This window comes from Gossypium arboreum, chromosome 7 (assembly GCF_025698485.1).
Source record: "Gossypium arboreum isolate Shixiya-1 chromosome 7, ASM2569848v2, whole genome shotgun sequence".
In the NCBI taxonomy this organism is placed as follows: domain Eukaryota; kingdom Viridiplantae; phylum Streptophyta; class Magnoliopsida; order Malvales; family Malvaceae; genus Gossypium; species Gossypium arboreum.
Window position 1 is genome coordinate 1,595,549 of NC_069076.1, and position 72,089 is coordinate 1,667,637.

At 32.6% G+C, this 72,089-nt stretch overlaps 2 protein-coding genes and 1 non-coding gene across 5 annotated transcripts; 1 reads left to right on the forward strand and 2 right to left on the reverse strand.

Annotated features, from left to right (window-relative positions):
* The first annotated feature begins 12,151 nt into the window (after positions 1 to 12,151).
* On the forward strand, positions 12,152 to 12,258 carry LOC128296098 (small nucleolar RNA R71). The gene has a single exon (XR_008286646.1). It is a non-coding gene; the product is annotated as a small nucleolar RNA R71 (small nucleolar RNA).
* Positions 12,259 to 27,279: 15,021 nt separating this feature from the next.
* On the reverse strand, positions 27,280 to 30,641 carry LOC108485564 (uncharacterized). Its single transcript, XM_017789426.2, has 3 exons — positions 29,747 to 30,641; positions 29,477 to 29,603; positions 27,280 to 28,082 (listed from the first exon to the last, which is right to left on the reverse strand). The coding sequence occupies exons 1-3, from the start codon at positions 30,535 to 30,537 to the stop codon at positions 27,483 to 27,485; spliced, it is 1,518 nt and encodes a 505-aa protein (XP_017644915.1). The 5' UTR covers positions 30,538 to 30,641; the 3' UTR covers positions 27,280 to 27,482.
* An 11,541-nt stretch (positions 30,642 to 42,182) lies between these two features.
* Positions 42,183 to 47,471, reverse strand: LOC108454968 (DEAD-box ATP-dependent RNA helicase 46). 3 transcript variants are annotated; one of them, XR_001866804.2, is made up of 10 exons: positions 47,250 to 47,471; positions 46,157 to 46,499; positions 45,639 to 45,794; positions 45,420 to 45,488; positions 44,585 to 44,854; positions 44,033 to 44,383; positions 43,616 to 43,890; positions 43,056 to 43,442; positions 42,725 to 42,942; positions 42,183 to 42,614 (listed from the first exon to the last, which is right to left on the reverse strand). XR_001866804.2 is itself a non-coding variant. In XM_017753606.2 (9 exons), the coding sequence occupies exons 2-9, from the start codon at positions 46,472 to 46,474 to the stop codon at positions 42,801 to 42,803; spliced, it is 1,968 nt and encodes a 655-aa protein (XP_017609095.1). In that variant the 5' UTR covers positions 46,475 to 46,499; positions 47,250 to 47,471; the 3' UTR covers positions 42,183 to 42,800. The 3 variants fall into 3 exon arrangements, 2 of the variants coding, with proteins under 2 accessions (XP_017609095.1, XP_017609102.1); XM_017753606.2 differs by having other exon boundaries at positions 42,183 to 42,942; XM_017753613.2 differs by lacking the exon at positions 47,250 to 47,471 and having other exon boundaries at positions 42,183 to 42,942; positions 45,639 to 45,741; positions 46,157 to 46,272.
* Between the last annotated feature and the right edge of the window lie 24,618 nt (positions 47,472 to 72,089).

The window sequence follows — 72,089 nt, forward strand, 5'->3', positions numbered from 1 at the left end:
TACAATTGACCTTCGGGGTAGGTAGATTAAGCTAAAACGAGTCCAAAAATAAAAAAAAACATTAAAAATGGATAAAAAAATTCATACCTTGCAAAGGACTTGAGCTTGGACGAACCTTGAGGATGAAAAAATGGTGGGTTTCCTTCGTAATTTTCGGTGATATTGGAGAAGAAAGATTGTAGGTTTCTTTGGTTTAATTTTGTTTTAATTTAATTTATTTAATTACCAATTTACCCTTAGTATTAACTAATAACTACAATAATTTGTCCATAAATGTCCACTAGCCACCTTTGTGGCTTATTTACCATATAAGTCCATTAATTATAGATTCCATAGCCATTTGACCCATTTAGCAAATAGAATTTCACTTTTGCAACCTTTACGATTTAATCAATTTTACTTAATTAACTATCTAAAACCTTAAAATTTATTAATCAAATTTTAATACGACCCTAATAACTCTCCAAAAATATTTAATAAATAATTTACGAGCTCGGTTTATAGAAACGAGATCTCGATACCTCCTTTTCTAAAACCACTTGAACCTAACTATTCGTTCAAACAACATAAATTATTAAATCAAAATTTATTACAACACTATATTTGGCTCGTAAATATTAACATTTAATATTTATGGACTCATTCGTTGGATTTGTTACCCCGAAACCACTATTTCTTGCACCACTAAAAAATGGGTTGTTACAGTCTCTGTTATATCAGACCAACAAAGACTCGTCGAGTTATGAATGTGCCGATATAGGGTGGAAAACCCTGAAGTGCTCATAAACTCATCAGTATAGATACCAAAGGCTCTCCAAAACTCGAGACACTCAAATAACGAGTCGTACCACCCAATCGGAAAGAGGTGGTGTGGCGCTCATCATGTCTTGACATCACATACTGCAGAAAAAATGTCAAGCAGCACTTTAATGTAAGCTTCAAGTAGGTGGGCTTGATGATGGAGAAAAGTTTGTCCCATGGAGTTGTTTTGATCAGTGCACGCACTCTATCGACCAAGTGTATCTCCTATAGGGCTATCCAATCGCTAAAACGATCTAATCCCAAGGTTCTCTGTCGTAAGTGCTAATACAGGTCCTCTTGAGGACCCGGAGGGGACTAGAGACATGGGTTTCTAACGACTGGGGGAGAATCCGAGAACAAGGTTGCCCCGTTGTCTTTTGCTTTTTAAAAGTAGGGATCGAGACCTTGGATTTGCGCCTCATGTTTGTCATAATGTACTGAAATAAAGGATAACAACCCAATATTAGAGAACCAGAAAAAAAAATCAGGATCACCAAAAATTAATCTAGCAAATAAGTATACAAATTGACATGCAAATTAAAACACATCGATGACAAACCATTACATGATGGAAAACAAATCACAGTACTAATATAACAATAACCTACTCCTAAGATAACAAGGGAAAACAAATACGAAGAAGAACAAATAAATAATAATAATAATAATAAAACTATAATAATGATAAAAGTAAGAATAAACAAGTACTAATGATGATGATGATGATAATAATAATAATAATAATAATAATAATAATAATAATAATAATAAGAATAAGAAAAATAAAATAATTAAAATAATAAATATAAATAAAAAATTAAATGAAAAGGAATGAACCCAACAGTGGTGGGGTATGACTAACGGCGGGGGGAAAAAGGTTGGAAAGAGTGTTGGTTGGCTAGAAAACGGGGCTCCAAAAAGAGATCTAGATAGGGGAACTGGGTTTGGTTGTTGTTGGCAATTAGAAGGTGAGAGAAATGGCGAGATCGAAGGTATGAGGGGACAATGGCCTAGGAAGAGGGTGGTTATATGTGCGGGCTTGGGGAGCGAAACTCTGAAGATCGAGAGTTGTTTAACTGTGAAATGATCAAAGGACGGGGAAAAGGGGACAGTCAACAAGAAATAAAGGCAGAGATGGGGTTATGGTCGGTGATGTTGTACAGATGAAAGGGAAAAAGGGAATGGGAGGGGGAGGAGCAGATCGAGAAAAAAGACCGACGAACGGTTAAAGGGAGGGGAAGGAGAAAGAACTAACAGCACGTGTTAAGCAAAGGACCGATGAGGTGCAATCGGTGTTTAGAAGAATATGGGTTCGACGGTGACTATGGTTAGGGGAGAGCAGACTGGAATAACGTTAAAAGAAATGTTTGGTGAAAATAATTAGGGTTTTGGCTTAAATTAGGGGTCACGGTCATGTAAAAGACTGTGTTGGGCCACACAACCGTGTCTCCTAAACGTGTGTAAGCTCATAGCTCGTGTACCCATTTGAATTAAAAAAATTAAGCTCTAGGATTTACACGGCTTAGGACACGCTCGTGTGTAGAGGCCGTATGCCATACACGGTCGTGTCGTCAGGCCGTGTGGGTCATCTTAATTCATGTGAAGCTTCGAAATAAAAAGAAAAATATGCCTAGTATCCACAGGGCCTAGGACATACCCATGTGTCCAAGCCGTGTGTGATGATCATTTGCTCCTCCCATGCCCGTGTGAAAGGTTGTGTTAGGCACAAGGTCTACCACACGTCTGTGTGACAGGTCATGTGTTTTACAAGACCATGTCTCCAAACCGTATAACTCTCTATTGCCGTATGTGTCGAAGGAAAGTTGGAAAAATTAGCTCCAGTATGCACAAGGCCTAGGACACTCCCGTGTGCCCAGGCCGTATGTCTTCAGGCCTTGTGGACCACTCTAGGTCGTGTGCCCCCCATTTTCTAGCTCATACTAATCATGCAACAAAATCAAGGAAAATAAAAATTTAAGCACTCGGGTTACCTCCTGGAAAGCACTTATTTAAATTCTAAGCTCGACTTTCCCTTTCACGCTCACGGTTAATTCCAATCTTGGAGTCAGAACTCCTCTCTCTCATTATTAATATCACACCAAGATAAGATTTGAGTCAATGATGGTTTACCTTAAATGTCTCGTATTTAAGATGTGTTACTTGTATTGTACCATAAGGAAAGACGGTATTTTCCACAAATGGACCTGGCCATCTCGATTTCAACCTTTCAAGAAACAATTTAAGCATTAAATTATATGAAAGCACTCGATCTAAGACCTGTAAATTGTACAATCTCGAGCTCTCATAAGCATTTGCTCACCATTCATCTAACTCATTTAGTTGCAACAGTCTCTTCTCACTTGCAAGTTTAAGATTGTAATTTAGAAATTTTATTGCCTAAAATGATTTATGTTCGAGTTCTAGTGGTAAATGACAACCCTTCCTATAAACAAGTTTGTAAGGAGACATTCTTATGGCTATTTTATACATAGTCCTTTAAGCCCATAAAGCATCATCTAATTTTAATGCCCAATCCTTCCTATTTTTCTCTACGGTATTTTCTAAGATGCGTTTTAATTCTCAGTTCGACACTTTAACTTGCCTACTAGTTTGAGGGTGATAAGGGGTAGTTATTCTATGATGTACACCATATTTCTTAAGGATCTTATCAAATTAAGCGTTACAAAAATGTGTACCCATATAGCTAATGATTGCTTGAGGTGTTCCAAAATGAGAGAATTAAGAGATCTAACTACCACCCTAGCATCATTATTTGGTAAAGCTTAAGCTTCAACCCATTTCGAAAAATAATCTACCGCTACCAGTATGTATTTATTACCATAAGAACTAGGAAACGGTCTCATAAAATCAAAACCCCAAATGTCAAAAATTTCACAAGAAAGCATGTAAGTTTGAGGCATTTCATCACGTTGGGAAATATTACAAGTCCTTTGGCATCTATCATAAGAAGAAACATACATGTTACCATCTTTAAAAAGTGTGGGCCAATAAAACCTGATTCTAGTACTTTATATGTTGTCCTAATCCCACTATAATGTCCTCATGTCGGTCCCGAATGAAAATGGTCCAAAATTTTATTCACTTCCGGTACCGTAACACACCTTCGAATTACCTTATCTGCACACACATGAAATAGAAAGGATCCTCCAAAAAATAGTTTTTCACATCAACAAAGAATCGCTTCTTTTGATGAGGAGTCAAACCTTTTGGTAAGGTGTTAGTAACCAAATAATTTGCAATGTCTACAAAACAATGACCTTCAGAATCAGTTACCGCAAAGAGTGGTTCTTCAGGAAACGAGTCATTTATCTCCTTTTCGTTAAGCTTCTCAAAATAGGGATTCTCGAGCCTTGAAAAGTGTCTGCTGTAAGATTTTCAATTCCTTTTGTTGAAACCTTTTTTTTCGAAAAAAAGATCGACTTTTATTTTGAAAATGAAAACGGAAAACAGGAGTCGCCACCAATCTTTTTTTGTGAGGTGTGATGGGTCACCTCGTTATTTAATCATTTTAATAAAATGTTTTGATTTATTAAAACAACAATTTTGGTCTACGAAATTCAAGAAAATGGGTTAGGGAGTCGGTTACGTATGAGGAAGGATTAGCACCCTCGTAACGCCCCAAATTGGTACCTAATTGATTAATTAATGTCTTAATGTCGGATGTTAAAAATTAGGAAAGAATTAAAAATACGATCCCTTTTTTTTATTAATGTTAATTTTACTTTAAAAATGCTTGAATAAATCAAAACGATTGTTAAAGACCCTCTTGTCTCGAGATAACAAAATATCACATCCCGTAAGTTAGGACACGACACTTTGACCCTCGAGAATAAGCTCGCCTTTAATTTTTTATTTAAAATTCGCGCATTTTAAAAATTTAAAGAATATTTGGCTATTTAGATTTAATGAGAAAATCGAAACCCCATAAGTTAGGGTGCGATTTCTCGAATCTTCAAAATACGAAATATTACCGATTTTTAAAAAATTTCCTTTCTATGAATTTGGGTGAATGTTGATGAAATATTTAAAAATGATATATGTGTAGTTTATTCGAGTATGGCCAAGGCGTAAAAATCTCATATTGGACGAACGATAATACGACATAAATTCAACAAACTAATAAAGCATGAAAATAATGATAATAAAACATAACAACAATACGCATAATTTAACAACATTAATAATGAAAACGATAATGGTGATAATAATAATAATAATAATAATAATACCAACAACGAAAATAATAATAGTAATAATACTAATAAAGGTAGAGAAAATGCACAATATATAAAAGATAAGAGCCAATTTTGAAATTCAAAAAAGAAAAACACTAATAAAAAGAGATTAAAGAGATAACAAATAAATAGTATATAAAACAATTTAAAATATATAGTATATAAAACAGTTTAAAATAAATAATATATAAAATAATTTGAAGCTAAAAGGCTAAGGATCAATTGCAACTCAGAATAAAATTATGGGCGTAAATTATAAAAAATTGAAAAATTTAATAAAACACAAATTAGGACCTAAATGAACGCGCGAAAAACAACAGGGGACTGATCAGGAAATTATTCCCGAAGTTCTTTGCACACCGTTTCACGCAAAACTTAAAATTTACAATCTGTTTCTTTTGGATTTTTTTTTTGTATTCGAAATCTATTATTTTTTTGTATTGATTGTGTGTGTAACATTACAAAATTTATTCATGGCTTTTTATAGCCGAAATTAATACATGCTACTTTGTTTGCTACTGTTGTTGTCTGTCCTTGCAGGTACAGAGGCCATAGGCCAGCTGGGCGGTGGGCGCGCTGACACCACGTGAGCAGCGGCGGCTGAAGGCTTAAGAGGCTAGGGTTTTTTTTGTTTTGTTTAGGTGTTGGATTAATTGGGCTAGGGTTATCTTTTAGTTTTGGGCTGTAGTTTTTTGTAATTTAGGCTGGACTGTGGATTTATTATTTTGGACTTTTTTTTTATTTGGTTTTGTATTTTGGGTTTCTGGTGTTGGTTTGGGCCTCGAGCAAATTGGGCTTTCTACACCTTTCTTATCTTTAATCTCCAAATCGAATTCCTGTAATAATAAAATTCACCTTATATGTAGCACCCCAAATCCGGCCCAGATGTTATGACCGGATCCGACATGCCACATCGAAGCGTTCAAAAAATTTTATATTGTTGATCCAGAAAAACTTACTTAGTGTTTTAAAAGATAATTTCATTATAGGTTAAAGTGAATGGAAGTCATGCACCGGTAGGAAACCGAAAAGAGGTGGTGAGTCCATCGATCGCTAAGTACCAAGCTCCTTTGGATCCAATCCTAGACATGCATACCGCCATTGCCACACCTTAACGTCATGGATGTTTCTAGGAAACCGATTTGATTAAGTCATTTTTAGGAAAAGTGATTAATTTTGGAAAATACTTTCATTGCGGAAGCTTTGCTTGTTGTCGTGTTATTTTGAAATCAATTGTTGTTTTTGAAAACGTGCCCTAAAGCTATCCAATTTCAATAGTTAAAATAAGAAATATCTATCTTATTAATACATATTAAAACCATCAAAAATAATTAAGCGGCCTTATTACATTTAAAAACCCAAAACCTCAAACGTAAATAAAAGGATGTCCAGTTCACCAGAAGAAAATCAAACTTTCAGAACGGGTGGCCACTCCGAATTCCCTCACAGCTCCAAGCCCACTATGGTTGGGGATTTCTGCGTGGATGAAAATAAAAGGGGTGAGTTTGGGAAACTCATGTAAGGAAAACCCATTCAAAGCCCAAGTCACTCAAGCCTATTGGGCCTAAGCCCATTCAGTAACAATGGTACTGGACCGAGCCCTTTTCAGATTACAATAAACCGGGCCTTAGCCCTTTATTTAGATAATGATATGGCCCATAGGCCCATTTCAAAATACATGCAACATCAATAAACATATGCAAGCCCATTTGGGAGACTACTCAACCCACCAACCACTACGCTCCACCTGCACCAGCCCTACACTCCATGTGGGAATAGCTCAACCCACCCAAATTTAACACTCCACAAATTGCTACCTTGCTACTCGATTATCGATAGAATTGAGGCAAAGCCTCCAAAGACGTGGACAAGCCACTTTCAAGACTTCCTCCGTCAATATCCCAATCCCATGCATCGATAATAACAACATGGCATGCAATAAATAACAACAATCAAACATGCATTTAGGTCAATTTAACCCTAGGGGTATTTCTAATTTATCTACTAGGGGTAAACTGTAAATTTTCCACTTTTAAAGGTATTTCAGTAATTTATCTATTTTAGGGTTTTTCATGCATATTCCTACTTTTTACGTACTAACGTAATCACGTATCGAGGGTTCTTACCAATTGGGCCCGATTGGCCCATCATTCCAATTTTGCCCATTAAGCCCAAAAATATCGAGGGCACGTAAATCATGCACTTCGCAATTCAAATTTTGCAGCTTACCAAAACATTAATCGATTTACCTCACGAGCATTCGCACACTCGCAAATCTACAAAATACCGGTTTTCGACATTTCGCTTTTCAACTTTTGCCAATCCGACTAAGAAAGAGGGTGTTAGTTACACACTGCTTATGCACAATATCTTGACGAGATCTACACACGAACCGCCTACAATTGGATTACTAACACGTTAATCTAACTATTCAAATACAAACTACGTATTAACCCCTTACAATATTCGGCCAACCACGCCTACAGATCATAGTAAGCTTATAAGAAATCAATCAGCAACTCATTAACAAATTTTTGTCAATGTTTACCACATAATCATAATTTCACCGCAAGTGTCTTCCTGAGCAACAGTCACTAAATCATTTATAACTGGAGCTACGAAACTCCATATCAAGTGCCATTAATTTTCCCTGAAAATAGACTCATATATATTATATCCATAAAATTTTTAGAATTTTTGGTTTGGCCAACCAATACCAGATTTTTCTCAAAGTTTCGCATGTTTCACTGTTTGACTAATCTGACCACTCTTCATTATGAATCAAATTTCTCATTGTACAGAATTCAAAATATGTTTTTGTTTATTTCATTTGAAACTAGACTCAACAAGCTTTAATTACATAATTTATTCAGCTTCTAATTCATCTCCCACAATTTATGGTGATTTTCCAAAGTCACGTCACTGCTGCTGTCCCAAGCAGATTTATTACCAAATTCACTCTTTCACACGTAACTTGCATGCATGTTATTTAAACATGTATATCACCAATCAATCATCACATATCTATGATTTTACTTAAGTATAATCTCCATTTCATCATTTTAAAGCGCAACATGTTAGCCGATTTTTCCCCTTAGCATCTAAGGCACGTGCATGCTCATTTGTTTGGCTCAACTTCACCTATCTTCCATTTTTCATCAAAAGAACATGAAACAACAGCCATTTCCTTCATTTTAATTCATGACTAAATGCTCACAACACAACTAAAAACCAAAATATGCTTCAAGAGTTAAAGTAGAATCAAGAAGAACTCATGAACATCAAGATAGAAGCAAACTACCATGAACTTACCTTCAATTTTCTTCCCCAAGTGATCGAACATTCAAGAGCTTTCTCCTCTCCTTTCTCTTCTCTAACTTTCGACTATGATGAACAAAGATGGACAAAAATTTGTTCTTTTCACCCCTTTTTCTTTTAATAAAATTTCATATTTCATCCATTTAATTCTTTAATACAAAAGACATGAAATGTCCATCATGGAACATTTACCTAAACCATTATCATGGAACATTTACCTAACCCATTATCATGGAACATTTACCTAACCCATTATCAATTTGTACCATGAATTATGGATATCAAGTGCTCATATTGTCTACAACAACATGATGGTTGGCCACTTCATGTAAAATGGGAGGTTTGTCATGCAAATCCTCCTATTTTGCACTCCTATTTATTCGGCCACTTCAATTTAGCCTATAGCATTTTCAAACATTTTCACATAGGTTCTATTTCATAATTTCACCCCCTTTTTCTTATGAAACAAAAATTAACTAAAATTGTCGGGTTCTATCTTAAACTTGGGCCTTCTAGAGGCCCACTAACATAATTAAACCTATGTCAACATTCACAGAATTCCCGAAAATTGGGGCGTTACATTATAAGTCGAGGTTTTGCATCTGGTTTAGTAAGAACGTAATGAAGAGCGGAGTGGTCAATGTACACAACAACTTTAGACACTATTAAATAAGGTCTAAATTTATCAAATGTAAAAATCACAGCTAGCAATTCTTTTTCTGTAGTAGTGTAATTCTATTGTGTGTCTGTCAAAGTTTTGCTAGCATAATAAACTGGCAGAAAATGCTTGTCTCTTTGTTGTCCAAGTACTGCACCTACAGCAAAATCATTCGCATCACATATTAGTTCAAAGGGTAAATTCCAATCAGGTGCAACCATAATCGGGGCATTAATTATTTTTTCTTTAAGAACGTCAAATGCCTCTAAACATTCCTAACCGAAATTAAATGGAACATCTTTTTCTAGTAAATTAGTTAAAAGTTTAGCTATTTTAAAAAAATCTTTAATAAATCTCCTATAGAACCCAGCATGTCTTTGGAAGCTTTTGATAGCCTTGATTGAATTAGGAGAGGTAATTTTTTGATGATTTCAATTTTCTCTCTATCAACCTCGATCCTTTTACTAGAAATTTTATAGCCCAAAACAATCCCTTCTTTAACCATAAAGTGACACTTTTCCCAATTAAGCACAAGGTTCGTTTCCTCACTAGAACAAGTTTTAAATTAAGGCATAAATGGAAAGACTTATCGAATACTAAGAAGTCATCCATAAACACCTCCATGATGTCTTCCACGAGTTTATCAAATATGACTAACATACAACGCTGAAAAGTGGTAGGAGCATTACATAATCCAAAAGGCATTTTTCGATAAGCAAATGTGTCATATGGACATGTAAATGTAATCTTTTCTTAATCCTCAAAAGCTATAGGGATTTGAAAGTAGCCAGAAAATCCACCTCGGAAGCAATAATACATGTGACCAGATAATCTCTCCAACATTTGATCCACAAATAGTAGAGGAAAATGGTTTTTCCTTGTAGCATCGTTCAACTTCTAGTAGTCAATACAAACTCTCCATCATGTCACTACTCTTGTTGGAATCAACTTGTTCTTCTCATTAGCCACAACAGTCATCCCTCCTTTCTTAGGAACAACTTGCACAGGACACACTCAAGGGTTATCAGATATAGGATAAATAACTCCAACATCTAGAAGTTTAATTATCTCAGCCTTAACAACTTCCTTCATGTTAGGATTTAAACTCATTTAAGCTTGCACACTTAGCTTATACTCATCTTCCATTAAAATCTTGTGGGTGCAAAAAGAAGGACTAGTTCCTCTAATATTAGAAATATTCCAGGCTATAGCTCTTTCGTATTCCTTTAACACTTGCAATAACTCATCCTTATCATTCCGCTTTAAGTCTAAAGCAATAATCACTGGTAGTGTAGAATCATTTCAAAGAAATGCATACTCCAAATGATTTGGTAATTGCTTCAACTCCAATTTAGGAGGTTCTTCAATAGAAGGTTTCAGCTTTAAGTCCTTACTTACCTCAATGGCGTCAAAATCTTTTTGTCTCGTGGTGACTCATTACCATCCAGATTAGTTTTCCTTTCACTTATCACTAAATTATCTCCATCGACCTCCTCACCTTGAACAAGACACAGTTCCAATGTATCTTTATGAATAAATTCCTACAATAAATCTTGAATAGCATGATTAATGGAATTAATAAAATAACAGGAACCATCTTACGTATTAGAAAATTGCACGGCATCATAGATTTAAAAAATGATATCATCATCACCTACTCTAAGCACAAGTTTACCATTACCCACATCATTAATAGCTCTAGCAGTAGCTAAAAAAGGTCGGTCTAAAATTAAAGTCACGTCAAGATCCTCATCCGTATCAAGTATAACAAAATCAATAGAGAATATGAATTTATATACTTTTCCAAATACATCTTCAATAATTCCCCTAGGATATTTAACAGATCTGTTAGTTAATTAAATACTCATCCTAATAGGTTTCAGTTCCCCAAGGCCAAGTTACTTGAACATTTTATAAGGCATTAAATATATACTAGCACCCAAATCAGCCAATGCTTTTTCAATGTTTAAACTACCAATAAAACAATGGATAGTAAAACTTCCTATATCTTTCAACTTAGTGGGTAGTTTATTTTGGAGAATGGTTGAACACTCCTCATTAAGTTCCACAGTGGATAGTTTTTCTAGCTTTCTTTTATTTGTCAATAACTCCTAGTAGAAAATTTTCATATATAGGCATCTGCGAAAGAGCTTCAACAAAAGGTAAGTTAATATGTAATTGCTTAAAAAGTTCAAGAAATTTACCAAATTGTTCATCCATGCAGTCTTTCTTCAACTTTGTTAGATATAAGATCGATGGTTTGCATTCTTTAAGCACTAGTGTTTGAATTTTTCAGTTTTTGTCACCTCGTCATCTTTCTCATCAGTTTCATATTGCAACTGCTTTTTAGGCTCAGACAACACCTTCTCATTTGTCAATGTAACTACCTTCACATGCTCCTTTGGGTTTGGTTCAGTGTTATAAGGTAAACTAATTTGTTGTCTTTTCGAAACTAGTTTAGCAAGCTATCCAATTTAATTTTCAAGTCCATGAATTGATGCTTGCTAATTTTTCAAAACAATCTCAGTGTTTTGAAATCGAGTTTCAGAAATCAGAATAAATTTAGCAAGCATCTCTTCAAGGTTCGGTTTCCTTTCTTGTTGATAAGGTTGCTGAAAACCCAGAGGGGGTTGTAACCTTTGATTTCCTTGACCACCCCAAGAAAAATTTGGATGATTCCTCCATCTAGGATTATAACTATTACTGTAGGGGTTATTTTGATATCTAGAATTATTACCCATAAAGTCGACTTGCTTATGTTCCATGTTAGACTTGAAAGGTGAATATTCTGAATTAATCATCTCCACTCCATTCGCATCACATTGTATCACTGGATTCACTTGCTTAGAAAAATTTAAACCATTAATTTTCTTACCAAGAACTTCAACCTGATTTTCCAACATATAAACTGCATCAATATTAAAAACTTTGGCTGCCTTGACAGGTTTTATTCTTGTAACTTGCCACTGATAATTATTAAGTGACAATCTCCTCAATAAACTCTTGAGCTATCTCAAATGTTTTGTTATTCAATGTTCCACCAGTTGCTGCATCAATCATCTATCTAGTCGAGGGGTTCAAACCATTGTAAAAAGTTTGAACTTGGAGCCATAAAGGTAGTTCGTGGTTAGGACACCTTCTCAACAAATCTTTAAATCTCTCACATGTATCATAAAATGTCTCAATATCAAACTGAAAAAAAGAAGAGATGTTGTTCCTCAATTTAGCTATTTTTTCTAGGAAAATATTTTAACAAAAACTTCTCAGTCATTTGAGCCAAAGTCGTGATAGAACCTTGTGGCAATAAATTTAACCATTGTTTTGCCTTACTCTTTAAAGAGAATGGGAACAACTGTAAGTGTATGGCATCACCAGTAACGCTATTAACTTTGAAAGTGTTGTAAATCTCTAGAAACTTGACCAAATGAGCATTCAGATCTTCATCTTGCAAACCATCAAACTGAACATTGTTGCACCATATGAATTCTGTTTAGCTTGATCTCAAAATTGTTTGCATTAACAGACAATCTAGCAGTACTCGATTTAGCCCCACTCAGAGTGGGCTTAGCATAATTATACATAGTTCGAGGGGCAGGACGTGTAGGAGTTACCTGATTATTTGATTATCACTCATCTGCACAAACATATTTGTTTCCTCTTGATCATCTCCTATGTTTTGTTGACTTTGCCTTACTTTTTTAACCTCTCTATGATTTTTGTGAGCAGTCTTTTCAATCTCACTATAAAAAAAGTAATGGATCCAACAGGTTTTCTCTAGTCATAAACCAAAAGAACCTACCAGAAGCTAACAAACAAAAAAATAGAATGCAAAAAATAAATTAAAAAATTTCAAATAAAAATAAAAAATGTTAAATTAATAAAAATAAAGTTTTCCTAATATTTTAGTCTCCGTAAAAGGGGCCAAAAACTTGATGTCCACGAAACCAACTAAAAATTCGACAAAGGTAAAGTGCACTTATCAATTAATAGTATAGATCAATTAATAGTATAGCTATAGTGAGCACAAATATCATTCCCACAATGACTAAAAGTGCTAGTAATTACCGTCTTTTTATTATTTAACCGATAAATTAGAGTGATTGATTAAAAACTAAAATTAACTAATTATATTAACTAAAGAACACAACAAAGAACAAATCAGAAAAATAATCGAGTAAACAACCAAGAAGCGAAACAATACCCAGGGAAGAACTTGCCTAGACTTCATCTATCATTATCAATTTATATTACGCAATTTCTTCACCTAATATCTTGATGCATAGAAATCCCTAAATTATGCTAATATCTCTATTCAAGACTAAGAGCAACTGACTCTAGGTTGATTAATTGAAATTTATTTCTAATTAAAACCCATATTATCGCATTAACTCGATCTATGGATTCCCCTATTAGATTTGACTCTGGTCCAGTAGATTTATGTCGTCCTATTTCTAGAAATGGCATGCAACTCCACTCAGTTATGCTAGATCTACTCTTAAACAGGGTCTATTATTCAACCACATCAAACATGGATTAATAGTCTAGAAATATTAAACCCAGAATTAAGCACACATAATTGAGAACAATATCCAAGTATTTGTTACGTAAAAATAGAAATCAAATAACAGAATCCATCCTAGGGTTCATCTCCCTAGGTATTTAGAAAATTAGTTCATAATCGCAAATAAAAACATCTAGAAGATAGTATAACCACAAGAAATAAAGAAACTCATAATAAACTTCAAAGAAATCAAAAGGAAATATTCAATCTTGATGGAAATCTGCTTCAGAGTCAGCTCCAATGATGTTTTTCAAGTTGTTTTCTTCAATATTCTCTGACGGCTCTCTCCCCTGTTCTTATATTTGGTATATATAGGTCTTAGAAGGCCCGAAAAACCTAAAAATTGTGTTTTTCCGCGTTTGAGGAGTGCAGTTTGTGATTTTCACATGGTCTAGCACACAGCCATGTGGCAGCCCATGTAGCTCACACAGCCGTGTGCCCAGCCCATGTAGGAGGGTCTAGCCCTTGTGACCCCTATACATTTTTTCAATTTTTCGGTTTTCACTCATTTTTCACTCATTTTGCGCCTACATGCTCTCTTAAGTATAAAAGCCTGAATTTAAAGGATTAGAAGCATAAAATTCACTATTTTACATCAAATAATCATCCAAAAATGCATTAAGAATGGGATTAAAACATGTTACTTTTCGCACTTATCAAGACCTAATTATGGTTTCTAAACATCCCTATAAATAGTAAGGTTATTCTGAATTAGTAAGCAAAGCTTTAAGAGCCGTAGTTAGTAGATTTAGGTTTTAATTTCAGTTTTTAAATACTTTACTTTTTCTTTGTTCTTTCACCTTGGTTCAACTTGAATCTAAGTTATTTTTATTAAGTATTTCAGCAATTTCTTTTATTGTTCTTTCAAAAACATCAAGATTAGTTTTGTTTTTAAGAGATTTCGCAACTACGAGCACATTCAATTTATCCAACGGATCAGTTTCTCTACCCTTCTCTTATTTAGTTTAATTGTGTACTTCTGTATGTTTAAATTAATTCTAAAATTATGGCATTTAGATCCATGAGAGGCTAATTCTATAGGGCGATCAATGAATGGATGTGGGAATAGTTAATAGAGGAATATGAGTTCCTATAAGGAATTAGTTGGATTAAATTATGCATGCTTAAACCCTAGAATTGACGACCCTAGGATTGACAACCCTAGGAAGTAATCTAGGTTAAACGATATCGGGAGATAAGTTTACCGAGTAAATTATAATTTATCCCGATGGGGAAAGTGAGGTCAAGAGATAAGTGTGTACCAGTCGATTAGTTAATTAGTAGAGGCTGAGAGATAATACGAGTTAACTAATAGCTAATTTCATCTCAACCTAAATTCTAAAGTTAATGATAACCACTGAAACAAGTTAATCTTCTACATGTTATTCTGATTTAGTTGTTTGTCAATTTTCTATTTATTCAATTCAATTTTATTTATTTTATGATTTTTATCTATTTTATTAGCCGTAGCAATATGGTTTTTGATTTTTACTATTTAGACTTGTTATTGTAGAAGTAAATTTCTGGTTTAATTCATACTTCTTTGGGTACAATCCTCAAAATACTTCCCTATGTTTCATTGTACACGTCTATATTACAATTTGACTCGTATACTTGCGGACCCCGCTAATTTAATTTTATATATTTTTGGTGTGGTATTTTCTAGTCAAATGTGCAAGCATTTGGCGGTGATCACATATTAGTCTTTCAATTAGCTTGCTCATTTCCGATTAGATTAAGGACGTGTTTAGGTTCATCTACTAACACAATATGTCTTTTTGTATTACGATCAGACCATGTAATATTGCTTAGTATTAGTTAAACGTTAGATAATCATTGAGCCAATATTTGCTTCCATTTTTCTTTGTGTACAAAAACTATTGAAGACAATATGGAAATGGTATTAATATAATTAATGGATAATATTAAATCAATTTGTTTGAAAATTACAAGTATATGCACTATAGCAAATTAGGCTTTTAGCGGCGTTTTTAGTGGCATTTGGATAAAAAAAAACACCGCAAATATATACCATTAGTGGCACTAATAGAAAAACACCGCAATAAATAAAGCAATAGCGGCATTTATGGGGAAAACGCCGCAAAAGGTAAAGCAATAGTCGTGTTCCAAATACAGCTGACGAATCTACAAAAATTCAAAGTAATGTTAACTTTAATTTACATGCATGTTGACTTTATTATTGATTTTTGTTTCAAATTCTTAAATTATCATATACCATTTTTTTAGCTGAAAGTGGTGGGAGGCATAAAACTCGAGGATGTACATAATTAAAAGATTTATACAATTTAAATTTTGTCAAGCGTGTCAAAGTAGCTAGAAACAGTCATGGTCAGCCTGTTGGATTAGAAGCTCGACTTTTAGCAGGATACTTGGGCATTATAGCACAAAATGCCAATCTATTACCAATCAACTATGAGTCATGGCATCATAGACCTGATAGTAACAAAAATCAAGCTCTCGATAATATTAAGGTAATAAGGTGAATGTAATTTATAATACTTTGGTATAAGTCATTTATATTTACTTTCTAAACTTGTGTTATTTGCAGAAGAGATTTTCTTTAGAGGTCTCGGATAATTATGTGAAGAAGGCATTAGGAAAGAAATGGAGAGACCATAAAAGTACTTTAAAAAAGGAATATTTTAAGAAAAATATAAGCCTCAAAGAGAAATTGCGAAATGTCCTGTCGGGAACGTTGTAGTACTAATGGGAAGATGCAGTTAGATTTTAGAATTCAAAAAAAAGAAGAGATATTACGTACTTCTAAAATCTTATAATTATTTTGGTTTATAGTATTTTCTATATACATAATAATAATTTCATAATGTAGGATCGTGAGCAAGTTTGAACTACAAGTAGGCAAAAACAAAAATTCACGTACACAACTAGGTCGACAAGTTTTACTTGTGTAACTGATGACGAGGTATTTTGAATTTATTAATTGTGTCAAATATTAACTAATTTTTACTAAATAATATTTTTCTTACTATATTGTCGGAACTGTCGTCTGGTCAAAAAGTTGGACGCCTTCAGCTTTTTGACATTACACATAGAAAGAAAGATGGATCTCCTATGACTACTGAAGTTGTAGAAATTATGGTATATTTACTTAATAATTTTGAATTATTTTAAATATTTATCATGTTTAATTATAATGGTTTAATTCAGGGTGTGTAATGCAAATAATGCCAAGTTATGTTGCATTTGTTTGATTATATATTTTGTTTCTAACTCTTTGATTAATATATTAGGAAAACTAAAGGATAAAAGGGTGGAGTATGAAGCAATCACTTCAAGTGATATTTTTGTTAATCTGGATGACATTGATAACCGAATTATTACTGAAGTTTTGGGTCCTGAAAGTTATGATCAAGTTCGATTTCAATGATCTTTTGTTAACCCAACATAATATTTTGGATCCAGCTCGTAGCAATACATGTCTTCAGTGAATTAGGCTCAAGTTGATGTTCAGAGGTTAAGAGACCATATGGCTTAGATGTAAGCGAGCACAATTGAGCAAATTGCTCAACTTAAAGCGAAGGCAGCATTGAGAGATGTAGAGGCTCAAAGAAAATATAATGAACTACAGCTACAACATAAAGTGGAGGCAACAACAAAGGAAGCAGAGGCAACAAGAAAATATGACGAAGAATATGATGAAGATGTTTCAGCAGTCACAGAATCCGCCATCTTAGGCTTTTGTTTTCTTATTGTGAGAATATCTTAACACTATAACTTTTGAGTATAATATATTTTTTTATTTCATTTCTTAATTTAGATCATATACATATTTCTTTCGTGATAGTATCATTCAGATTTGAAGTTTTTGATTGGATTTGATGTTACAGGAAATTATGTTGAAAATTCGGGTTTTATATGAATTAAAATGGTTTAGAAAAATCTACTACAGTTAGAGGCATTTTCCCACAAAAGCCGCTAAAGATCATGTTCTATAGCAGCATTTTTAGTAAAAGCGCCGCTAAAGGTCATGTTCTATAGCAGCATTTTCCCACATAAATGTCGCAAAATTTAACAGCGTTTTTTTGTGACAGTTATCAAAAAGCTGTAAATTATTTTAGCGGAGCTTAAGGCCAAAAAAACACCGTTAAAAACCTATTTTGCTGTAGTGATATAACAAATATACTACACTTAGGGCATCAAATCCAACACTCAACAGGACTTGTTATCAAGTAACAACTACACTGGATTATAGTTGTTGTAACTAAAGCTCTATTTTTAACATGGCTATCTATATTTATATATACAAAATTATATATTTATATATAAAAATTTAATGTTTGTAAATTAAATATTAATTTCTAGTGAGTTAAATAAAATAAATAAAAAGAAAATCATTAAAAAGTAATAGATACAGTGCAACGTAGATTGCATTCCTAAATAAAAAAATATATGTTTAGGCATGTCTTGCGAGAAAGTAACAAGGTAGCTGATTGTTTGGCAAAGGCGACAAAAGGAAAGCTAAACTAAGTAGTACTTTTTCCACCACAATGTGTTATACAGCTGCTAAAAGAAGATACTCATAATTCCTTATAAGAAGGAACAATTGTTTCCATCCATTCCTAGCTAATAAGAGTGTTTTTTTTTCTTTACCAAAAAAATATATGTTTAAACTTTAGAAATAAATAAGGGCATAAATAAACCTTCAACATCATTCATAAAAAACACTAAAAGATAAAAAAAGATTTAAATTAGACAGAAATTAAAACAGTCAAAAGTTCCTATTAAAGCTGAGGATACATATATGTCCCAAACATTAAAACATAAAACTAAAAGAAAACGAAAGGAAACTTAAATTAACATTAAACAACCAAAGTTCTTAAACCCTAAATAGATAATGTTATAGTGGGGGGCAATGGGGCTATGATTATAATAAACTAGAGATTTCCTTGAGAGATCATCTCCAGCAAATCCAGCTCTTTCTTCAACGAATCCATTTCTAAGGGAAGCTCAAAATTGCCCATGCCACTGCCATTGCCATTGCCATCTCCTTCAAGCATTGATCCAAAGTTTTGATTACTATGAATATCATTATAAACATTAGCATCAAAACAGTAATTCACTTCCTGCTGATGTTGACGTTGACATTGAAATTATGGTATATTTACCTATGACTATTGAAGCTACAGAAATTATGGTATATTTACCTAATAAATTTTAAATTATTTTAAATATTTATCATGTTTAGTTATAATGGTTTAATTCGTCGTTTATAATGCATATAATGCCAAGTTATGTTGCATTTGTTTGATTATATATTTTGTTTCTAACTCCTTGACTGATTTATTAGGAAAAACTAAAGGATAAAAGGGCAGAGTATGAAGCAACCGCTTCAAGTGATAGTTCTGTTAATCTGGACGACATTGATAATCGAATTATTACTGAAGTTTTGGGTCCTAAAAGGTATGGCCGGGTTCGATTTCAATGATCTTTTATTAACCTAACACAATATTTTGGATCCAGCTCGCAGCAATACATGCCTTCGGTGAATCAGGCTCAAGCTGAAGTTCAGAGGTTAAGAGATCAGATGGCTCAGATGCAAGCGAGCACAGTTGAGCAAATTGCTCAACTTAAAGCCGAGGCAGCATCAAGAAAAGAAAAGGCTCAAAGAAAATATAATAAACTGCAACTACAACTTAAAGCGGAGGCAGCAGCGAGGGAAGCAGAGCAACAAGAAAATATGACGAACTCTAACTACAGCTTCAGAATATGATGAAGAAGTTTCAACAGTCGCAAGATCCGCCATCTTAGACTTTTGTTTTCTTATTAGGAGAATATCTTAACACTATAACTTTTGAATATAATATATTTTGTTATTTCATTTATTAATTTAGATCGTATACATATTTCTTTCTTGATAGTATCATTTAGATTTGAAGTTTTTGGTTGCATTGATGTTACAGGAAATTATGCTGAAAATTCGGGTTCTATATGAATTTAAAATGGTTTGGTAAAATCTCCTAAAGTTAGAGGCGTTTTCCCACAAACGCCGTTAAAGAACATGGACTTTAGCTGCACTTTTACTAAAAACGTCGTAAAATTTAGTGGCATTTTTTGCGACGCTTATCAAAAAGCCGTAAATTATTTTAGCGACACTTATAGGGCCAAAAAAACGCCGCTAAAAACTTGTTTTGCTGTAGTGATATAATAAATATACTACACTTAGGGCATCAGATCCAACACTCAATAGGAGTTGTTCTCAAATAACAACTACACTAGGTTACAGTTGTAACACCCCAACCCGTATCCGTCGCCGAAATAGGGTTACGAGGTATTACCGGACAATACATCTTATTTCCATACATTTATGCATTCATTATCATAATCCATTCTCAAACATTCACATTGTCCCTGATAAGGTTCTACAAGACCTTAAAACATACTTAAAAGTGGTTCAGGACTAAATCGATCACATATAAAAGTTTCCAAACACTTAGAAAAATTTCATGAAATCATAGGTCACATGCCTGTGTGAATTGGCCTTGTGCCTCACATGGTTACTAGACACGCCCGTGTCATAGGCCATGTGAAAACAGGGCATACATACTAACTTAGGTCACATGGTCGACCACACGCCCGTGTGTCTAGTCCATGTATCCTTCAAAATGACTACACACGCCCATGTGTCAAGGTTAGCAAATATTCATACCGTTCAAAATTAGCAAATATCATTCATTATGCCATTCAAACTTAGCAAATATTCATTCATTCACTTCAATACCTCTTAAGAATTATGTACCACAATTCATATCAAAATTATACAACATTATCATACTAGTCAAACTCATGTAAGTTTAACTTCCAAAATATGTATATTTCATACCATGCTTCAACAACTTTCATGTTTATACACTATCATATACAAAATAACAACTTAACAACCTAGGTGCATGCCATTTTACCAAAAGAAAAGTACTTCACCACTTTGAGTTCGGGATTGGCTTGGATGATGAGTCCTTAACTTTCTTTCGTACCTAGACTTGCGCATGGAAACATACCGTACGCTAAGTATACACTCAGTGGTATTTCTATAAACTAATGCTTAAACAAATATTAAGCTATGTATATACATTGTAACTTAAACTTTTTACTTTCATAATCTTAATAGTTTCGTCTCTTACATTCAATTTATAACTTTTACACATCATTCAATGTCTTTCAACATCGTATATCAGTCTCAGTCACATAAACAATAACAGTCAGTCTTTAGTACTTTTATTTACCCCTATTAACATGACTCGGACCTGAACGGATACACGGATCCAACCCACACTCCGGGGATAATGTACAGTGTTTCTTCAGTCGAAACCGGAATACACCGTAGGGTAAATGTAACAGTAATAGTCATAGTTAGGTACGAAGTACCTCTTCGGAACGAATCCGGAACAGTCACAGTAGTCGACACATATAGTGTCTCATCGACACACAGTCGGAATATCCCTGAACACTTCCAATCTTATGGCATGCCAATTATATCCGACTAGTCCGACACTTGTTAATAGGGTGTACAAATCATTACATTTCAATACAAAAGCAGTAATAATTTCTATCATATCATTCATTATACATTCTAACTATGAAGAATAGCAATTACATTGTATTAAATCATTAAACATAGTTTATAGAAATATAAACCGAAATTCTCGAGTTTACTCGATATCCTCGTTCACTTTCTCCTTTCCCCTTTTCGATGACATTTCCGGTGCTATGTTAGCTACATAAAATTTAACATTTAAAATTATCAATATATATTATTTAATAACACACTCTTGTATTTCCATGTATCTTTTACTTAAATTCCAATTTAGTCCTTCCACCATAACCATTCTTTTTCTTCAAAACAAATCCTATATTTTCATCCAATTATCATTTTAAACTATTCCAACTCTTAAATTTACAGCATAAAACACTAATTACAACATCTTCTCAATTCAATCCTTATTATTGCAAGACCTATATTTTCTTTCACAATTTAATCCTTCTCCCACTTCTAACTTGAATTTCCATCAAATTAACACTTAATTCTTCCATTTATTCAACTTAATCAACATCTAAAAATTCAATAACTTTTTAAATTTCAACATAACTCAAGTAGTATTCTTTCTTAGGATTCCATAGACATCAAAATTACAAGAAAAGAGACCGAATTGACTTACCAATCAAGCTTGGAACTCTAAAACCCTAAATTTTCCTTTTCTTTTTCTTTCCCTTTTTCTTTCTTTCTTTCCCTGCTCTGTTTCATTTTCATTCTTTCTTTTATTTCTTTCTTTTATTTTATTTTTATTTAATTACTTTATTATATTATATTATTATAATAGACTTTAATCATTATTATTATTTTCTTATAAAATAAGTAAATACACATTTTATTACATGTGTACCATTTATATTTTTACACATTTTATTTATTTTTACCATACATTTGTCACCTTATGGCCTAATTGCTAATTTAGTCCCTTGGCTTTCTTACAGTTTATAATTAAACCTTCACACTTTATTCAATCTAGTCCTTTCACTAAATTAGCCTTAATTCAAGGTTATTCACTTAATCAAAGTCTAATCAACTACACTATTAGCTTCGTAAATATTTCTAATAAATATTTACGAATTCATTTTGCAAAAAATAATGACCCGAAAATTTCAATTTTTCCAATGACCTTAAAATTTGAGTCATTACACTGTGTGTCTCACACGGCCACCAGACACACCCGTCTAAAGACTGACTTGAATTTTTAATTATACTCCAAGAGACATATAGCCATATAATATGACCGTATGTCGCACACTACTGAGACACGCGCCCGTGTGGAAAAAAATAGGCCATTTGAAAAGCCAATTTGCCACGTTTTCCACAAGCACACATAGCAACCAAAATAGCACCATTTAAATACATCTTTAAGCAATTAAAAACATGACAATTCATTATGCCAAAACTATCACAATTTACCTAATTCCAAATGCATTAACTCTTCATCTTATCTTCAATTTCCAAGTCACTTAATATACCATATCATCATCTCAAAACAAACCACAATGTGCCAACTTCCAAGCATTAGCATATCGATTAACAACTAACCAAAGTAACCAACACATAACCTTACCAAATAAGCCAACATATAAGGCATTATATACATCACATATATAACACTTACCAAACACAATTTAAGCCAACTTTAATGGTAATACATACCAATATTTACAAGCAAAATCTCATGGCTAATATCATAGTTCAAAACATACCAAAATGACTTTAGCCTATACATGACATATACCATATATACAAAGCTCCAAAAGTACCAACAAGTAGACAATAGTGTGATGATGGTTTCCGATGATCCCCGATGTCTAAGCTAGCTTTGATGATCTAAAAAAAACATGGAAAGAACACACAAAGTAAGCTTTAAAAGCTTAGTAAGCTATATACAAATAAAGCCATCATATGAATATTTGCATTTCAATTCAAATATGCTAAGCATAACTAATCACATATAAGAACACAAACCTTTCTCATCAAACAAATATTCAACATCTTAATCAAATTCATCATTTGTTTCATTTTCAATGCTCGTATGAGTCTCGTACATACCTGAGTCCTTTAACTCATCCACACATTCTTTCTCGACATAAATTTTCCCATTGAACCATTTGGAATCATTAAGAATACTCGGAAATCACATAAGATGGAACAATGCCATATCCCAGATATGGTCTTACATGTTATCACATATCTATGTCACTGTCCCAGACAAGGTCTTACACGAAATCGATTAACGATGTCAATGTCCCAGACATGGTCTTACACGTAATATCAATACAATGCCAATGTCCCAGACATGGTCTTACATGTAATCACATATCGATAACCTAATCTAATGACATTCGTATCTTATACTATTCCTAAGGTTCGTACGAGACTTTCGAATATCGAAACTTCATCGTTTCTTACTCGTAATTGCTCGTTCAATATTCACAACAATTCAATGGAAAGTAAACACATATAATTAAATTTAAGGACATTTATTTGCATATGAACTTACCTCGTAGTCGGAATAGAGAGACTAGATCGACTATTCAATAACCTTCGATTTCTCCCGATCTAAATCTGATTTCTTTCGTTCTTGATCTATATACATTCAAAATTAACTATTTTATTCCTCAATTCATTCAATTTCATCCAAAACACACAATTTGGGACATTTTACACATTAACCCCTATAATTTCACATTTTTTTTCAATTTAGTCCCTATTTCACAAAACACAAAATTCACACAATTCAATTTAAACCCATGTGTGTCGAATTACTATAGTACCCTTAGTAGCACATATTTCACATTTATTTCATAATTTAATCCCTTAATTTACACTTTTCACAATTTAATCCCTAATTAACATTTTTGTCAAAAATCACTTTACAAAACATAGATATCTATCATCAAGCTTTAATATTTCATCATCAAACATTCAAAAACTCATGAATTCATCAATGGAAATTTTCAAAATCATCAACACTTTCAAAAATTTAAGCATGGGCTAGCTAGTACTCAAAGCAACGATCACAAAAACATAGAAATTATCAAAAACCGAGCTCAAAACACTTACCAAATTGAATTTACAAGTGCCGAACCTTAGATGAGTAAAATGGCTTCTTTTTCTTCTTTAAATTCGGCTAGGTGATGAAGAAAATAATAAATTTTGACTTTTTTTATTAATTATACTTAAATAACCAAATTACATTATTAACCTTTGTTATAAACTTATAAAATCATATAATGGATGTCCAATATTGTCCACCAACATTTCAAATGGTCTAATATCATCATAAGTACCTTTCATTTACTAAATCATAACAATTAGACACCTTTATCAAATAGAATGCAACTTTTACATTTTACGCGTTTTAGTCCTTTTCTCAAATTAAGCTATTAAACAATAAAATTAGCTCACGAAATATTCACACATATATAATCACATGCTATAAACATAAAAAATAATATTAAAATAATTTTACGACCTCGAATTTGTGGTTTCAAAACCACTATTCTGATTTAGCTAAAACCGGGTTGTTGCAACAGTTGTTGTAACTAAAGCTCTATTTTTAACATGGCTGTCTCAAATAATAGTTGCTCTAAACAACAACTCTTGTTAAATAAGCATTGTTGCTCCGGAAGAGATACGCTCAATAGTATAATTTCCTAGAATATAATATTTTTATCTCAAAGAAAAGATAAAAATGTTAATAGCCAAAACTAAGTACCTAAATGAGGACATTGGTATAATTGTTAGGATAGTGGATAACTACAATGAGATGAAAGTTAATACACTAAGAGAGCAAGTTTTTTTCCCCATTATTGTACCCATGAATATTTTGTCAACTTAATAGTCCTAAATGCATGCCACTTACGTGGAAACTGCTTTATATGAGAACAATAGATTGATTAGTCTTGTGGTAAGGCATGCAAAGATAAATAGAAAATAGTGGTCACACCAGCAACAGAAAAGTCCATAATGATTGTTTCCTTAGATTTTACAGTTGCATCCTGCATCAGCCAGTTCACTATGTTGTATGCTTCATTTATTTAGTTTTAGGTATTATTTACATTTGTCCTTGGAGTTATGTGCAAACTTTCATTTGAAAAAAAAAATGATTGCAAGAAGTCTTTCCTTGCCCTTAAATTCTTTCCTCTATTTTTTGATTGAACACTTCTATTGTATTAAAACCAAATTTCTATTTCTATGCAAACTAGTCGATTAGGTGAATTTTGCTATCAGTTTGAGCAGGTTCTTTATTGAACTTCTTTGTTGTATGTTGTGTTTTCTTGCAAATTTTGTATCATCTTGTTAGATTTGAGCCATTTAAAACCTTTTTCAATTCAGTTGTAAGGTGGAAATTGTAACCATCCAGACCAGATATTTTCAAGATGTTGCTACATGTAATCCAAATTTTTGTGGTGTTTTCTTGCAAATTTATACATGTGTACCCTGTGATTGTTGCTTGTCTTAGGGTGAGAATATCAAATGTGTAAAATGTCACTAAAATTTAGGATAAACAAACGAAAATAATCACATTTGTTTGTCTTAGGTTACATTTTAGTTACTTTTGTTTGAACTGTTACATTTTAGTTACTTACGTTATCGTGTTGTAACATTTTAGTCACTAAGTCGTTAACAGTATAATGGTAAGCTGACGTGGCACATTAAATCATAATTTCAAATGAAAATTTTAGGTTAAATTATACAATTGGCCCCAATATTTTTTCGTTTTGAGGAATTTAATTCTTTTTTTTTATGTTCCTTTAACTTTCTTTTTTTTCCCCGATTCTCTTTTCCTTCTCTCTCAGTTTTCCTCCATTTTTTATTTCTTTTAACGTAGTTTTTCTATGTTTTCCATTAGTTAAAACCAATCCCTATACTTTTATTTTTTTGAACAATTTATTTTTCTTTTTATTTCTTTATTTATTAAAGCCAAATATAGGGACTAGTTTTAACAAATGGAAAACATAGAAAAATTACGTTAAAAGAAATAAAAAATGGAGGAAAACTGAGAGAGAAGGAAAAGAGAATCAGGGAAAAAAAAGAAAGTTAAAGGAACATAAAAGAAAAGAATTAAATTCCTCAAAACGAAAAAATATAGGGGCCAATTATATAATTTAACCTAAAATTTTCATTTGAAATTATGATTTAACATTCCATGTCAGCTTACGTTACACTGTTAACGGCAATTAACGGCTCAGTGACTAAAATGTTACAGCACAATAAGATAAGTGACTAAAACGTAACATTTCAAACATAAGTAACTAAAATGTAACTTAAGGCAAACAAAATTGACTATTTCCATAGTTTATCTTAAAATTTATTATGATAGATTTTATTGATTTAAGTGTATATGATATTTTATTTTAAAAGTAGATAAATTATTTTTTCTTAAGAATTTGTAGTATTAGATTTTAATTTAAAAGTATTCATTTAGAGTCAAAACGTCCTTAAATATTTGGGGTATTTTGAATAATTTTGGGACAATATTTGTCTCTAAAAATTTAAGGATAAAACCCACCCCTAATTATTTTGATATGTTGTTATAAATTTGGGAGGATATTTTTCCTTAAAGCTTTAGGGATGAATTTCATTTTAATTATAATTTTATATTTGTCAAGTTTTTCAGACACAATTTTAAATTAGGGACGAATTAAATTGTCTTTAAATTTATTAAAGATGATTTTAATCGTCCCAAAATCATTAATTTTGTAGTGTGCATTGCTATATATATTTATATATAAAAATTTAAGGTTTGTAAAATAAATATTAATTTCTGGTGAGTTAAATAAAATAAATAAAAAGAAAATCATTAAAAGTATTAGGTACAGTGTAAGGTAGATTGCATTTCTAAATAAAAAATATATGTTTAGGTATGTCTTGCGAGAAAATAATAAGATAATTAATTGTTTGGTAAAAGAACAATATATGTTATACGAGTATTAAAAGAAGATACTCATGATTCCTTATAAGAAGGAACAACTGTTTCTATTCATTCCTAGCTAATAAGAAAAAATATATGTTTAAACTTTAGAATAAATAAGGGCAAAAATAAACCTTCAACATCATTCATAAAAAACACTAGAAGATAAAAAAGATTTAAATTAGACGGAAATTAAAACAGTCAAAAGTTCCTAGTAAAGCTGAGGATACATATATGTCCCAAACATTACAACATAAAACTAAAAGGAAAGGAAAGGAAACTTAAATTAACATTAAACAACCAAAGTTCTTAAACCCTAAATAGATAATGTTATGGTGGGGGCGGGGCGGGCGGGGGGGAGGGGGGAGGGGCGAGGGGGCTATGATTATAATAAACTAGAGATTTCCTTGAGAGATCATCTCCAGCAAATCCAGCTCTTTCTTCAACGAATCCATTTCCAAGGGAAGCTCAAAATTGCCCATGCCACTGCCATTGCCATTGCCATCTCCTTCAAGCATCGATCCAAAGCTTTGATTACGATGAATATCATTATAAACATTAGCATCAAAACAGTAATTCACTTCCTGCTGCTGTTGACGCTGACGTTGAACATGATCGTTTAAAGCTCCAATGCTCCAACCAGTAGAGTTCAAACTCGAAGTTTCGAGTTGCACCATGTGTGGGTTAGCATCAGTCATTTCGAACTCATTTTCATGTTGGCTCGATGAGGAGGCGGCTGCCGCCGGTGTCAGTTCCGTCGGGGAGCTTACGGACTTGATGTAGTTTTGGAGAAGGGAGCCTTTGGGAGGGTTGGAGTTGCCATCTTTGGCTTTGCTGCGCCTTGTGAATTGCCTTCGTTTGGTAGCATTCCAATGGTTCTTTATAGTGTTCTCAGTACGCCCTGGGAGTCTTTTGGCTATCTCTGCCCATTTGTTTCCTATTTCTTTGTGTGCTGCAATCAGTATCATGTCTTCTTCTTCACTCCATGAATCCTTCTGTAATTTCAAATAAACCCATACATTTTTGGACAAAACAATCCATATTCAAATGAAGAAGACAAACAATGTTAAAAAGTTATTTGATAAATAATGAATTAAATATAAGTTTTTCTTATATGTGACGCATGGTTAGTGTAGGAATCTATATAGCTAGAATGAATCTCGTGACGCAAGTTATTGAAAAGTATAGTTATCATGTCATCAATGGTGTTTCATTAGTAATTTATAAATTTATAAGTTAACTATGTATCAAATACAAAGGTTTCACTTACTATATAGCCATTTCTTTGTTTTCTCATGGAAGATTACCCTAACAAACTTTTCATAGTAGACAAGTGAGATATTATGAATGTAATTTTAACATTATTTATATTTCATGTAATTGGCATAACTTTTTCTTTATAGATTAAAAAAAAAGAGTTAAGATTTTATGATCATTAGGTTTAACAATCATATGGTAAAGGAAAGTAAATATTTTTTTTACAAAAACACAAAATTAATGCGGATTGAGTCTTAACTCAATTAGTATGAGCATTGTTGTCAATGTAGAAGGATATGGGTTTAAGTGCGGGCTATGGGTAGTTCTGAGAATTGTGTTAAAAAGAATTTTTTTATTTTTTATTTATTTTTTATAATTATAATTTAATATGACGATAAGACCGAATTAAGAATATTTTGGTTTAACCTAACCCTGGTCAAATTGTTTAACTATGCGCTGTCACGCCATAACAGTAAATGATTATATGGTAAGTCTTTTTAATACTTTCACAATTTTTTAAGAGATAATAATAACATAATAATTTGACGTAAATGCTCCCTTTCATTTACAGACGCGTGTCAATATTATATATTCTTTAATGGAAATTCTCGCAACAAAACAAAATGGTTTAAATGGTACAACTAATACCATATATGCACCGGGGTAACGGCTGGGGAAAAAAGTTAGAGGGATCAGAATTAAATTATAAGTTCTCGAAGGGACTCAAAAATAAATTTTCCATTATACTAATTTATAATTTTTTAATTTTTAAGGGATTTTAGAAGTAATTTTACCATCTTGTGGGGTCAAGAACTCGACCTACCCCTCGCTTTTGCCCCGATGTATGCGTATGTGATGTAAGCCATGGATGCATATGTATATTTACATATATACATATGATGAATACTTACATACATATATCTAATCTTTTGTATCAAAAATATATATGTTAAATGCAATCTTTTGTCCATGACATATATATACATGCGTACGTATGATATATATATATATAATAAGCTTATATATACACATACATACATGATCATGCATGTATATCTATGTTTATGTGTATGGTTAATGTGTTAATGAGAAATAAAAGAAGAAAAGGAAAAGGAAATCAAGGTAAAAGAACCTTGATATCGGGCCTCAAGTGGTTATGCCATCTCTCTCTACACTGCTTTCCCACTCTCCCATTCAGCATCTTAGCAATTTGAGACCATTTCTTTGTTCCATGCCTTGTCACCAGTTGCATTAGCACCCTACAAAAACATATACACACATACATAATCAGATCTTCATATAATTCATGACTTTAAAGGAAAAGAAAAACAACCCAAAACCCTAATCAAGGGGGAGGGGGGGAAGCATAACAAAATGAAGGGAAAAGAAATTAATTTTTTACCTATCTTCTTGAGGAGTCCATTGACCTTTGATTATACTAGTTTTCTTAGTAGCTTGGTTAACTCTTTTGGCTTTGAGGAACCTTCTGTTGTTGTTGTTCTTCTCATCATCATCATCATCATCATCCCTGTCTTGATTATTATTATTACGCCCATTTTGATTGGTAATGCATGAGGCATCTTCAGCCACTTTGGTAGCCACCGGAGGTGGTGGTGGTGGAGGCGTCGGTGGTTGATCTTGAAAATCCATCAGCTCCTGTTGTTGTTGCTGATAACTCCGATGATGATCACCGGCTTCCGGTGGAGCTGAAGCTTTGTTTTGAGAAAAATCCCAACAGGGTGATTCAGTTGAAAAGGCTTGGAAAGTAAGGCCATTGTTTAAAGAAGTACCATGATCGGGTACTGTAAAAGACAAGGAAGGGATGTAAGCATTGAGATCATTGGTGTAAGGGTCGATAAAAGGGTCGGTGCATGTGGTGGAATCCTCAAAAAAAGGATTCTTTGAGGACCCATCAATGGGAAACTGATGGAAATGGTGAGGATGATTGTTCAAGAAAGAACCATTGTTGTTGTTACCAGTTGGAGTTGTGTCTTGGTCTTGGTTAAGAATAAAGTTGTGGACCAAAGCTTTGGAAGATGATGATGATGGAGAAGAGGAAGATGATGGAGAAGAACCATCAGGCAAAGGAAAACAGGCATTAAAATCAGGTTTGAAGGAAGAATTTGAGTTATTCTCCGAGAAAAGGCTAGAAAGGAAAGGAAAATCCTCTTTAAAACTTGTATCGTACTCCATGCAAGTTGAACAAGAGGAACAAGAGGAGAAGAAGAAGAAGAAAAAGGAAAAAAAGGAAGAGAAAAGTTTAAAAGAGAAATGAAGGGTATATGGTTTAATGTTTGTTTTGCAAAAAAAAAAGGGTTATACTAATGGTTTATAAAGGCTTGAGATTAAGTTTCTATATGGGCCCCTTTTTTTTCCTTATTTATTTATGTTATAATAATAATAGAATAAAAATAAAATAAAAAAGGGTTTAAAATATTGAATTATTTAACAATATTTTCAGCCATTGATGAAATGGGAAAGCAAGGGTTAATATTGAAAGTTGATAGTGACTTTTAAGCTTCCAAGTTCAAGTGTTGCAAAGGGCAAGAAAATGGACCCAAATTAATCATTAGTTCGTTAAAAAGATTTGTATTTTAGGGGAAATTCTTAGGTTAATTGAAATGAGACGTGGGAGACATGGAGAGGCCCTTCCATTCTTTTCAAGCCAAAAGATTTTTACCTAAAATTCACGTTTTTTTTTTTTTTTTTACAATAATTAATCTCTTCGTAATCTCCTAAAACCCATCTTTTAATCTTTAATTAATTTTATTTGTTAATTTCATAGCATCAAAATCATGATTATTACCAATTAAATGGATTTTTATGAATAAGGATTTTGATGCAATTCTACTTAAATTTGGAAAAAAATTTTAATGTTGGATTTAGTCTAAGTGACGTTTATAGAAATTAATTACAGATGTACATCTCACCCTCTAAGATTTAATCTTAGATTATGTATTTCTCGAAATCTGTATATCCGCGCTAAATTTCTTTAAGATTAGTCCGAGTTCGAATCATCTTGTACTAAAAATTAAAATCAAAATTGATTATTTTAAAATTAATTTCAAATTATTTAATAATCTTATTAATAATTTTATATTTTAATTTTCTAGGTCCATGAAAATTTGAAATTAAGAGAGTTTAATATTTGAGACGAAAAACGAAAATTTTGCAACTTTTTAGCTATTTTCTTGAATTTATTTCTTGAATAAATTAAGTAGATGAAGATTTTAAACCGAAAATTAACAATTATATAAACTTTTTAACTCAAAAACTATTAATTATCTAAATATGTATATATAGAAAATAGAAACCAAAATGTTGGTTTATAATATTTTTGAATTTACTGAAAATAATTTATTATAGTAATTTTAAAATATTTTATTATACCCTTATATGATACTTATTAACCTTTGGTCCTGTTTGTGGAGTCTAAAACCTCATTAGCAGATACCAGATAATTTTTCTTTTTAATAGTATTTTAAATAAAAAATAATTATTTGATACACTATTAGTGGAGTTTTAAACTCCACAAACGGGTTGAGAGTGTGACAAATGTCATATTTATTTATATAATTATTTTTAAAATTTTTAAACCTTTATCCCTTTTGTGGAGTCTAAAAACTCCAATAACCGTGTATCAAAAAATTTCAAATAAAAATAGAAATCAATATGTATAAACACATGTTAATTAGGTAACTGAATTAAACAAATTATGTATGTAACAAAAGTGTCCTACTTAAAAGATTTGGAGTTTTAGTAGTTTTTTTCAATTAAATGAATTAAGTAATCTTTAATTTTATTTTACTATTATAATTTTAATTTAAATATTTTATGTAATATTTTTTATTGAATTGATGTCATTTAACTCGTAACACTAAAATTAGTTTTTATTAATAAATATAAATAAATATACATGATTTTATTCATAAATAGGGTAGGTAAACCCCAAATAAAAAGGTATTTTATTTGTCTTAAAAGGGTATTTTGAAACAAAAAAAAATTGTCTTTTTATGAGGGAATTTGGAGGAGAAAAAAAATATTAACTGAGGAAGGTAGGTTTTGAAGGGCTTGGCAATACATGAGTAAATGAAATTTGCAATGTGTCAAAGATTTTACACTAAAACCACTTTGTTTTTGTAACTGAACATTTATTATTTTTCCATTTTTAGCCTAATTAGTGAATCCCACAATCAATTTCTAATTAAGTTTTGCAAAAAAATTGTTTTAAAATAAAACCCAAAAGAAAAAAAAAAGAGAGAAATTTACAGTTACTTTCTCCATTTTGTGATGTCATTCCCAATTGAAATTTTGATTCTTCTTTTCAATTCAAAACTTGGGTGGTTGAAGTCTAAGATTATGGGAGAAAATTTTGTTCTAAGCACAATTTTGACTGAATTTATACAACAATAATGGGTTCAATTTATAAATGCATACACTAAATTTGTTATCAAACTCATTGATTTAGTTATATGGATTTCAAGAATTATGGAACTCAAAAGTAGCAGTGTTTGACATTTTAGCATTTAATTGAGTTTTAAGGTTGATTTGATGAAAATTAACTTTAAATTTATTAGATTTAGGTTAAAATTTTCATGTTTTTTAATAGAATAAATTTAGTATTAATTTTAAATTTTTAAATTTTGTGTTTAGATACAGTATGATCATTGTGATTTTTCCTAATTTTTAAATTGATTTGAGAAAATTTAATTTTAATATTATTAGTTAATTATGAATTTTCATTAACTTACCCTAAAATTCAAATTGAACATAAAAAGTTAATATCGTTACTTTTGGATACCAAAATATATAACTTTTGTCATATACAAGTACCACATTGGACCCAAAAAATATTAGCACTACATTAAAATTATATCAAACTCAAGTATCAAATGATATATTAAGCCTAATATCTATTTATTTATATTTTATTATAGTATTAAATTTATGAGATTTTGCTAAAAAAAAGCTTTTAGTTTTTCTAAATTGATGGTAATGGTTAAAAGATTGAAGTTATTAATGAAAATTTTAGATTTCTCAAGTAATGTCCAAATTATGACACAAACTCTTTTATGGTGTAATAAAAATAAAAATTAAGTAATTAAAAATTAAGACATAATAAATTTTCACTCACAATTATCAAATATTAATAAAAATATCATATTATAATATTAGTAATATATATTTAGATTTAAATATTTAAATGATGTAAAATTATTACATCTAATGAAATAAAGATTGATGTATGTAATAAAACTAAACTTGAATTAACCTCAATAGTAAAATTTGTTGCGAAGATAAATTATACTATTCATCTATATATTTAAATGTTTTGTTGATTAGTATCACTCGTTAATGGAGCTTTAACTTAATTGTGAAAGCACCTCATCCTTTACTCTTAATATTGTATAAAAAAATTGTATTTTATTTATATTTTTATTTTTACAACTTTATTATATAAATTATTTTGCACCCACCTCGTGAAATATATCCTTCCAAAATTGTGATATTTTATTTTATTTTTCATATGAAAAATTACAACTTTTACCCTTTTCTTTAAAAAAATTGTTTGTTTTATTATTTCCCCCTAATTTTTGTAAAGTGAAAATTGATTGGCATTTCCTTATTTTTGGTGTTCGATTTTAGTATGGAGGTGAAGCCAAAAACAACCTTACAACAGCATTATAGAAAAGAGGGAAAAGCAAAACAACAACCAAATTGGAGGTCCACATCAAAGAAAAAACTTATTTTGGAATTTAATCCCTCTAACTAAATAATAATAATGATCAATAATATATAAGTATATAATCAACAATTATTGGGTATAGTGATAAGGTACATTATACTTTTAAGGAGAGAACACGGCTTCGAGTCTTAAAGACTTTATTATTGGGAAGAATAGCCACAAATCCTGAACATGGATCAAAAATAAACATTGATAATATCAATATATATAAGCACGAGTTTGGAGAAGCTTTACATTACTAAATTTACCATTTAGATATTATTTATTATACTCATAAATTCTTTTTTAATTTTGCTAAAATATGTATAAGTTTTGTGACATTTATAAGTACTTTTTTTATTTTACTAAAACATTTTTGTTAAATAAATATATTTCATAAGAATATTTTGTTGCAAATCGTTAGTGAAATTAATGATAATGTAAAATATTGATTTAAATCATAAGATCGAATCAAAACAATATAGATATATATATCTGAAAAAAAATTGGAAATAAAACTAGATCGAAATTTTGTACTTGTAGGTAGGCAAAAATCGTATACAACAACGAGATGAGCATCTGTAGCCTAACTTTCTTCTATAAGCTAAAACAGGTTCGAAATATGTAGGGAAAATATCTCAAAATTTTTGTAGGAAAAATGAAGAAAATTTTAGTATGTCCTTTACCTGCAAATCGGTCCAAACATTTTGCGTAGCCCACATTGTGTGATGCAAGTGCGCCCCCAACCCTAACAGGTTTGGATTTGCACCCCTACACGCGAGGGAGAACATTAGCTTAATCATTTTATAATTATCAACTTGGTTCATATATATAAACATATTCCACATTTGATATCTAACCAATGTGGGACTAAGCTTTCCATTTTTCTAAATATAATTCACAAGTTGATTACTTTGAGTATCAGTTTCTCATTCATCACTCAACCATTTTGAGCATATGATATACCATTGTAAATGGCTCATGGAGTAGAATATAAAACTATAATTTTATGATTCAAATCTTCACCTTTACTAATCGAGAATATGCCTCAAAGTTTATAAAAATCTATTTTTTCCAACATATTTATCAAACTATCTATAACTTTTGATTCAATTAAAAGACTTTTACTAAATGAGTTTTCCTTTTTTGTAAAACCACAAGTGTTCTTATCAATTTTACGGTCTGGATATAGTTTTGTTCGAGATGAGGGTGGTATTCATATAAAGCCCACACAATAATGTCAACTTAATATTCAAACTTAGTCCAAACGCCTAGGAAAAAATCCACTTCCACTTATTCTGGCCACTTGTTGGTATTAAATGGGTGAATATACTTGAGAGGCCTTTCTGTTATCGGGAATTGATCAAATTAGTCCCTCTATTATTAAATGATTAATTTAATCCATGTATTATTAAAAAGAATCAAATAAGGTCAAAGTGTATGTAACACCCCTAACCCGTATCCGTTATTGGAATAAGGTTACGAGGCATTACCAATCAAAGCACAACATAAAATATACATTTTTCATACATGATTCAATTTCACATAAATATCAGTCTAACATAATCACATTGTCCCTTATAAGGCTCTACGAGACCTTAAAACATGCTTGGAAAAGGTTCAGGACTAAACCGATAACATATACAAACTTTGAGAAACTTATAAAATTTTCTAACATTTAAAGGTCACATGCCCGTGTGAACAGGCTGTGTGCCTCACACGGCCACCAGACATGCTCGTTTAAAGATAATAAATGATTCATGCTAGTTTTGGTAAGTGTTTTGGTTAAGAAATGGTTGAGATTTGAGAAGTGAAATGTAATGATTCAATATGGTATGATTTATGCTGGAAATAATCACTTTTGATTGCTTATTTGATTTTATATTTGATACCATTTTGATGGCTAAGGGTGCATGAGAAAAGGGTGGCAATTTGACTTTGCAAATGGCCTATTTTTGTTCACACGGGCAAAGACACGGGTGTGTGTCTCAGCCATGTACGACACATAGTCATATTACACGGCCGTGTGTCCCCTGGGTACCCTTTCGAATTAAGTCAGTATACCCTACAGGTTTGACACGGCCTAGACACAAGGGCGTGTCTATTGACCGTTGTGGCACACGGGCTAGCACATAGGCGCGTGGCCGGCCGTGTGATCCAAGTTAGTAACCTCCCTAGCTTTCTCACGGCCATGGCACACGGGCGTGTCTCTGGCCGTGTGGTGCAAGTCAGAATATATGTCCTGGTTTCACACGGCCTGTGACAGTGTAATAGAGTTATCAATTATTGTTTGAAAAATATCATTTATTGTTTAACAGAATTAATTTTTTAAATGAAATATTAAAGGAAATATTTTGTTTATAATTGAAAAAATATATATTTTTGGGACATTTTTATATAGTAAATGTTAATTACATTACAATTTGATCTTATTTGATTCTTTTTAACAATATAAGGACTAAATTAATCTATTTGATAATACAAATTTGATCCAGTCCCTATATTATAGAGACCTCACAAGTACTTTAACCGTATTAAATGTATTTATTTAATACTAATAAAAAGTTTTAAATTTTAAATTGAGTTAATTTATATTTAAATTATTATGTTTCCATCGATAAAAAATAAAATAAAAATTATATTACTTTTTTTGTCGAAATCAAGGTGTTCACCACTAATAAAAGTGATTAATCTCTTCACCATAGGTGCTCTCCAAAGAGGTAAACAGTTGGCCATGAAATAAAAAAATATATATTAATTTAATTTTAAATAAAAAATTTAAATATTTATATAATAGATTGTGTATATTCATATATAAAATTTAATAAATAATATATTTATATAATATAATATGATTATCTATACTTACTATTATTTAAGTGTGTGACTAAATTATTATCACGAGTCAACTCAACATCAACTTTGTTGATAGGTAAAATCAACAAGGAGGAGGAGATGGAAGTGGTGGTGTGGTGGTGGTGGTGGTTCACCCTTGACTAGGGAGGAGAGCCATTGTATTAAAGGTATGGTGGGTAGTTTGAGAGGGGTGGGCCTTAGATGAATTGATGAAGAGGAAGTTAAGTGTCTTGATTCATTTCTTAGATGTTGTAAGGAAGTTAAGTGTTCATTGAATCTGAATAACCATATGTCTATATTCATTATGAATTTAATTTTTATATGGTTTTTATTTATTTTATTTTATTTAATACTTTTATAAATTTTAATAATGTTTAAAATTAAAAATTTTAACTTTTTAAAATATATTTTTGAAATTTTAAAAATTTAAGTTTTGAAATTAATGAACCTAGACAAAAGGTTACCTAGGTTCATTTCTAGTAAAAAATAAAAATATATATATCTCCTTTAATTTTTTCATTTAAAAGAATTGTAATTGGCATGGAGCACCATGTACGTGTCATTAACGGTCATGTCAACACTATAATGGTCAAAGACAAAAATGTTGGTCAAAGGGCATAATTAAATGTATCTTTTGCTGAGAGGCTTAATTGATTTTATTTTTTTATTTTTTTTGTAACGTCACTAACTCAGCCTAAAGTTAGGCCTAAATTTGAGATATTACATTGGCCACCGAAATGGACCAGTAAGCTATCGGAGTTTATATAGTAGTTATTTAAATACATTCATTTATATTAGAAGAAAACTTAGCATATTTTCAAAAAAACTCACAAGTTAACAAAAATCGGTTAAGTTTAACATTTTTATTGAAACAGTAACTACTTTCAAAACTCAATTAACTTCCAATTTATTTGTTATATTTCAGAATATATCTATGTTTTAGCAACAAAAAAGTGATTTTAATTGCGATTTTTAATTAAAACTGAATTCCAAGCATAATGAATTAATATTCATATTTCAACATCCTATTTTTAAATTAAATGTCATGCATACAAATCAAACCCAAAACCTAAGTCCTATGTCACAGTTCAATAGTAAAACAATACAGTCTCTAAATAACAAAAAAATTTAAATAATAATACTCTAAAATACATTTTATGTAAAATAAAAAAATTTTGAGCCAAGACCCTCTTGATGTCGTGCCCACATACCTAACTTTGCTTTATCTGTAAAGATAGAAATAAAAGGGGAGTGAGCTATAAAGATCATTGTGAGTTCAATCATAAAAAATTCAGTGCAAACAACATATAAAACATAAAGAATTATAAGGCATAAAATAATCACTATTGAATAACAATTCAGAGTATCATTATTTCTGATCAATTCAACACAATATCATCTCAGAATTCATTGCTTTGTATATTCATGTTGATACATGCAATGCAGTTTCAATTTAACAGAAAAGGGTCCTACCCTACCACTACACTCCACAATAAGAGTTTTGGGGAAGTCTTTTAACCCAAACACTTCAGTTTATGGATAAACCACTAGTATTTGCAGATTAACTGCCAGTAGTAAAATTTGTGGATGAACCACTAGTGTTGCAGATTATTAGACTGCCAATAGGTTGTGGATGCACAACATGTTTGCAAATAAAAGCTGCCAGTAATTTATGGATGAACCATCAGCGTTGCAGATTATTAAACTAATAGTACTTCCTCCTTTCAATCGTCCCACTCTATACAATGCAGTATGACATGCTAGTAACAGTACAGAACAGAAACAGTAAACATGCTTATCATGTATTTGGTTAAATATTAGCAGTAGACATGCAATTAGTAATATATTGGTAAGAATAACAGTATCAGTTCATCAAAAAGACAGTGACAATAGACATGCAACATTCACATATCATCAATGTATAGTAGCAGTTCAATCATCAACTCACAGATTCTAGCATGTTCATAAATGAGGGACTCAATCGAGTGAATAAAATCTCTAAAAATAGATTGGGGATTATACAATGACTAAACTAAATAATTCAAAAATTTTGAGCAAAACCATAAAATAGAGGTCACACGGCCATGTGGCTAGACCGTGTGAAAAGCTATAGTTCGTGTGGAAGGGTTGCACAACCGTGTGGCCAAGCCGTGTAACAGACTGTGGCCGTGCAGTAAACATTAAAATCAACCTACAACAGAGGCATGACCGTGTGGAAGGCAGTATGGAAGGTTCTTGGCCGTGTGAGATTCGAAGTACCCTAACATGACAGTAGCACATGGTCGTGTGGTCAACACACCCGTGTGGGAGACCGTGTAGCCCTAATCCTACACAAGTTTTACCCCAATTCATTTGTAAAAGAACACACACCTTTTATTAGGAGACCAATCGACATTCTTCACGCCCGATTATGATCCGATTCACCTAAATCAGGCCCTTCAAACGATATTTATACATAAGTTAACAATTCATTTCGAGATTTATCAAGATTATCAAAGGTTTCGACAATAATCGTAAAAGATGGATTAATTTGAATGAAGGATTAGCATCGGGTAGAAATACTACAAAAATTTCGGAATCTAAACTTTGAAATGAGATGTACTTACCGTTTCTTGACAATGATCGAGATGTTATTGATGGTAGTTATGAAACCGATAGAAAAAATTATTGAATGGAGGATGATTTGATTCGGGAAATCAAAATAATTATCAACAATTAGAATGAAAATATGATGTAAAGAAAAGGGAAAGAAAATAAATAGAAAGAGGGAGAGCAAATTCTATTAGGATTTGAAAAGAGGCCATATGAATATCTAAATAGGAATAGAAGAGAAAAAAATGGTGGAATTTAAATTCTATTGGAATTTTGAGAAGGGGCAAGTTGTAAATTGGTTAAATTCCTAGGGTTTACCTTAGGGGCGTCACCTACAATTTTCACAAGATTTACCGAAATTGAATTTAAAATGAAGGGGAGAAGGAGGCAAGTTGAACCTTGGCTTAAAGGAAAACTAACAATCTTTATTTCTATTTTACACTTAATCATATAGATATATTTTGGGGCATTTTTTTGGCAAAATTATGAAATAAAAATGGGACGGGGCTTGAACTTGGGTCTAAAGGCCCCAGCATTTTAACCATTGAGGCTACAACTCATTTCTTGTTTAATTTAAACATTTAATTGTACATATTGCTTTTTTTTGGAGACTTATCGAATTCCCAAAATAAAAAGAGAAAAGAATGGTTTGAACTAAGGATCATAAATGAGGAAAGCTAACTCTTAATCATGAGGCTTGAAGTCTATTTCTTGTTTAATTTTTATTCCTGACAATATATATATATATATATATATATATATATATATATATATATATATTAGTTATGGTTTTATCTTAGATTGCTAAAAATAAAAGGAAAAAAAATGGGAGGTGTTATAATTCAAACTTGAGTCTTTAGGGATGGCTACACTACTTAACCACTAGGCCAGATACTCATTCTTGTTTAATTCTTACAACATTTATTCTTACAACAATGCGTGACACTTGCTAGGGTTTATAGTAAAATTGCATAAAATAAAATTGATGCGAGGAAAGGGATTTAAACCTGGGTTTCAAACATTAATTCACTAACACTTAACCTTTAGACTAGAAACTCATTTATTTATAATTCAAATAATGGTAATTGGGCAAGTTGCCATTTTGGTCACTCCCATTTTCCCCCTTTTCCAATTAGGTTCTAACTCAATTAAAACACACTATTTTTAAATTAAACCTCGTAATCAAGTTTCGTTTTAGATTAATTTAATAAAACTTGATTATATTATTTTAATATTTTAATTAATTAGTTATGACCCTAATTTCGATATTTGTTTCAAACCCTCGATTTATTTACAAACGCACAAAGGTAACCTTATAAATCAAGACATGTTCACTCTCGATTTTTACAAACTCGATTCTTCTAATCCTATTTTTGGCAAAGTTCAAGGGCATATATACCCTCTTTAGCCTTTAAAAATAATAAAAATAAGTAAAAATATTAATATTTGAACCCATGCCATCAATGTTAACAAAAACTTTCCTTTATCACTTCAGCCAAAACTTTAATCTAATACTTTTAAACATTTCAATGGTATATGTTACACATTATTTCACCCACATTGTTTGTGTATATTAATAATATCGTTGATTAAGTTTATGTCAAAAATCAACGAGATATATATATGAATTTTACAATTTCTTAACATGATAGCATTTTGTACTTCTATAGTTTGTACAAATACTTTAATAATTATTTGGAATTTTATTAACAGCATATTTGAATGATCAAAATCAAAAAAATTGATATATGTTATTTATTATTTTGAATATTGTTCTTTTGTACTAATTATATGAAGTAAAATATATTATATATCGAATATGATAAAATGATTTAATTATGATTTGCAAATTTTATTTAAATAAATATTATATTTTAATTATGTTAAACAATTTAAATAACGAATATTATTTTCCACAAATTACATTAATTATAAACACATTATATAAAAATTAATTAATACTTAAACACGTAAAATTACATTCATTGTATATAATATTAGAAAACCTTTTGAATTGTCTGATATAGCTTTTGTTGTTCAATGTAATTTTAAATATTTTTATTATTTATATTATGAGTTTTAATTTTATTAGAATAATTGGTTAAAACATTACTTGATACCAAAATTTATCATACTTATAAATAAGAATTATGATTATGCTAAAAAGCTATTACTAAATAAATTTATATAACAAATAAAAATCAAATTTCATATTTAAATTATTATATTTCTATTAACCAAAAGAAAAAAAAAGAAATATATTTTGTTTTAAATAGTAAATTTAATAACTATATACTTCATATATAGATTTTATAAACGATACTTTTTATAAAATAATTTCATATATTGTATTTTTATTAATTTTATCTACAAATTATTGTGAACAATTTATTGATTGACATTGTTAAAAAAATTGAATAATAAAGAATCTAGTTTTCAATATATCAATTTTTTTATAAATTTTATAAATTAAAATAATTTATTGTTAATTACTTTAATTAGTTATTATGTTGTCTTACATTAATTATATATTGGATATGTTTCTAAATTTTTATAATAATATTTAAATTAAGATATTTTAATCATATTCAACAATTCAAATAAAAATATTAATTTATATTAATTACAATAATTAAAAACAAAATGTTTAAAAATCTAATAAAAATTAAATGCAAAATATGTAACATTAAAACTACTAATAATAATGAATATACATATTCAGATCATAATCCTCTTGCATTTTTCAAACATGTGTATCATATTTTCATTCAACTTTCCATTGATACCAATCCCGTTCGATCTCATCCTTTGAAGGTAAATTACCAAATCACCCCCACCCCCAATAAGAAAGCAAGCTGGCAAAGCACTTGAATGAAATTAGCCTTTAAACTTTACAGCGCATAGTTATAACTATCCTTAACACATTTCCTAAGAACTACACAACAAAATCCAAAACATCAAAAAATAAGAAAAAAGGGGTTCTTCTTCTCGTTTACTTTTGCATTTCAACTTTGACTGATTTCTCATCTTCTAAAAGCTTTAGAAATCAAATCAAAATACCAAAAAAATTCACTTTGCCTTGCCACTGCACACCGCCCTACACATGTATGTAGCACAAACAAAAACCGTGACGGAAGAGAGCATCTTAAGTCTTTATATAACTACCAAAATCCCTCAATTCCGAGGTCAAAAGAGATTAGTTATCACCTGGAGATATCATTGCCTTCCTACTCGTCCCTGAAACCATGTACGTGGCCCCATCAGCATATCCAGATCTTCCCTGCTACTGCTGATTACGTTTCATCATCAGCTCGTGGAAACTGAGTACTGGGGAATGATCACGTCCAGGAGCACTATTAAGCCTGTCAGGACTACGACTCCGACTGCGTCCCGTATCATAACTATCATGGAAACCACGATCATTCCTGTTCTTACATAACAAGGGGGTGAGAAAATCATATAAATTCAGCAGCAGGTATAGAACATTATAATTACTAAAATTCAAAAACAATAGAGAGAAACAAGACCACCAACATACCTGTCAGAAGACTCGTGACCATATCCACGTCCACCACTTTTCTCATGCCAGCTCGAGGATGTAGAAATTCCTCGACCACCTCTTCCACCATCCCTACCACCATACCCTGAATCAGTGCGTCCGCCACGTCCACCATCATAGCCACCAGAACTAGGAGCCCATCGTCTAGGCCTTCCCATCCCACCACCACGTGAAGCCATTTCACGAAGTTCGGCAGGCACCTGCTGGTTTGCTCCTTCTAAAACTTTGATGAGATCTGAAGCATGCTTTGAATCCTGATCACCAAAGAATGTAAATGCCAATCCAGTTGCACCTGCCCTTCCAGTCCTTCCAATCCTATGAACATAATCCTCAACTCCAGTAGGGAAGTCATAGTTGATTACCACCCTGTGAAAGATATTAATAAATGCAAATCATTATCATGATACATTCGACACAGCAGAAGCAATAAAGTTACTAAACTTTAAAGACCAAGAGTTTCCTGCATTTATCATTTGTGGCTCCTTTGATCTATAAAGTAAAATGCCATGGAACCATGCATCAGAAATCCCAACCCCTACCTGATGTCCTTAATGTCTAGGCCCCGAGCAGCAACATCAGTAGCAACAAGCACTGGCGACCTCCCAGAGCGAAACTGACCAAGCACATAGTCCCTGTCAGCCTGAGATTTGTCACCATGGATAGAAGCAGCTCCAAACTGACTGAGGTTGCGAGCAAGTTGATCACACATCTTCTTGGTTGAACAAAAGACTATGATCTTGGATCCTGGTTCTTGAGAGCGCAGAATCTGCTCAAGTCTTCTGTGTTTTACCATTGGTGCTAATACTTCAACATTCTGCAGGACACAGAATGATAAATTTCTAAGTACAAATAAAGGCTACCACTCATTCATAATAAAATTTAAAACTACTAAAGAACTTTCAGATTCTCAAATCTTATTTAAATTAAATAAGGATTAGCAGCAATGAAATCCAAACCTGTGTAATTGACTTGTTTGCCACAAGCTCATCGATATTGCCAATGTTGACCTGAACAGGATTTACCAGTAGATCTGCTGCAATTTTCCGAACTTCCCTTGGCCATGTCGCTGTGTACATGAGAGTCTGCCTACGAGTAGGCACTTCTTTCACAATCTTCCTAATCTGAGGTTCAAAACCCATATCTAACATGCGATCAGCCTCATCTAACACAAGGTAAGAAACTTGCTGGAGGCTGACTCTCCTCATCTCTAGAATATCATTTAACCGGCCAGGAGTGGCAACCACAATATCTACTCCTCTCTCAATTTCTCTCAACTGAGGACCTTTTGGTGCTCCCCCATACAGACACTGCATGGAAACATACAATAACCCACATTCGTAAAATCATGATTCTACCTTCAGCTTTGAAAAGACTTATATGTTGAAATATAACTGAAGTATACCAGAAAGAAATATAAACCTTATTGGAGAAACTAGAAGATGATAAAGAAATTACAAAAGAAATGAACAAATTGATTTTGTGATCCAGTCTCAAAGAGTGTGACATACTGTGCACGTAATTCTTGATGAACCACCAAATTTCTGAGCTTCATCTTGTATCTGAGTAGCCAGCTCCCTTGTTGGTGATAATACTAACACAGTTGGACCCATTTGAGAATCATTACGGCACCGCTTGATATGCATAAACCCAGGTACTAGGTAACCCAATGTTTTCCCAGAACCGGTTTTTGCAATGGCCACTATGTCTCTACCTTGCAATGCAATCGGCCATGATTGAGCCTGAATTGGAGTTGGAGCAGAAAACCCAGCATTGTGTACCTGTTAAAAGAAAATAAAATAAAGGGAAAAAAAATCCAGCAACTTCTGTGAGCAGAAGTAATGGCCTCAAGACTTATGGTTTTGTTTAGAAGTTATAGTGCAGTGGCTTATGTCAGAAGTAGCATCATCCCCCACATGCAAGCGGCCAACGCTTGCTGATGCAAGCTGGAACAGGAGGAAGCCTCTTCTTCCTTTTAGACCGAGTGGGAGACTGAAGTATCATCTACGGCAGCCCTGGCCACGAACTTAGGTCATTCAGAAAGCCCTTCCCAAAAATTTGTCCACCAAATAAGGGCACTCCAAATGATAAGCATGGCCCCCCACAGAGGGCACCACAGCGTACGATATTAGCTCCTCTGAGGAGCAAATATCGCACCTGCGACAAAAAAGTAAAGATGGCAAAAGAATTAGCATGAGTCTGATGCTCAACATTGGGACCTCCAACAATCTAAGAACTTTGCACGAGAAACAATCAACTTGCATTGCTCGTAACTTACAAGATTCAACTTTTAAGTCCACCAATGTTATAAAGACCAAAAGTTAAAGGATAAGCAGAATAGTTGACCTCTCTAAGTAACTCAGAAGGAAATCCAGTAGATTCAAATGATGAAAAAGGTTGGGGCACCTCATCTCCCTGACAAGAAATAAGAAAAACAATTTGCGTCACAAGGGATAGTAATGCCCCAAGCACAATGAGGTTTTCAGAAGAAAGTGACTGAAAGAACATAAAAATGAGATGATTTATAAACTATTTGCAAATTGTAATCATCAACTAGATACTCACAGTTACTGTTATCTCATGCTGACGGCGATAAGCATCACCAGACAAATTACTTCCCCCAGTAACTGATCCATGTCCTCTAGCAGAAGATACTCCCGACACAGAGCTGGAAGTCACATTAGGTGTATTATGGGAATGAACTGGTCCACTTCTAGCATTCTATGAAAAGTTAAGAACATTAAAAACCTACGATAGGAGAACAACCATATACATGTACATGTATCATATATTCCCACTTCAGATGCTTGAAGTTATGTAATTTTGAAAAACCCCGAGCTTTTAAGAATTTCGATAATCAGATATAAAAAGTTAAAAGTATCTTGGACAGGAACACATGTCCAAGTCTCAAATCAAAAGAGACAAAAATTTAACAGTTTAGCCACCAGAATGACAAGGACCATACTTCAGCACTTAACATGTTAAGACAAATGTACTAATTTTCGATTTCACCTAAGATGGGCAAGAAAAACCAGATAAATCAAGTGCCCGATTTAAAGAGGACAGAAAGTAAATCAAATTACCTGGTCAGTCCTTGATACTGGCTCAAGTTTGGCTTCACTTCCTCTTCCATCCCGATCATTTTCTTTGCCAGGACTATAACCACAACGTCCTTCAGAAGATTGCTTAACTTGAACTGAAGAACTTATAGGTGCAACAGAAGGTTTCGGGACAGAATCTGCACTTGTAGGCCTCTCATACTGCGTGACATTTGTTACAGGATTCCAAAAGTATAGATAACCAGTTTTACCATCAACTAGGCCTTTCCATGGTTTGGGTAGAGTGGGGTCTGGCGCAGCATAACGGGGACCAGCAGAAGAGGCAGTTGCAGTGGAAGCCATAGCAAGAAAAGCCACCAACTAAAATCTGCAAGCCCCAAAGTTACAAAAGGCACAAATAAGAAACTAATATAAAATAACCATGATGACAAACTTAGAAGGTAAATTTCCAGGAGGACCAAGACCATGAGTTAATCTTGCATTGTAGTAAAAAATTTTCCATTTTTAATCAATCATTATTTTTGCTTTGTACCACTTTTGCATTTTTTTTACTACTAGGAAACCAAAAGGCAAATATCAAGATATAGCTAGCATAAGGAGAAAAAATATAGCAAAAAGTAACTTCTAAACCAAACCAAACAGTACAAAATAAAATCAGAGCAACATTAACCAAAGAACAGCTAAGTAATGCATAAGTTTAAATTTTCTGATATACCCATACCCAAAAATGCCCTGAAAAACACAAAACAGAGCTCAAATGCTCAATCAATATTAAAACTTCAAAAATAATATGAAATGTAACCATGCACCACATGCCTCACATTCAAACAGAGCCCAGATTCGAGACCAATATAAGGAAAAAAAGCAATTCTCTTCTTCACATTTTATCAGTAAACAATCTAAACCCTAACTAAAACTCAAACCTAAACCCTAACTTAACCAACATGCAACAAGGCAAACAAAGATGGGGTAATTTTAGATAAATTAGAATTCAGAACCCCCAGAAATCCACCATTTAGAAGAGATCGAAAATGGAACTCAAAAAAACTAAAAAAAGGAAACCAATGAAAATCAGATCTGGAGAACTCAAGAAAGATAATTATGGAAATGGAAGTACCTTAAATGTATAGTTTCGAGGAAGACGAAGCGAGAATCGCTCCCACTGTTTGGGTATTTTCGAGATTTCGTCTTTTTTGCTTCCTTAAATCTCTTTCTCTTTGGCTGCTTTGTGCTTTACAAACTTCCAAAGAGAAGAGAATGTGGGAAAGACGAAGAGACAAAGAAACGTGGGAAGGTAAAACCGACGAATATAATTAGAAACATAAAATTATTTTTGGCATAATCGCAAATGAAGCTCTTAACATCTATACCTTTTGTCGATTTCGCCCTTATTCTTTTTTAGCTAAATTTAGCCCTCAAACTTTTAAAAAGAGTCAGAATTTAACGATCAACTTTTCAAAAAGCATCAAATTATTTTTTTTAACAGAAATATTAACTAAAATATTAATTTTTTAAACATGCTACCCAATAGCGATCCAAGTTTGCTTCATGATAACTTTTTATATATTTTTATGAATTTTGAATTTATTTTTATTTTTATTATTTTATAATTTTAAATTATTTGTTGACATACATATAAGATAAATTGGTAACATATTAGTATTAAGTACACGTAAATTGTCATGCAAGTTCCCACACTAACATCATTAAAATATTAATGTTCTAGTCAACATTTTCCATAATAAAAAAAAAGTGATTTGATTCTTTTTTAGAGGTCAATCACCAAATTTAACTCAAAAAAAAAGAATAATGACCAAATTGAAAAATATCCAAATGTTGAGGGTTAAAATTATCATTATGCCATTATTGTTAGGTTAAAATATGTTGTTAATCTCATTACTTGTATAGAATTTGAATCTCTATACTTTAAAAGTTAAAAATTCAATCGTTCTACTTTTTCAGTTTAAAAATCATAGTTCGATCATTATCGTTGTTGATAGTTTCTGTCAAAATTTGTCAACTTATCATTTTTTTTTAATGGTAATCATATGACTTGTCATATAGGATAACTTAATCAAGTTTTCAAGTTGAAAAATTTTGACGAAATTACTAACAATGATAATGATTGGACTAAGATTTTAAATTGAAAAAGTAGAATGATTAAATTATAATTTTTGAATTATAAGGATTAAATCTCAATTTCTATATAAGTACATAGACTAACAGCATATTTTACCCTATTTTATGATATGATTGACTATTTAAACACATAGTTGTTGGTTTGGATTTTAGTATGTTCTCTTTTTCTCGACAATGTCTTGCTTGTCCAATATTTTTTTAATAGCAATATTTGATTTTCTTTTCAAAAATGTAAAATGTAAAACTTATATTAGATATTATAATTTTTAATTCTTTTAAACAAAATGAAAAAATATCGGTAGAAAAGGTTCCTAAACAACATTATGAGTCAATGTAGAATCAAGAACAACAATATTAGAGTGATCCTTAAATAAGCAGTCTATCAATAAATTAGGAGACTCTTCGGATATATCAAGTCCCTTATTGTAGTTCTACTAACTCTTACCAACCTATCCGTACAAGCATTTTGTTCTTTGTTTATATGATTGAACTCAAGATGACAGGGTCTTCTACACAACAATTGCACATGACGAATCTGGCCATTCCATTAAAGAATCATAAGTATTGTACGGAAATTGGACCAAAAGAGTATTATCAGCCTCTATCCTATAATAAGTACAAACATTCCATAATTGCTCGAGCTTTTGCTTGGAAAACATATGCAACACCTATGTTCTTCACGAAATCGATAAACCAATCACCGTGGGAATTATGAACTCTTCCACCAACCACTGCTTCTTCATCGTTTAAGCTAATTGAACCATCCATATTCATTTTGATCCAATCAACTCTTGGTGGATGCCAGGCTTTATCATGCATCATAACCTATTTAGGTTGACATGCATGAGGGCCAACAAGCACCATACTTGCCCAAGAAATACTAGTGTATATAACTTAAGTAATGCTACAATGAGAGTTATTGAAAATGTACTCATCCTTGTACTCCCATAATTTGCAAATGCAATTAGGGAAAAAAGAGTTCTATTCCACTTGTTCAATATTAATAGTACATTCATTTCACAAATTCCAAATGAGTAATTCTTGCAAAGACAACAAGAAAAAAAACTTTAAGACATTTACAAGAAAAATTATATGACATACCCTTTTAGCAAAACCACAGTCACGCAAGGCATGCAAATAAGACTCCACTTCAATTGTTGGGAAATATGTCCATATTTTAGTAAACATGCAACTATTTTTTATAGATTTGAACGATGAATAAATGAATAAAGTTAATTTCACATTTCACTATTATATTTTGTGTTCCTGTCTTTCATGTTTTGTATACATAACAAAATTATGACAAGCAAATATTAGCTCATTAATTGTCTAAGTTCAAATTGATGATAAGTCGCATTGTAGGAACATTTACATTGCGAGAAAGACAACTTACTTCAGTATATAATCTAAACGAGTCTATAATGCTGTAAAAGAATCAAAGTGAGCATTTGATTCAAATATTTAGAAGGATTATTATGTCGTCTACAATTCCAATCAGGGAGATGACTATTTTTGTTTATCGGAGCAATTGACTTCATCCGTAGAGACATTGATGTACGTATTGAAAGAATGATACATTGGACTGGACCTAAGTTGAATTAATTCTGAATCCATGTGAATTAATTCACTTGTGACTTTCATGTTGTGACTTATCTAAATCCTGAGATAGTCACTGACCATGTGTACATAACTCATGTGCTTTGATATAAGTGAAGGCTTATACTCTAAAGATGATCGAGCCGATAGCCGATATGTTGGGTACATGACTTGTGTATAGTATAGCTTTATTAGCAACAATAGAATTCATAACTCGATTAAAGAGTTAACAAGATTCTCTAATTGGCATTGTGTAGATTGATAAATATGGAATGTGACCATGGGTTGTTTGTTCTCAAACGAGCAATTTATCATAGTCATTAGTTGACAATGATTATATTAATCAATTAAAAGACACAATGGTGACAATGAGATAAAATAAGATAGTATTGAGTGAAAGGATTTAACTCAAAGGAATTAAAGATATCTTATGAGGGTAACTCACACATGGTGAGGTCATTGGACAAAGTAGTTGGATGAATTATTTTTGTAAAGAGTATACAATAAGGAGTTTTCAATCATGGTACTTATTGTGGACTAACTCCATGATTAAGTAAATTGTGAATTATCGGAATGATGCTTCTGGACATAATTTCAATTATTCAAGCCTAATTGTATTTGTCCAATTTGGTCCATCTACTTACTCAACAAAAGCTCGATCAGCTCCATTTGAATCAGAAGAAAATTCTACGACTTTGGAAATAATTTAATTAAGTCAATTTATTTGATGTAGAATTACATTAGGTTAATATTAGATCTATTGGCGTTTAGGTTAATATTAATTTAGTACTCACCTCCTTAGGGTACGATCCTCAAAGTACTTATCAACTCTGTTTGTAAACTATATTACAACCTGACTCGTATACTTGCGAACACCGCCTCGATTTCATATATTTAGTTGCAGTATTCACACTTTGGACGTTAGTATGTCTAGAGGCGGTCAGTCACATTCCCAAATCATAAGTAATATTGAGACTTAAATGGAATCATGTAACAATCCACATATCAAGTATCAACAAGTACCATTTCATTTCCATTTCACAATTAAATTTCCATTTCCAATCAAATGAATATTTCCTAATAGAACTATAGTAAAACAGACTCAGATACACGAGAATAAATTGCTCATACAAGCTGACAATATATCAGGGTTGCTCACACAAGCTGACATTATAACAATATTGCTCACACAAGCTAACATTATATTGAGGTTACCCATCCGGGCTAAACCTACGATATGTATAACTTGAGAATCTGCAATAAATGTTAGAACTCGCAATAACATATAAAATCTCTTATCAAACGCGCATATAACCCTAATGACATGTGATACGTATCCTAACCTTTTACTAAGTTCACACGGGTATCATTTCATTTATTTATCATACCAATCTTTATACATGATTATGAATTACATATTAACATTCATGTTTGCACTCTATACTATTTCCTAATAGCCAATATTAGTATGACTTTTCAATTTAGTCCATTTTAACCATATGTGCCAATTTCACTAAATTCTACTTAAATCTAACATATAGATAAGTTCGAACATAATTCATACGAAAATAAAATAAGGTGGTAAGTTCATATAAAACTTACCTGTTCAAAATGCATAAAGTTGATACTTCATGGGCTAATCTGAAATTTTAGCTTTTACTCTTTCAACTCCACTTCGATCTAATCCTTGATCTAAACAATCTTTTTATATCATCAATCAATATCAAATATTTCCATTCTATGCTATGATATGTATGAATCTATATGAACTCAATTTTTTGATATCCTTAATATTTTGTATTTTCTTCAATTTAGTCCCTGAACTTGGGATAGTCGTAACTTTCAATTCCTAGCTTCGGATTATTATCCAATTTCACATATTCTCATAAGGGACCTTAAAATTTCTATGTCTAACACAATTTTATGTCAAGTTTCACATTTATTCAATTTGGTCCCTAATGTAACAAAGTTAACAAACAAGCTAAATTAACTTTACAATCTAACTCTTTTTTATAATCTAAGCTTAAAATCTATAAATTTCAAGCCTAATTCAACAAGAAATCAATAATGGAAACTTTCAGAAACTTTATTAGTTTTACAAATTGGTACATGAGCTAGCTAAATCTAGCTCCCATGGTCCCAAATCTATAAAAATTACAAAAAAGCTTGAATTCTCTTACAAATCATGATCAAATGTTGGTGAAATTTCGCTAGATTTTCTACTCTCTTTGGATGGTAATGAAAGAAACAAATGAATGGGGTGACACCATTCCACTATCTTAGTTTTTTATAATTAGATTAAAATTAATTTTGTTTAATTAACTTAAACATAATTTAACTAAATCTAATTACACATAGTTGATTTTGCCATCAATTTCCACTATCTCTTATTGAGAAATGGTTCAATTGCCATTTAGGAATTTTTCCTAATTGCCATTTTAATCCTCAAGCCTTTTGTCAATTAAAAATCTATAGCGATTGAAACTTTACAAATTAGTCATTGAGTCTTAATTAACTATTAATTTGGCAAAATTACTGGACCAATCCTGTAACACCCCTATCTCGTAACCGTCGCCGGAATAGGTAAGGGGCATTACCGGACTTGTAACTCATGTCAGAACAGTAAAATTTTGAACTTTTTCTTGAAATAAAGATCATTCATTTAAATAAGTACTAAGCACAGCCAGGGATAAATTTTAAACTTCTCTAAGTAAACATTCAAAAGATGCCATTTTCGCATGGCTTATATACATTAACCAAAATATTCTTCTGCCACTAGTCTATTCTATACATGCCAAAAGATAATCCAAAACATAGCAGTAGTAAGCGGTGGATAGTGATAGTGTGACAAGTTCTTGACGATCCCAGAGCAAAAGGCCAAATTCAACAATCTATAAAAGCAGAGAAACATAACAACGAGTAAGCTTTTATAAGCTTAGTAAGTCTTAAGCAAATTTAAAAAAAACTCTTGAACTCGAATATAACCAATTTGTTTATTTGATTCATATATATAACATTTCATTTCATATCTATAGTTACCCTCATCGGTCAAGTCAAAATGTATATCTCCCAATATCCTATAATATTTCTCCATAATCTGTATACCCACATATTCATATGGCATTTTCATATTTGCTTTCCACTTTACAATCATGATTTAATTACGATGGGTCTAACATGTACAAGTATTTATCACATACGACCAACCAAATTAAAGTCGATCTTACAATTCTCATATAACCTCTTTCTAGGTATCTTGCCTTTTTAGCGAATATACACAATTACGTAATACACAATAAGCGGATAAATTCTCACTTGATAGTGATCTCTTATAAACATAGGTACATTACATATTTTCACCTACCTTTTCACATTGACCAAATGCTAATAATCATAGAAACAGTCTTATTGTTTTACTCACATATGCATCACATAACAACCTTGTGATTTAATTCAAATCAAGCTTAAATATAAGCTCGAATACATACCGTCCAACTTAACGCATTGAGCGTATTTATTAACAATTGTTCTTGTGAAGTCATATAATCTTACGCTTTACTCGAATCATCAGCGAGACCTTTAGCTCGGATAATCCTCACACGTAGTCATCGGGTCTTACCCGGACATAATCTCCACACGTAGTCATCGGGTCTTACCAGGAATATATTTCCAAGTTTTATGTACATTTAATCCCATGTTACAACATTCACATCGACTATCATATTTGTAATTCATTTGCCTCATCAAATATCTACTAATACACACCTTTCACAATTTGTTATTCGGCCACAATATATATATACACATCTCATACATATTTCACATTAGCCATTTGGCTTTACCACATATGCATGGCTCATACATATTTCACATTAGCCATTCAACTTTACCACATATATATATATAGTGTACAACAATTTCATCATAACAAAATTGACTAGGTATACTAGTCATTTACGGCTTATAGCCTCACTTTAATACGAATTCGGTACTTTGATTAAAATTTTAATTGATAGTTTATAAGCAACTCAAACAGTTTTATCAATGTTTACTACTTAATCACAAATTCACTACAAGCTGTTTTTTTTTTTCCCGAGCAATAGTCATTAAATTATTCGTAACTGGAGCTACAAAACTCAAAATGAAGTGCCGTTAATTTTCCATAAAAATAGACTCATACATATTTTATCCATAAAATGTTCGGAATTTTTGGTTTGACCAATCAATACCAGATTTTTCTTAAAGTTTCCCCTGTATCACTGTTTGACTATACTGACCACTCTTCACTAATAATCAAATTCCTCATTGTACAGAATTTAAAATATGTTCTTGTTTATTTCATTTGAAACTAGACTCATTAAGGAGTCTAAGCATATAAAGTTTGTCTTATAACATTTTTTGTACAATTTATAATTGTTTTCTAAAAATAGAACAGGGGATTTTGTAGTCATTCTGACATTGTCTCACACAACTTTAAATATCTCATTATCAGCAATTCCTTTGCTTACACAGTTTCTTTTATAAGAAAATAGACTCATTAAGCTTTAATTACATAATTTATTCAGCCCCTAATTCAACTCCAATAATTTATGGTGATTTTCTAAATTTACGTTACTGCTGCTGTCCTAAGCAGAGTTATTACAATTTATTCTTAAATTTCCAAAGTTCAAACACTTAAGAACTTACCTTGAATTTGATCGACTTAGTATAAATCGGCTATTCAACTACTTTCTATTTTCCCCTATCCGAAGTTGGTGTCCTTTGTTCTTGAGCTAGATTTAAACAAATTCAAATCATTACTAATCCATAATTCATGCACCTTATTTCGGGTATATCAAAACTCATTCAAAACAAGAAGTATAATTATTCACTTATCATTACATTCAGAATTCATATACTCTTTAATAGAAAACCACATCAAATATTAACATCTTATCATATTTCATCTAAATAAAAAAATTCGATAATTTTATTCACATAGTACATACAGATACTTTCATTTTAAGCTATTTAAACACATATCAAATTAAACATAAATTTTCTAATGACTATATGTCACATAACTCTTAAATAAATTTAGCCGAATGTCTCTATATTTACAAAGCACATACATAAGGCATATACATATATATAACTATCATAAGAACCTTAGTCTTAACTAAATTATTAGTTTCATTTACTAAAAAAAAAAATCATTCAACCAAGTATTCAAATATAGCTTAACACCAAACTCACATTCGGCACTCTATTAAAGCAACATAACCATTTTCACCTTGTTAACACATAATCGGCAAGGTTAAATCCCATATACACAACTTAAGTCCATCCTTTAACAATCATAATTCACTCTAAGGCCAAAAGCTACCTAGATATCACTCTCAAGTCTCTTTTTACCATTTAACAACCTTAAAGCTTACTTAATAGTCAATTTAAAATTAAAAAAACAACATCCAAAATTTAACACAATGCCACATAGCCGAATACCACTTTTAGTAATGAAATTCATCTTTAACACAAAATTACTAAGCCTCACTTAATAATTAACTATTTAGAACTCTCAAACATCAAATACTTCAAATTTTATGCAATCCACACCATAGCCGAAATGCTTAATGTAAGAAATTGAGTTAAATTTGAGCTAAATTTAAGCTCCCAATCATAGACTAAACTTATAACTTTACACACTCAATAATTTTAACATTATCAAGTCCATCCAACACTTATCCAGCAACTTTTAACTTTAAAAACAAATCCATAGCTCAAAAACACATGAACCGAACTTAATACGCCACTTAGACCAAAATTAGCAAATGGGTTTCGGCTAGATAAAGAACTGAAGCTCGTATTCATCAAAATTTAACAAAATTACAATGAAATTACCTTAGAAATTTGCCTCCAAAAGACCGAACATTCCCAAGTCACTTTCCCCTTTTTCTTTCTTTAGTTTCGGCTAGAACCCCCAAAAACAATGAAGTCTCCCCTATGTTCTTATCACTCACTATCTTTTATTATAATCATTTTACTTAATATAAAATACATATACACATAAATTAAGTGCAATCATGGTCGGCCACTAAAATTAAAATGGTTCATTTGACATGCAAATTCCATCTTTTAAATCATGCAAATATTTGGCCCTTTTAATTAACCTCATACATTTTCAATGTTTCACATATAAGCCCCTTTAATAAAATTCACATCTAAATGACAAAATCAATACACCAAAATTTCACACATGTAATTTCACATATAATAGACATGAAATTTAACATTTAATTATTTTTGCGGCTCAGTTTAGTGGTCCCGAAACTACTTCTCGACTAGGGTCAGATTAGGGATGTTACAAATCCTTAATTTTTTTTTATAATATTCTCGTATTATTATCCAATTTCACATATTCTCATAAGGGACCTTAAAATTTCTATGTCTAACACAATTTTATGTCAAGTTTCACATTTATTCAATTTGGTCCCTAATGTAACAAAGTTAACAAACAAGCTAAATTAACTTTACAATCTAACTCTTTTTTATAATCTAAGCTTAAAATCTATAAATTTCAAGCCTAATTCAACAAGAAATCAATAATGGAAACTTTCAGAAACTTTATTAGTTTTACAAATTGGTACATGAGCTAGCTAAATTTAGCTCCCATGGTCCCAAATCTATAAAAATTACAAAAAAGCTTGAATTCTCTTACAAATCATGATCAAATGTTGGTGAAATTTCGCTAGATTTTCTACTCTCTTTGGATGGTAATGAAATAAACAAATGAATGGGGTGACACCATTCCACTATCTTAGTTTTTTTATAATTAGATTAAAAATTAATTTTGTTTAATTAACTTAAACATAATTTAACTAAATCTAATTACACATAGTGGATTTTGCCATCACTTTCCACTATCTCTTATTGAGAAATGGTTCAATTGCCATTTAGGAATTTTTCCTAATTGCCATTTTAATCCTCAAGCCTTTTGTCAATTAAAAATCTATAGCGATTGAAACTTTACAATTTAGTCATTGAGTCTTAATTAACTATTAATTTGGCAAAATTACTGGACCAATCCTTAATTTATTTTTATAATATTCTCGTAAATATTCATATTTAATATTTATGGAAATGAGATTCTGAAATTACCTTTTAAGGTGTCACTAAAAATTGGGCCGTTACAATTAGGTTGACAACATTGGGACTAACAAACAAGACATGGTTTCCTAACGTCCAAGCTAGACCCCATATAAACACTCTTGCAAATTTCTCAAACTCCTTGACTATAGAAACAAGAATTAGGGTTGTGCTCATGAAATACGTGGGAATAGCTAATAACTAATAAAGTTAATGAGATTTAAACTAACAATGAAACTAAATTTATGGTGTTAAAATACAAATTCTATAAAAATAAAGGTAAATTTAAAAAAAAACCTTTGGAAGGACCAAAACTAAATTATCAAAATCTTAAACATTTAATGTTTGGGGTAAATTAAAATTCAAGAAAAATTAAATATCCAAACATAAATGATCGTTTTAAAATTATCAATCAAATAAGGTTTTATGATAAATTATGCTAATGTTAAATTATCAATCAAACATAAATGATCATTTTAAAATGTATACAAAAATCAAAATGAAGCATGGCTATAATAGCAAAATTGAGGTTTTATGCACGTTGATAGTATGGGTTCAAATTTCATTATTTAGATTTTTTATTGGTTTTATTTAAAATGTGAAAAGATAAAATATCCTTATAATAATATAAAATAATATAATTTATTTCAAATAGGTAAAGATAGTTTAGTAATTTCATCAATCGAACTGGGATCTCGTTATCTCGTAACACCAATTCAATTAGAGATTTAATAATAATATAGTACTATATTTATTGAGGCCCAAAACACGATCCTTAATAGGCTTAAATAACAAACAATACCTTTTAGAGGCCCAAAATGATAAGAGAACTTTGGGTCAACTTCTTTGATTTTAGGTGATATTTTTATCAAGTGAATCCTACAAAATCTATAAACCCTATATTTGGACCTTCCCACGTCGACAGGTCTCCATTATTATTATTATTATTATTTTCCCCTTTTGCATTATAGAAGAGTGGTAAATTTAATTTAGGTTCATTTTTTATGCTTCATTTTAAGATTTAATATTTATACTTTAATTTTTAACATAATTTAGTTCATGCATTTTTATAATATTATTAATTAGTCCAAATAGTAAATATTATCAACTTTGCGATTAAAATATTACTTGGTTATATATAAATTGAATGCTCTAAGGGTTTTAAAGACAGACATGTGACTTCTCATTTCTTTTGAGTTTGTTTTACTTCTCTTTTAACATCATAAGATAATAATCGAACTTCAATTTTAGTCCCTATACTATGTTGAAACTTGAGAATTAATCTATATTTTTAAGTTTTGACATAATTTGGTTCCTTTAGTTTTATAATGTCATTATAATTAGTTTAAATAGTTAATATTGTTAACTATTTCAATAAAAATGTTTAAATAGTTAATATTGTTAACTATTTCAATAAAAATGTTGACACCAAATTTTCTTAGGAACACAATTCTAACAAAAAGATGTATTTCATCATGATGAGTTCGAATAGTTACTTTTAAGGGAAAAAAAATACACATGATGATTCTCAACATTATTTTTATTGTTACTGGGCTACAAAGTGAATTTCTTTTAATTTTAATATAATATTTTCAACAATTGTAACAACTAGATTTAAATTTTAAATCCAAAAATAGAAAAATGGTCAAATTTTAGTTTTAGTCCCTAGGGTACATTCAAATTTAAAATTATATAGTAATGGTCAATTTTCAATTTTGATCCTTATGCTACACTCGAATTTAAGATTCAATCTTGATACTTCAGTTTTTTATATAATTTGATACCTCAATTTTGACAATGTCATTGATTAGCTCAAATACTTTATCTTAATTAAAATGGTAATGTAACTTTCAAGTATATTGCAATGTCATTTTTTGTTACATTGCTATTGAGTATTTTTCTTCTTAATTTGAAAATGTTATATCAATGAATTTGAAAAAAGAAGTTAATGTTGATAGCAATTGGCTCTGAATTTTTAAATTTAAAATAAATAGACTAAATTTCTAAAAATAAAACAATGAAGACTAAATTTTAAATATACAAAGCGTACAAAGACTTCAATTATATTTTAATATTCAAATATTTACTCTATAGTTTGACTGAAAAATAATTAATAATTAACCCAATGCAAAGCGTGGTAGGATCCATACTAGTTAAAATTGTGGGAGGGTAAAATTATTCTAATTTAAGAATTATTAAAGGAAAAAAATTATTAATTCATTCCATGAATGAGACTATATAATTCTGGTAAGAGAAAAAACAACAAACGCTTATTGTCATCTATGAATGACAAGCTTTAGCAACACGACAAAGCCTTCAGTCTCAGCATTAATAGAATATTGCAGCACATCGACAACAAATTTTGTAACGCCCCAATTTTCGGGAATCCTATGAATGTTGGCATAGGTTTAATTATGTTAGTGGGCCTCTAGAAGGCCCAAGCTTAAGATAGAACCCGGTAATTTTAGTTAATTTTTGTTCCATAAGAAAAAGGGAGTGAAATTATGAAATAGGACCTATGTGAAAATGTTTGAAAATGCTATAGGCTAAATTGAAGTGGCCAAATAAATAGGAGTGCAAAATAGGAGGATTTGCATGACAAACCTCCCATTTTACATGAAGTGGCCAACCATCATGTTGTTGTGGACAAATTGATACAAATTGATAATAGGTTAGGTAAATGCTCCATGATAATAGGTTAGGTAAATGTTCCATGATAATGGGTTAGGTAAATGTTCCATGATAATGGGTTAGGTAAATGTTTCATGATAAGAATTTCATGTCTTTTGTATTAAAGAATTAAATGGATGAAATATGAAGTTTTATTAAAAGAAAAAGGGGTGAAAAGAACAAAGTTTTGTCTATCTTTGTTCATCATAGCTGAAAGTTATAGAAGAGAAAGGAGAGGAGAAAGCTCTTGAGTATTTGGTCATTAGGAGGAGGAAAATTGAAGGTAAGTTCTTGGTACCTTGCTTCTATTTTGAGGTTCATGAGTTCTTCTTGATTCTACCTTAACTCTTGAAGTATATTTTGATTTTTAGTTGTGTTGTGAGCATTTAGTCATGAATTAAAATGAAGGAAATGGTTGTTGTTTCATGTTCTTTTGATGAAAAATGGAAGATAGGTGAAGTTGAGCCAAACAAATGAGCATGCATGTGCCTTAGATGTTAAAGGGAAAATTCAGCTAACATGTTGTGCTTTAAAATGATGAAATGGAGATTATACTTAAGTAAAATCATAGATATGTGATGATTGATTGGTGATATACATGTTTAAATAACATGCATGAAAGTTATGTGTGAAAGAGTGATTTGGTAATAAATCTGCTTGGGACAGCAGCAGTAACGTGACTTTGGAAAATCACCATAAATTGTGGGAGATGAGTTAGAAGGTGAATAAATTATGTAATTAAAGCCTGTTGAGTCTAGTTTCAAATGAAATAAACGAGAACATATTTTGAATTATGTACAATGAGAAATTTGATTCGTAATTAAGAGTGGTCAGATTAGTCAAACAGTGAAACATGGGAAACTTTAAGAAAAATCTGGTATTGATTGGCCAAACCAAAAATTCTGAAAATTTTATGGATAGAAGATATATGAGTCTATTTTCAGGGAAAATTAACGACACTTGATTTGGAGTTTCGTAGCTCCAGTTATAAATGATTTAGTGACTGTTGCTCAGAAAGACAGCTTGCAGTGAAATTATGATTATGTGGTAAACATTGACAAAAATTTGTTAATGAGTTACTTATTGATTTCTTATAAGCTTACTATGATCTGTAGGTGTGGTTGACTGAATATTGCAAGGGGTTAATACGTAGTTTGTATTTGAATAGTTAGATTAACGTGTTAGTAATCCAATTGTAGGCGGTTCGTGTGTGGATCTCACAAGATATCGTCATAAAATGTGTGTAACGACACCCTCTCATAGACTAGATTGGCAAAAGCGAAATGCCGAAAAGTCGATATTTTGGGAATTTGCGAAAGTGCGAATGCTCGTAAGATAGTTGGGTTTGTATATTTGGTAATCTAAAGTAATAAACTGCGATGCGCGCGATTTCGTACATTTTGATAATTTGGGCTTAATGGGCCAAAGATCGGGTTCATGGGCCAACGGGCCCAATTCAGTAAGTATGTGCGGTAAGTGTTCTAATAGTACGTAAATAGTTAGGATATGCATGAAAACCCTAAAAGTAGCTAAATTACTATAATACCCCTATGTATGGAAAATTATCGTTATACCCTACGTGCAAAATTACCGTTATACCCCTAGGGTTAATTTTGACCAAAAGCATGACGATCGATTACGTATGATGTATGCCATGATTATATATCAGTTGCATGGGGACATGGGTAATATTATGGAGGAAGCGTTCTGGTGGCTATGCCACAAATATCTGATCTGGTGGCTCTGCTACATATATCTGCTCGGTGGCTCGCCACGATTATCTCAGATCTGGTGACTCTGTCACATTATTCATTCTCTGCAGCCATGCTGCAAATTACGTGGTGTGTAGCGATTGGGTGGGTCGAGTTGTCTCCCCACGGTGTAAGGTTGGTACGGGGTGTATACGGTTGGATATGGTTGGGTTTCGCATAAACATGTAATATCATTACGTTACATTATGGGCCTATGGGCTTTATTTTGAATTGCTCGGCTAAGGCCAACTTATTCTATTTCGTGGTTTAAGCTGATATAGGCTATGGTTGGGTTAATTTACACAATCGAGTTTCCCTAAACTCACCCTTTTATTTTCATCCACGCAGTAATCCCCAACCATAGTGGGCTTGGAGTCGTGAGGGAATTTGGAGTGGCCACATTGCTCAAAGTTTGATTTTCTTCGGTGAACTGGACATCCTTTTATTTACGTTTGAAGTTTTGGGTTTTTAAATGTAATAAGGCCGCTTATTTATTTTTGATGGTTTTTTTTTATATGTATTACTAAGATAGGTAATACTTATTTTAACTGTTGAAATTGGATGGCTTTAGGGCGCGTTTTCAAAAACAACAGTTGATTCCAAAATAACACAACAAGCAAAGCTTCCGCAATGAAAGTATTTTCCAAAATTAATCACTTTTCCTAAAAATGACTTAATCGAACCGGTTTCCTAGAAATATCCATGACGTTAAGGTGTGGCAATGGCGGTATGCATGTCTAGGATTGGATCTGAAGGGAGCTTGGTACTTAAGCAGTCAGATGGACTTACCACCTCTTTTACGGTTTCCTACCGTGCACATTTTCATTCACTTTAACCTATAATGAAATTAATCTTTTGAACATCAAGTACGATTTTCTGGACTTAGAATGGAAATTTTTTTTTTTACGTTTTTGATGTGGCATGTCGGATCCGGCCATAACTTCTGGGCTGGGTTTGGGGTGCTATATTTAGTGGTATCAGAGCCTAGGTTACAACAACTCGGCTGTGGAATGAGTTTACAAAAACAAAGATTTTTGAAAGCGAAAATTTTATAAAGAATGCGAAAAACTTGATTTTCAAAATTTAGATCTTTAGAAGGTGGCATTCAATCTCCTACCAAGTCTGTAAGTATTCGAATTTTTCGAATATTTTCTGAATTATCTGTCTGCATCAAACCCTACTAGGACACTCTAGATAAGATGATACTGAAACCATAGGAAAATCGATAAGAGATTGAAGCGTAGCTAGACTTTGATTCTGCGAAAACAAACTCGAACTCTTGTCGATTCATAAAACATCCGTAATAAACACCGGAATATTAATTGATGCATAAAATTCGTAATCAAGATAATACGATATGAGTACAAGAGGCCGTGGATGGGGCCGAGGAAGTGCTCGAGCGAGATCTTCGTCTTCGAGACATATGCCGGCGGTGGATGCACCGGTACCACTGGCAATAGAGATAGAGTCTCATGATCACGGTGCCGAGGATGATGCCCCGTCACAGGCAATGCTTCGTGTTCTGGAAAGGGTTACCGGGGCAAGTACGGGCAATCGAGTTCAGGGATCTATTTCTGAATGACTTCGGGACTAACGGAACGGAGATCTTTAAGGGCGTGTCTGGTATAGCCCCGAATGTGGTGGAATATTGGTTGGAGGCCACAAAATGGATTATGGACGACTTGGACTGCTCTGAGGAGATTGTGAGTGGGGTATCTGTACTAAGTCCCTTGGGTCACTCGGTTAGGGTAGACAAAATGTATAGGAATGTACCCTTAGAAACTCAAGGTAAGATTTTTCCTGGAGATCTGATGGAGTTACTATTCGGAGAGTTTGATCTCATTTTGGGAATGGACTGGCTTGTTAAGCATAAAGCGACTCTGGATTGTGCTGCTAAACGAATGGAGTTAAGGACCACAAAGGATAAGGAGGTTATGGTGGTAGGTGAGCGAAGGGATTATTTGTCCAATGTGGTGTCGGCATTAAGAGCCGACAAGTGGATTCGGAAAGGCTGTGAGGTCTATTTGGCATTTGTAAGTCAGTCAGAAGAGGAGGGACTGACAGTGGATAAGGTTAGGACCGTAAAGGAGTTCTAAGATATTTTTTCGGAGGAGCTTCCAAGATTGCCTCCGAATCAAGAAGTTGAGTTTGGAATAGACTTTTTGCCTGGAATGGTGCCTGTGTCTATCGCACCGTATAGGATGGCACCGAAGGAGTTAGTAGAGTTAAATGCTCAAATTCAAGAGTTGTTGGATAGGGGCTTTATTAGGCCAAGCGTGTCTCCATGGGAAGCACCAGTGCTATTCGCGACAAAGAAGGATGGTACGATGCGGATGTGCATTGATTATCACTAGTTGAACAAACTGACTATTAAGAATAAGTATCCACTGCCAAGAATTGACAATCTATTCGACCAGCTTAGAGGAGCTTTTGTATTTTCCAAGATCGACCTTCGATCTGGATATCATCAGTTAAGGGTCAAGGAGGCAAATATCCAAAAGACGACATTCAGGACTCGGTATGGTCATTACGAGTTTCTGGTTATGCCATTTGGATTAACGAACGCTCCTGCAGCGTTTATGGATCTGATGAATCGTGTGTTCCAATCATTTTTGGATCAGTTCATAGTCGTCTTTATTGACGATATCCTGGTATATTCTCAAACGAAACGAAACATGATGAGCATCTCCGTATAGTCTTTGTAAGTATTAAGGAGAAGGAACTCTTTGCGAAGTTCAAGAAGTGTGAATTTTGGTTGAGAGAGGTAACCTTCTTAGGACATGTGGTCTCTGCGAGGGATTAAGGTGGACTCTCGGAAAATTGAAGCGATTTTAGAGTGGAAGCCGCCTAGGTCGGTTTCGAAATACGGAGTTTCCTAGGGTGACAGGATACTCTGAAGGTTTGTGGAAGGTTTTTCGTGATAGCAGCACCTCGACAAAACACATAAGGAAAGGAGTACAGTTTGTATGGACTAAGAAACAATGAGGAAGCTTTTGAGAAGTTGAAGAAAGTTCGATCAAGCACTTGTGTTAATTTAGCGGAATCTGGGAATGATTTTCTCAGGTACAAGGACACATCACACGTGGGTTTGGGCGTGTGTTAATGCAAGAGGGTAAGGTGGTTGCATATGCATCACGATATCTTAAGCCTCATGAGGGAAACTATTTGACTCATGTTTTAGAGTTGGCAGATAATATTTGCACTTAAGATTTGGAGACATTACTTGTAACGGAGAAAGGTGTATTATATACACCGACCATAAGAGTCTTAAGTATTTGTTGACTCAGAAGGAGCTGAACCTTAGGCAAAGGAGATGGATTAAGTTGCTTAAGGATTATGACTGTTCGATCGAGTATCACCCAAGAAAGGCTAATGTGGTAGCCGATGCTCTAAGTCGTGAGTCAGATCGATCCGAGAGCAATGTTTGCTCGTCTGAGTCAGTATGATGTTGGAAGTCATTAGTGAGTTGCAAGTGAGGCTAACTGGTTGGATCAGATTAAGGAAAAAGGTTGAACGATGAGTCTTTGGTCGCTCGTTTTCAACAAGTTAAGGAAGGGAAACTTCGAGTTTGGGAGCGAAGAGACGATGCAACAAAGAATACCTCATCTGTTTGGATTAGGTAAATTTCGAGGACAAAATTTCTTTAAGGAGGGTAGAGTTGTAACGCCCCAATTTTTGGGAATCCTGTGAATGTTGGCATAGGTTTAATTATGTTAGTGGGCCTCTAGAAGGCCCAAGCTTAAGATAGAACCGGTAATTTTAGTTAATTTTTGTTCCATAAGAAAAAGGGAGTGAAATTATGAAATAGGACCTATGTGAAAATGTTTGAAAATGCTATAGGCTAAATTGAAGTGGCCAAATAAATAGGAGTGCAAAATAGAAGGATTTGCATGACAAACCTCCCATTTTACATTAAGTGGCCAACCATCATGTTGTTGTAGACAAATTGATACAAATTGATAATAGGTTAGGTAAATGCTCCATGATAATAGGTTAGGTAAATGTTCCATGATAATGGGTTAGGTAAATGTTTCATGATAATGGGTTAGGTAAATGTTTCATGATAAGAATTTCATGTCTTTTGTATTAAAGAATTAAATGGATGAAATATGAAGTTTTATTAAAAGAAAAAGGGGTGAAAAGAACAAAGTTTTGTCTATCTTTGTTCATCATAGCTGAAAGTTATAGAAGAGAAAGGAGAGGAGAAAGCTCTTGAGTATTTGGTCATTAGGAGGAGGAAAATTGAAGGTAAGTTCTTGGTACCTTGCTTCTATTTTGAGGTTCATGAGTTCTTCTTGATTCTACCTTAACTCTTGAAGTATATTTTGATTTTTAGTTGTGTTGTGAGCATTTAGTCATGAATTAAAATGAAGGAAATGTTTGTTGTTTCATGTTCTTTTGATGAAAAATGGAAGATAGGTGAAGTTGAGCCAAACAAATGAGCATGCATGTGCCTTAGATGTTAAAGGGAAAAATCAGCTAACATGTTGTGCTTTAAAATGATGAAATGGAGATTATACTTAAGTAAAATCATAGATATGTGATGATTGATTGGTGATATACATGTTTAAATAACATGCATGAAAGTTATGTGTGAAAGAGTGATTTGGTAATAAATCTGCTTAGGACAGCAGCAGTAACGTGACTTTGGAAAATCACCATAAATTGTGGGAGATGAGTTAGAAGGTGAATAAATTATGTAATTAAAGCTTATTGAGTCTAGTTTCAAATGAAATAAACGAGAACATATTTTGAATTATGTACAATGAGAAATTTGATTCGTAATTAAGAGTAGTCAGATTAGTCAAACAGTGAAACATGAGAAACTTTAAGAAAAATCTGGTATTGATTGGCCAAACCAAAAATTCTAAAAATTTTATGGATAGAAGATATATGAGTCTATTTTCAGGGAAAATTAACGACACTTGATTTGGAGTTTCGTAGCTCCAGTTATAAATGATTTAGTGACTATTGCTCAGAAAGACAGCTTGCAGTGAAATTATGATTATGTGGTAAACATTGACAAAAATTTGTTAATGAGTTGCTTATTGATTTCTTATAAGCTTACTATGATCTGGAGGTGTGGTTGACTGAATATTGTAAGGGGTTAATACGTAGTTTGTATTTGAATAGTTAGATTAACGTGTTAGTAATCCAATTGTAGGCGGTTCGTGTGTGGATCTCAAATCGACATATCGTCAAAAAATGTGTAAATGACACCCTCTCATAGACTAGATTGGCAAAAGCGAAATGCCGAAAAGTCGAGATTTTGGGAATTTGCGAGTGTCTGAACGCTCGTAAGATAGTTGGGTTTGTATATTTGGTAATCTAAAGTAATAAACTGCAGATGCAGCGATTTCGTACATTTTGATAATTTGGGCTTAATGGGCCAAAGATCGGGTTCATGGGCCAACGGGCCTAATTCAGTAAGTATGTGCGGTAAGTGTTCTAATAGTACGTAAATAGTTAGGATATGCATGAAAACCCTAAAAGTAGCTAAATTACTATAATACCCCTATGTATGGAAAATTACTGTTATACCCCTAGGTGCAAAATTACCGTTATACCCCTAGGGTTAATTTTGACCAAAAGCATGACGATCGATTACGTATGATGTATGCCATGATTATATATCTGTTGCATGGGGACATGGGTTATATTATGGAGGAAGCGTTACGGTGGCTATGCCACAAATATTCGATCTGGTGGCTCGCCACATATATCTGATACGGTGGCTCGCCACGATTATCAGATCTGGTGACTCTGTCACATTATTCGCTCACAGCCATGCTGCAAATTTTGTGGTGTGTAGTGGTTGGGTGGGTCGAGTTGTCTCCCCACACGGTGTAAGGTTGGTACGGGGTGTATACAGATTGGATATGGTTGGGTTTCGCATAAACATGTAATATCTGCTTACGCTACGTTACATTATGGGCCTATGGGCTTTATTTTGAATTACATTCAGGCTAAGGCCAACTTATTCTATTTCGTGGTTTAAGTGATATAGGCTATGGTTGGGTTAATTTACACATGAGTTTCCCAAACTCACCCTTTTATTTTCATCCACGCAGTAATCCCCAACCATAGTGGGCTTGGAGCCGTGAGGGAATTGAGTGGCCACACATTCGAAAGTTTGATTTTCTTCGGTGAACTGGACATCCTTTTATTTACGTTTAAAGTTTTGGGTTTTAAATGTAATAAGGTCGCTTATTTATTTTTGATGGTTTTTTATATGTATTACTAAGATAGGTAATACTTATTTTAACTGTTGAAATTGGATGGCTTTAGGTGCGTTTTCAAAAACAACATTGATTCCAAAATAACACGACAACAAGCAAAGCTTCCGAATGAAAGTATTTTCTAAAATTAATCACTTTTCCTAAAATGACTTAATCGAACCGGTTTCCTAGAAATATCCATGACGTTAAGGTGTGGCAATGGCGGTATGCATGTCTAGGATTGGATCTGAAGGGAGCTTGGTACTTAAGCAGTCAGATGGACTCACCACCTCTTTTCTCGGTTTCCTACGGTGCACGACTTCCATTCACTTTAACCTATAATGAAATTAATCTTTTGAACATCAAGTACAATTTTCGGACTTAGAATGGAATTTTTTTTACGTTTTGATGTGGCATGCGGATCCGCCATAACTTCGGGTTTGAGTTTGGGGTGCTACATTTAGTGGTATCGAGCCTAGGTTACAACAACTCGGTTGTGGAATGGGTTTACAAAAACAAAGATTTTGAAAGAGAAAATTTTATAAAGAATGCGAAAAACTTGATTTTCAAAATTTAGATCTTTAGAAGGTGGCATTCAATCTCGGCTCAAGTCTGTAAGTATTCTAAATTTTTCAATATTTTCTGAATTATCTGTCATCTCGAAACCCTACGAGGACACTCTAGATAGGATGATCTTGAAACCGTAGGAAAATCGATAAGAGATTGAAGCGTAGCTAGATTTCGATTCTGCGAAAACAAACTACGAACTCTTATGCGATTCATAAAACTTCTGTAATAAACACTGGAATATTAATTGATGCATAAAAATTTGTAATCAAGATAATACGATATGAGTACAAGAGGCCGTGGATGGGGCCGAGGAAGTGCTCGAGCGAGATCTTCGTCTTCGAGACATATGCCGGCGGTGGATGCACCGGTACCACTGGCAATAGAGGTAGAGTCTCATGATCGCGGTGCCGAGGATGATGCCCTGTCACAGGCAATGCTTCATGTTCTGAAAAGGGTTGCCGGGGCAAGTACGGGCAATCGAGTTCGGGGATCTATTTCTGAATGACTTCGGGACTAACGGAACGGAGATCTTTAAGGGCGTGTCTGGTATAGCCCCGAATGTGGTGGAATATTGGTTGGAGGCCACAAAATGGATTATGGACGACTTGGACTGCTCTGAGGAGATTGTGAGTGGGGTATCTGTACTAAGTCCCTTGGGTCACTCGGTTAGGGTAGACAAAATGTATAGGAATGTACCCTTAGAAACTCAAGGTAAGATTTTCCCTGGAGATCTGATGGAGTTACTATTCGGAGAGTTTGATCTCATTTTGGGAATGGACTGGCTTGTTAAGCATAAAGCGACTCTGGATTGTGCTGCTAAACGAATGGAGTTAAGGACCACAAAGGATGAGGAGGTTATGGTGATAGGTGAGCGAAGGATTATTTGTCCAATGTGGTGTCGGCATTAAGAGCCGACAAGTGGATCGGAAAGGTGTGAGGTCTATTTGGCATTTGTAAGTCGATCGGAAGAGGAGGGACGGTGGATAAGGTTAGGACCGTAAAGGAGTTCTAAGATATTTTTTGGAGGAGCTTCCAAGATTGCCTCCGAATCAAGAAGTTGAGTTTGGAATAGACTTTTGCACGGAATGGTGCACGTGTCTATCGCACCGTATAGGATGGCACCAAGGAGTTAGTAGAGTTAAATGCTCAAATTCAAGAGTTGTTGGATAGGGGCTTTATTAGGCCAAGCGTGTCTCCATGGGGAGCACCAGTGCTATTCGTGACAAAGAAGGATGGTACGATGCGGATGTGCATTGATTATCGCCAGTTGAACAAACTGACGATTAAGAATAAGTATCCACTGCCAAGGATTGACAATCTATTCGACCAGCTTAGAGGAGTTTTTGTATTTTCCAAGATCGACCTTCGATCTGGATATCATCAGTTAAGGGTCAAGGAGGCAAATATCCAAAAGACGACATTCAGGACTCGGTATGGTCATTACGAGTTTCTGGTTATGCCATTTGGACTAACGAACGCTCCTGCAGCATTTATGGATCTGATGAATCGTGTGTTCCAATCATTTTTGGATCAGTTCATAGTCGTCTTTATTGACGATATCCTGGTATATTCTGAAACTGAAACGAAACATGATGAGCATCTCCGTATAGTCTTTGTAAGTATTAAGGAGAAGGAACTCTTTGCGAAGTTCAAGAAGTGTGAATTTTGATTGAGGGAGGTAACCTTCTTAGGACATGTGGTCTCTGCTGAGGGGATTAAGGTGGACTCTCGGAAAATTGAAGCGATTTTGGAGTGGAAGCCGCCTAGGTCAGTGTCAGAAATACGGAGTTTCCTAGGGTGACCCATACTACAAAAGGTTTGTGGAAGGTTTTTACGTGATAGCAGCACCTCGACAAAACACATAAGGAAAGGATACAGTTTGTATGGACTAAGAAACAGCAGAAGCTTTTGAGAAGTTGAAGAAAGTTCATTGAAGCACTTGTGTTAATTTAGCCGAGTCTAGGAATGATTTTATTGTGTGCAAGGACGCATCACACGTGGGTTTGGGCGTGTGTTAATGCAAGAGGGTAAGGTGGTTGCATATGCATCACGATATCTTAAGCCTCATGAGGGAAACTATTTGACTCATGATTTAGAGTTGGCGGCAGATGATATTTGCACTTAAGATTTGGAGACATTACTTGTACGGAGAAAGGTGTATTATATACACTGACCATAAGAGTCTTAAGTATTTGTTGACTCAGAAGGAGCTAAACCTTAGGCAAAGGAGATGGATTGAGTTGCTTAAGGATTATGACTGTTCGATCGAGTATCACCCAAGCAAGGCTAATGTGGTAGCCGATGCTCTAAGTCATAAGTCAGATCGATCCGAGAGCAATGTTTGCTCGTCTGAGTCTAGATGATGATGGAAGTCATTAGGCGAGTTGCAAGTGAGGCTAACTGGGTGGATCAGATTAAGGAAAAACAGTTGAACGATGAGTCTTTGGTCGCTCGTTTTCAACAAGTTAAGGAAGGGGAAACTTCTGAGTTTGGGAGCCAGAAGAGACGATGCAACAACAATACCCTCATCTGTTTGGATTAGGTAAATTTCGAGGACAAAATTTCTTTAAGGAGGGTAGAGTTGTAACGCCCCAATTTTCGGGAATCCTGTGAATGTTGGCATAGGTTTAATTATGTTAGTGGGCCTCTAGAAGGCCCAAGCTTAAGATAGAACCCGGTAATTTTAGTTAATTTTTGTTCCATAAGAAAAAGGGAGTGAAATTATGAAATAGGACCTATGTGAAAATGTTTGAAAATGCTATAGGCTAAATTGAAGTGGCCAAATAAATAGGAGTGCAAAATAGAAGGATTTGCATGACAAACCTCCCATTTTACATGAAGTGGCCAACCATTATGTTGTTGTAGACAAATTGATACAAATTGATAATAGGTTAGGTAAATGCTCCATGATAATAGGTTAGGTAAATGTTCCATGATAATGGGTTAGGTAAATGTTTCATGATAATGGGTTAGGTAAATGTTTCATGATAAGAATTTCATGTCTTTTGTATTAAAGAATTAAATGGATGAAATATGAAGTTTTATTAAAAGAAAAAGGGGTGAAAAGAACAAAGTTTTGTCTATCTTTGTTCATCATAGTTGAAAGTTATAGAAGAGAAAGGAGAGGAGAAAGCTCTTGAGTATTTGGTCATTAGGAGGAGGAAAATTGAAGGTAAGTTCTTGGTACCTTGCTTCATTTTGAGGTTCATGAGTTCTTCTTGATTCTACCTTAACTCTTGAAGTATATTTTAATTTTTAGTTGTGTTGTGAGCATTTAGTCATGAATTAAAATGAAGGAAATGTTTGTTGTTTCATGTTCTTTTGATGAAAAATGGAATATAGGTGAAGTTGAGCCAAACAAATGAGCATGCATGTGCCTTAGATGTTAAAGGGAAAATTCAGCTAACATGTTGTGCTTTAAAATGATGAAATGGAGATTATACTTAAGTAAAATCATAGATATGTGATGATTGATTGGTGATATACATGTTTAAATAACATGCATGAAAGTTATGTGTAAAAGAGTGATTTGGTAATAAATCTGCTTGGGACAGCAGCAGTAACGTGACTTTGGAAAATCACCATAAATTGTGGGAGATGAGTTAGAAGGTGAATAAATTATGTAATTAAAGCTTGTTGAGTCTAGTTTCAAATGAAATAAACGAGAACATATTTTGAATTATGTACAATGAGAAATTTGATTCGTAATTAAGAGTGGTCAGATTAGTCAAACAGTGAAACATGAGAAACTTTAAGAAAAATCTGGTATTGATTGGCCAAACCAAAAATTCTGAAAATTTTATGGATAGAAGATATATGAGTCTATTTTCAGGGAAAATTAACGACACTTGATTTGGAGTTTCGTAGCTCCAGTTATAAATGATTTAG

Bases quoted from the DNA above. Each gene is read 5' to 3' on its own strand.
- LOC108485564 (XM_017789426.2), bottom strand. From the start codon at position 30,537: ATGGAGTACGATACAAGTTTTAAAGAGGATTTTCCTTTCCTTTCTAGC. The intron at 29,604-29,746 runs GTAAAAAATTAA...ATGTTTTTGTAG, and splicing joins TGGACTCCTCAAGAAGATAG to GGTGCTAATGCAACTGGTGA. The intron at 28,083-29,476 runs GTTCTTTTACCT...TTGAAATTACAG, and splicing joins ACTTGAGGCCCGATATCAAG to AAGGATTCATGGAGTGAAGA.
- LOC108454968 (XM_017753606.2), bottom strand. From the start codon at position 46,474: ATGGCTTCCACTGCAACTGCCTCTTCTGCTGGTCCCCGTTATGCTGCG. The intron at 44,855-45,419 runs GTCAACTATTCT...TTCTTTTAACAG, and splicing joins CTTCTGAGTTACTTAGAGAG to GTACACAATGCTGGGTTTTC. The intron at 42,943-43,055 runs GTATGTTGGTGG...ATGTAAGAACAG, and splicing joins GGTCACGAGTCTTCTGACAG to GAATGATCGTGGTTTCCATG.